Source organism: Quercus lobata, chromosome 9 (genome assembly GCF_001633185.2).
Source record: "Quercus lobata isolate SW786 chromosome 9, ValleyOak3.0 Primary Assembly, whole genome shotgun sequence".
Classification (NCBI taxonomy): Eukaryota; Viridiplantae; Streptophyta; class Magnoliopsida; order Fagales; family Fagaceae; genus Quercus; species Quercus lobata.
Window position 1 is genome coordinate 49,793,697 of NC_044912.1, and position 63,003 is coordinate 49,856,699.

Genomic DNA, 63,003 nt, shown 5'->3' on the forward strand with positions numbered 1-63,003 from the left:
TTTTTTTCATTTCAAATTTTTAGGGTTTGTATTGTTGAATCAAAACTTGTTTATTTAGCCTTATTTTCCTACAATTTTAAAGGTTGATTAGTGTGTTTTAAAAATGAAGAAACAAGTTGTTAATTCTCTTAAGGTCATTTCGAAAATTACAAAGCTTGAGGCTTTTGATGGAAATAGTTTTAAAACCATGTTTAATATAGTATAATTGGGCTCAAACTCATTAACTAAAATTTTTGGGTTAAATCAAATGGGACTGTTTATTGGGAAGGCAAAAGCCTTGAAGTGAAGAGCTATCCATCTCATTTCTCAATCACTTTTATAAATATGGGACAAATCATTTTCAATTGGGGACATTAATCCACGAAATAAGTGGGCCAACTTGTAAGGGCCTTGAATACTCCTCTTGAATTGTCTATGAATCTAATCTACAATTGTCCATAAAACTTTAGGGCCTTCCATCCTAATAGCATAGCTTTCTTAGTAGTTTGTACTTTTGTACCATTATAAATGATCCATGAAAGTTCACTTGTTGTATAAAACACTAGTGAATGCTTAGACCCCCAATTTCAAAATAACTAACACAAGCTTATACTCAAACATAATATGTGCGGAATGATAAGTACAAGCAATACCCAAATAAACAAACTACTCTAAACCATAAATAAACACATCACAACAGATATTAAGGGTAAAGAGTAAGGGTTAGAGAGATGCAAACACAAAAATAACACCGGCATGTGTTATCGAAAAGAAAATCGAAAAAATTGACGAAAAATCTCTTCGTCACCCTCCAAGCGGTAAAATGATCCGCTAAAAATTAAAATTGTGATATACAAATAACAATAGACCCTCCAAGCCTAATCTACCCAATGCACCTAATTCTTCCAAGCTTCTTGCTCCAATAAGATTAAGTCTAAGCGTGTCCTCTTTTGCTTTTCGAATCCCGCAATAAGCCTATTGCATTAACCAAATGATTTAGTCATCTCTGAATTGCTTCCCAAGCACCAAATAACCTCCTCACAAATACGGGTATGGTGAGATAAGGATTTGGCAAATGAACCTCTCAAGGATATGTCAATGGAGAGAGTGAGAGTAGAAAAATTTGGAGAATCAAATATCTGGGTTTCTCTCTCAAAATTCTCTTTAGAAACGCTCTACATTTCGTGGGAATAAGGGTATTTATAGTAGGGTACGTGAGGAATGTGAAAAGACATTTTTCTGCAAAACAGGGTGTTTTGGCAACTCACTTGTGACTGGGATGAGTCACAAGTTTGAGTCGCGAAATAACTGACTGGTCAGACTGTCTTTTTTTGTCCTGTAGTGCTCCAGCTGTCGTGATCCTTCAGCTTCCTACAAGCTTTACACGTGTGGCATTTCAGTGAGTCAACAATCGCAAGTCACTCGCGAAATCCAGTCGAGAGAATCCTCTTGAATGCACACACACTTGAATTCTTTACTCTCTCACACACAACCCTTACATGATTCCTACCTAAATACAGGGTAATTAATTGTTGAAACACAAGCAAATTTGACACGGAATAAAACCAACACATGGTTAAATAAATTCAATCCTTACAATCTCCTCCTATGGCTATTCCGTGACGAAACTCTAAAACAGACTTTAGACTTATAATGTGAGTTGGGAACAGTTGTCAAAACTCACTCCCACCTAACTCTAGATTCTGTGAAACTCCTGAACCATACAGACAAGTTTTCCTGAAAACAATAAAACAAGAAGTTCATTGTAAGCAAAAATCTTGAAATTTTATGAATGTTTCCCATGATTACATAGAATAGTCAATGAATGGGAATTGTATGTGTTTTGTGTAGGTTAGAATTTTTATATTTGATCATTAAAATTCAAACCAAAAGGTTGCAATCTGAAATCTTGTGCTGGAATGTAGAGGGGATGTGTGTGAGCATAAAAAGTAGAGATATTAAGCAAGAGGCAGGAAGGCGGTTAGTTTTGGCTCCAAATTGAACTACCCATCTATCATGCTGAGGCTCCTAGTCCTTAATAATGTGATATGGTTTGCTTTCCCAATTTTATTATTTCTGTTCCTGATTGTTCAGATTATGAAGGTATTGTTTTCATTAACGGAAAATGGGTTACACATTTTAATAAAGCAATTCAGGTGTATTGTACCCTGATTTAGTTGTAGTCTCACAAATGAAACTCCATGCAAAGTGAGACAACAAAAATGAGCCCTCATTCAATTCTGATGTCACTTATTGCTGTTTTGAATGTGGCTTTCAAATATTTAAACTCACAAGTTACTGAGAATAAACTAAAGAGGTAGGTTCCTGTTTTTGACCATTTATAACACATCTGCTTATGTACGAATGTAAATGATGTCCCTGAGCAAATTTAACTTTTTTTTCTTCCACATTTTAGGTTGTGGACTGGAGCACTTTTCATGGACTAAATAACTTTGTTTTTTCCGCAAAAGCAAGGCAAGAATTATTGTCTACAATTTAGGAGGCTATGAACATCCTCTCTTTCTCGAACATATCATTTCAGTTTTTCTTTTTAAGGTTTTTAAATTACAATATTGAATAGTCCCACCCAATTTCTCTCTCTCTCTCTCTCTCTCTCTCTCTCTTTTCCTCCTGCGATCTCTCTCTCGGTTGTGTCGCGTGTGTTTATGGTTTTTTGGCCGTGGGTGTGGGCATGTGGCGATGTATGTATGTGTTGAGGCCCAAAAAGTCAGAGCACCCAAGCCCAAAGAAACAAGCACAAGGGGGCCATGGAAAAAGATAAGAAATGGTAATCCCAAAAGACTTGAAGCCCAAAAAAGATAAAGAAAAAAAGACAAGCCTGGAAGTTTATGAGAAAAGAAGAAAGAAAAAAAAAAAAAAAAAAAAGCCTAGATTAGAAAATTTGATAATTGCCAAAAGAAAGCTCAATCGGGATCCTCAGAGACTGCCAAAAAGCTTGGGATCCCGGAAGCGTGTAATAAAATCAAGAAAGGATTGAGACAGCTCAAAGGAATAAGCCAAAAAGAACACAAGAAACAGAGGATGGGCACGTCCTTCTCAAGTACCAAATGATACAACAAGAAAAGAAGAAAACTTGGTGCGATTTCTCATAGCGCAAGTGGATAGCACCTCGGGAAACCAGAATGAAGAGGTATAAAAAAAGGAGCAGCAGCAAATGACTTTCAAACCGACAGAGTGGGATTTCACTCATTTGAGAAAAAAGATAAAGAAGAAAGACGACCAAAAGCTGCACAAGAACGTGACCTCAGCACACTCCAAAATAGGTAGTCAGCCATGGACTTTCGAAGAAACAATACTAAAAGGAAAGAAAGAATAAAGTACAAGGAAAACTGAACCTTCTAGACGATGGGCACAACATAGGCTCTGGTATCCAGGGGGCAAAATAGGGGAATCAATGGTTCCCTGAGTTTGAACTTACTTAAACCTTGTATTACGTCTTAGTGAGCATACTGTAATCATAATAAAGAAAATTCAATGAAACATCCCCTATTGATTTGAGGATCCCTAACCATTACTTTGTACATTTACTACTTGCTTTGGCATTATTTTACTGTTTTGATTGTTGTTCAATACAAATATCCTTATTTGTTAGTTTATGTGTATTGTAGGAAGTATGCCTTGTACACCACTTGATTCTTAAACAGCCATTTTAGCTGCGTTGAATCAAAACCCAGTCCACCAAACCACAGATCCTTAGGTTTGAGTGTTAAAGAAAAAGGCGCACTCACAGTATGTAGATGTGAATGAGAGTATTGTGTGCTCTGTTTGTATGTTTTTGATTTTGGATTTTGGGTTTAATGTTTCGTATTGCAGAGGTTCTGAAAATGGGTTTGCTATAGATGTAAGGCTTTCTATAGTTGCAGTTTCTTTTTGTTTTTAGTGTTCTCTCTTTTTGTCTCATAAATCTTGGGTTTGTGGACTTATTTGTGCTATTTGATTTCTGTAGTTTTGGATTGTGGTTTGTGTTTTGGGTTTTGATTTCTCTGTGTGTTCTTCGGTTTGATTTCTCATGGGTATAAGTTGATTTTGATTTCTCATAGGTACGAGTTGTTTTGATTTCTCTGTTCTTTGGTTGATTTCTCATGGATCTGGGTTTTGATTTCTTAGTTATTTGAGTCTGGGTTTTGAATTTCTCTGTTCTCTAAGTAGGCCATTTGTCTACAATAATATTAAATGATCAGTCACATTTCAACATAAGCTATTTTTCTTCTTTCAAAAATATATATTGTCAATGAGATCCCAAGTACTATGTTTATTTTTTAATGCCAAATATGGTCTCATTGGCCGCAATACCAATAAATTGATTGAAAATTTTCGAAGGCCAGCTTCGTCAATATTATTTTTTTTTTTTTTTTTCATGTATTTACTCCTAGAAAAGGAGGTGCAGTTTTTTGCTTTGCTCTATATCAATAAATTTATTGATTGCCTTTGATAGGGGTGAGCTAGCAACCACTCACAGTGAAATCGAACTTAAGACCCTTCATTGTGTTTTGAGATAAAAGACTGGTGAAAACGGCATTTTCAAATCTTAATATAACCGACATGTTTGTTATGTTGACATTATAGGACTACTAGTGGCCGTTTCTAGCCACAACAATTTAAAGCCATATAGGGCACATGACAATCTATGCACCCAGTTTGTAGTGCTATGGCTCTGGAATCTATATTCCTTTCACCAATGGAACCCAAAAATCTGTGACATGTTATGATACGATATTTTTTCTTATGAATAGTATTCTTCTACTCCCATATTTATTTTTTTTTAATAAAAAAAAGTTTTTTATTTTTTTTGTTTTAACAATTTTTCACATATAAATATTCTTGGATGTGGATTGAGATTAGACATTTTTTTATTTGCTTGAAACTAATTGCAAAATCAGCTTGTGTATGCTATTTGCTTCTGTTAGGTGTCTTTAAGATTTTGCTCTCTGGAAGTTTTGTTGGGTCTTTTTTTGGCTTGTGTTTATATCAAACATGTTGGTGAGATTCTGCTTATTTACATTTCAGTAACATTATTTTCGGTATAATTGGCCCTTGGAGGAAAGTCACAAGGACATCTAAATCTCTAATGCTGAAAAGAATATATAGACTCCTAGAGTTTAACACATAGAGGCCGTTTGGATTCAGCGTTTTCCGCTGAATCCAAGCTGCGTTTTTCCTTTTTTTTTTTTTTTTTTCCTTCTTTTTTCCTTACTTCACGTGTTCCAGGGACAATAAGCACTGTAGTGCACTGTAGCAGTACTGTAGCAGCACTGTTCACGCACTAAAAAATATTAAAAATGGATCCCACGATACTATTCACACATTTAAAAATTATTTTGCTACAGTACTTTCAGTTTTCAGTTTCAGCAACAATAAATTCAATCCAAACAGACCCATAGATTGCTCTAGTTGAATTTTGGCTTGCCTTGAGAATTTGGGGTTGCGAATCAATTTTTTTCATCTTTGTTATCTTTCAAAATTTTAATTTATTCATCATATTGTTCACCCTTTTAAATTAAATTAATTCCTCTCTTTATATTTATTCTCTCTTCGGTCTAAACAAATAAAAAAGAAAAGAAAAGAAAACTTCTCTCTGTTGCTCTCTTATCTCTATTCTGTGTTAGTGTTAGGGTCTTTCATTTGATTTTCATAATTTTTTTTTTGTGTTTTTGTTTCCGTTCATCGCTGAGCCCAAGAAATGAAGGCGAGTCGGGTGAGTCAACTTCACTTTTCTGTGATTTTTTTTGTTTTGTTTTCGGATGCAATTGTTTTCATGTGTTTAATGCTGTTTCCTTTGTGTTTGTTCATGTCGTTCTGCTTCAAATTCTGGAATCGAGGCCAAAGATTGCATTAAGGTTTAGCTGGGTATGAGTATTAATTTAGTTTTTGAGTATTACTTATTTATTTATTTTTATATTAGAATTTTTGTTGGATTTTGTTGGTTTTAATTTTTTTTTTTAGGTTTATTTTTGGTTGATTGTTATGTTCCACTTGCATGCATCAGTAGTTAATACAAGTGAGAAAATGTTTGGCTAGTGAGAAAACGTGGGAAAATTTTAATGTTTGGGTTCTCTATTTCCCTGTTTGACTGGTGAGAAAATGTGGAAAAATTTTAAACTTGGCAAGATATTAGAAAATAGAAATAAAAATTTTAAATGAAATACTGTAACTTACCCTCTTAACTTGCCTTATCAATGGAGTTTTGTGACCCATTCCCTTTTCCCCCATTATTTTACTCTTTGCACTACTAGTGCTGCATTAAACACGAACACACACATCACACACGCATGAAGACAACTCTTATCATTCATGTGATAATTTTTTTTTCATGACTGATGCATACGCAGAAAAACTTGGAAATTTTAAAGAACTTATAAGTTGTATGATTAGATATATCAAATACTTGGTAGAAAAACAAGGATGCAAGTAAGAACCCTTAATCCCATATCCCTGAACCACTCTCTGTGCTTTGTATTACTGTGATGCAAGTAAGAAACCCTTAATCCCATATCCCTGAACCACTCTCTGTGCTTTGTATTACTGTGATGTGTATGTTTGACTTTATGGGCACTACTTTGTGTTTTAACTGCATATTTGTGCTCTATGTAAATTAGTTGCAGAGTTCAGAGAGAAAATTATGAATAATAACGTTTGAAAACTCTCTTTCCTTCATATGATTAGTTAGATATTTGTAATATTGTTGGTTCTCTGTGTTTCATGCTTTAGATAACCTCATAATGATCTCTTTTTCTTTCTCATGTTTTTGCAATGTAAAATTTCACTGTATAAAGAATAAATAATAAGTGCATGCATCTCTTTAGTTAGAATTGATGATCATAATATTGAATGATAATACAAAAATCAAATGGTGTGTTTTCAGTTTTCCTGTAATCTATAAAAATGAAGTTAACCATAAATTATGTTTATAACTCCTATATTTTTAGATGTCCATGCTTGTGGTAAATCTGATAACAGATTCAGTTACTTATGTGAGGGAACATTGAAGTATTCAACTTAAATGGGCTAATTAGTCCATTTAGCGCACGTGACATTATTTACAAAAAATATAATAATACAATTTATAACATATTATACCTGAAACAAGCATGAGCGGAACAATAGTGGTTTTGATTTCTGTCAAATAGCAAGCATAATAGTTTTTTACTTCCTTAACAGTAACCTTTGTACTTTAATTTTTAAAGACTGGATCACGATTACTCTGTTCCGCTTATGCTTCTTTCATTTATAACATGTCATAACTTGCTTTATTATATTTTTTGTAAATAATTTCACGTGCGCTAAATGGACTAATTAGCTCATTCAAGTTGAATACGTCAATGCTCTCTCACATAAGTAACTAAATCTGTTACCAAATTTACCACAAGCATGGCCATCTAAAAATATAGGAATTATTACAATAATTTATGGTTAATTTCATTTTTATAGATTACAGGAAAACTTAAAACGCACCATTTGATTTTTGTATTATCATTCAATATTATGATCATCAATTCTAAATTATGAGATGAATGCACTTATTATTTATTCAGTGAAATTTTACATTACAAAAAGCAAAAACATGAGAAAGAAAAAAGGATCATTATGAGGTTATCTAAAGCATGAAACACTGAGAACCAACAATAATACAAATATCCAACTAATCATATGTAGGAAATAGAGTTCTCAAATGTTATTATGCATAATTTTCTCTACGAACTCTGCAACAAATTTACATGGAGCACAAATATGCAGTTACAACACAAAGTAGTGCCCATAAAGTCAAACATACACATCACAGTAATACAAAGCAAGCACGGAGAGTGGTTCAGGCATATGGGATTAAGGGTTCATTACTTGCATCCTTGTTTTTCTACCAAGTATTTGATATATCTAATCATACAAATTATAAGTTCTTTAAAATTTCCAAGTTTTTCTGCGTATGCATCAGTCATGAAAAAAAAAATTCCAAGTTTTTTTGCATATGTAATAGTCATGAAAAAATTTATCACAGGAATGATAGAATTGTGTCTTCATGCGTGTGTGTGTGTGCTGTGTGTGTTCGTGTTCGTGTTCGATGCAGCACTAGTAGTGCAAAGAGTAAAATAATGGGGGAAAAGGGAATGAGTCACAAAACTCCATTGACAAGGCAAGTTAAGAGGGTAAGTTACAGTATTTCATTTAACATTTTTATTTCTATTTTCTAATATCTTGCCAAGTTTAAAATTTTCCCACATTTTCTCACCAGCCAAACAGGGAAATAGAGAACCCAAACATTAAAATTTTCCCACGTTTGCTCACTAGCCAAACATTTTCTCACTTGTATTAACTACTAATGCATGCAAGCGAAACATAAACAATTAACCAAAAATAAACCTAAAACAAAAAAATTAAAACCAACAAAATCCAACAAAAATTTTAAGATAAAAATAAATAAATAATACTCAAAACCTAAATTAATACTCATACCCAGGTAAACTTTAATGCAATCTTTGGCCTCGATTCCAGAATTTGAAACAAACCCACATGAACAAACACAAAGGAAACAGCATTTAAAATGTGAAAAAAATTGCTTCCAAAAACAAAACAAAAAAAATCCCGGAAAAGTGAAGTTGACTCACCCGACTCACCTTCATTTCTTGGGCTCGACGATGAACAGAAACAAAAACACAAACAAAAAAATGATGAGAATCAAATGAAAAACCCTAACCCCAACAGAGAGAAGAGAGAAAAGAAAGCAACAGAGAGAAGTTTTCTTTTCTTTTTTTTTGTTTGTTTAGACCGAAGAGAGAATAAATATAAAGAGAGGAATTAATTTAATTTAAAAGGGAGAACAATATGATGAATAAATAAAAATTTTGAAAGACAACATAGATGAAAAAAATGAATTCCAACCCCAAATTCTCAAGGCAAGCCAGAATTCAACTAGAGCAATCTATGTGTTAAACTCTAGGAGTCTATACATTCTTTTCAGCATTAGAGCTTTAGATGTCGTTCTGACTTTCCTCCAAGGGCCAAATATACCGAAAATAATGTTACTTAAATGTAAATAAGCAGAATCTCACCAACATGTTTGATATAAACACAAGTCAAAACATACCCAACAAAACTTTTTAAATGTAAATAATCAAGATCTCACCAACATGTTTAATATAAACATAGGTCAGACAATTACCCAACAAAACTTCCTAAGAGCAAAACCTTAAAGACACATAACAGAAGCAAACAACAAAAAAATTACAACTCAACACAAAACCTGAACAAACAAAAAATCCTAAAGAGTGAAGAACAATTACATCTCTAAACAAGCAATTAACAACAAAATTACTAAATTTCAAAACGTTGTTTTATCCACATAGCAAATATTAACTTCTAGGAACCTATAAATAGGACCACATACCAAAACCACCAACCAAATTATAGCACAGGTTTGGAACGAAGGAAGCAACCAAGATGACCAAATTTAGTCGTGAAATAAAGTAGACAAGCGCATTTACGAGATAGTGGAAACCTAAGCAAACCTCAACTCCAAAAAAATCCTGCTTTAAAATCTAAGAGGTTCGAAATTCAGACCTTTAATACTTTTCCTCTTAACCACTTTCAGGTAACTAAACAGCTTCCCAGCTAATTACACAAATTCCAACTGTTTACATAAGAAAACATGATAAATCAAAAAAAACAAATCCAAATCATAAATCTCACTCTACAACATCACACATTTTCAAAGAAAATAAAGGAGCTGGGACAGCGTGAGACCTTACCTGAGGAATACCTTGGACTGCATCAAGAATGCCTTCTCCATCCACAATGTACATAAACGGCGATTTTAGAAGCAGAACAAAAAAGATTTGGAATCATAATATACATACAGGGGAGAGAGATATAAGATCTGATGAAACCTATTCAGCCATGGTTAGGGTTTAACCAGATTGATAGAACTTTATCCATGATAATTTGTATAAATTGGCGCTTCGGTTTATACAAACTATTTTCAGGTCATCCATCTTACTTCATTTAACATTAACAATTTGCAGAGCCAGGCTTGTAAAGAAGATCTTGAATTGGAGTTGGGATTAGCAAGTAAATATTCTGTTAGCAAGGGAAATGACATGGAAATCAAGTATGAAAACATCAAAAATGCTGATACTGATCAAAATTAATATCTACAAATGAGGTATCAGAAAATTTGGTCACAGACATATCCAATGAAACATGTGAGTGAAGGAAAGAAATTAAACTAAACAATATATTAGAGGAAATGGAATTGAAATTCAAATATTGTTCTGATTGTAGAATCCTAATTATTCTTCAATATAATAGTAATATGAAACACAAAGGGGCAGTAATATGAGCATGTGACAACTCACAATATTTCCACAAGTGCAAGCATAAAAACGTACATAGATATGTAATTTTTTCCATCTCAATGATAAGAATCTCTTTGCAGTGGATCACTTAAAACTTGATATGCTTCACATAATACCTGCAAACATAAAAAATAATGAAGGAACTTGGAATTAAAAGCATAATCTCTTTGTATTGTTTTAATATTGGCAACAAAGTACTATGGGAAGAATCACCGAGAAGGAAAAGAAAGCATGATTTCGTTTATTATGATTCATTTAAAATGAGGTATGTGCCTGGAAAAATCAAGGAGGGGAAATCATGTTTTGCTCCCTATGATAATTACACATATCAGGCATGAAACTTGAAGCAATAGATGACAGAGCAAAACACTTTACATTAAGCATAAGAACTTTTAGTTCAAATTTAAAAACATCTAAAAAGAAATTTTAGGAAATCCATTCAAGCAAATTTATTATAATTTACACCAAGGGCCATTCATCATATATTTATGATGGGTGACGGTTTTGTTATGATCAAATTGATCCCACTGATACACCAATGGCCATTCATCATATTATAAATTATCTATAAAGACAGGTGATTGCTTTGTAATGATCAAAATTGGTCCCCCATTGAATTTATAAAGATAACGAAATCATTGTTGTAAACTAAACTTCATCCAAGAACTAGACAGAATTCTGATAAGATTTTGTCTCACTAAAATCTGATAAATGCTAAGCAAAGGTTCAATTCCCCAATCCACTCTATAATAATATTAAATCATCACATGAACCAATCAAGAAAGGGTGACAATATAAGATCACTTAAGCATGGAGTGGGAGCATGTAACTAGATCACTTGCTGAAATATAAAACCATAGGAGAAATATTTGGAGAAAGGGAAATTTCAAAAAATAAAGAGTAGCCCCTTTCACATAACAAAATAATAAACAATACAACAAGCACTTACTCCAGACTGATCGAGTATATATCACTTCTTCCTTGAGTTACCATCATCTATCAAATCAAGAAAGGAAAAAAACATTTGAGAGGAAATTAACATAATCAAAATCACAAAGGTTGCGAGAGGAAAAGATTTTTTTTCAGATAAAAGCAATTTGATTTCTTTTCTCCAACATCCTTTACTCTCTAAAGACATTGGCTCCAGCATTGATTTTTCACCAAAAATAAATGCACTTCATCTGCCATATACAATATCCAACAATAAGCAGGAATTTCAACCCAAAAATGGATGCACTCCATCTTCCATATACAATATCAAAGGAATACCTCCACATAATTTCTGCTTTTGATTTCTTACACTGCTTCAACATAAATGTTGGCAATGGAGAAGGATCCACCAGATTATGCAATCACACAAAAACAGTTGTCAATATAAATATGGAGACTAAAACAAATACTCAAAAGAAAACCAATTCTAAACAGATCAGAAGAAGACTAGGAAAGAAAATCTCAACCAGAAATGAAAAAATTCCATAACCTGGAGAAAGAGAGAGAGAGAGAGACGACAGATGGTGAATTATGAATAGCACACCTGGTTATATTCTCGCAAAAGGATACGATTAGGATTAGGAGTTTTGATTGAATTATTGAAACACGAATGTGAGAGCAATGCACCCAATAATTGAAATTATCAAAACCCCATCAATTTCTGGTAATCATTCATAAGAAAAAACAACCAAACGTAACCCTAAATCTAAATCAAGTTAATTGAAATACAATACATAACCGTTAAGTTTATAAAATAAAATTTACAAACTTTACCGGTTTCAGAGAAAGACTTGTCTGGTGGTGGCAAAGTCTGTAAGACCATTCCTTATATATGTGTACGTGTGTGGGGGAGTTTGTTTTCTAAAATAGTAAAAATTGAAAATTTGGCCATGCTTGATAGAATTTTGCCTTCTGAGATTTTGCATGCAACATCAAGTTTTCAGCATAATAATACTGCCAAGTCCTCTTAATTAAATTAATAAGTTTCTCTTTGATTTTAAAAGTTCATAGCCATTACTTGATGCTCCCACATCTTTTCTTTTTTACCAGGAAAATTTATACTATTGAAGAAAATTTTTTATTTCTTTACAAAAATTTGTAAACGCTTCTTTTCCAATTATACAAAACTCTACCACTTGAAGTGGGAAACCGAAAACATCCAGTCCCTCCTTTTTTTTTTTTATGGGACATTGTACTGTGGGTGCCTGAAAACTAACAACACGCACAAATTATATAGAAAAAAGTGCATGATCAGAAAATTTCAGCCTATAATGAATATGAAATAAATTAAATCACTTACAAAGAATCTTCAACTCCATATCCACCAATGAAACAAGCATGTGCAGAACAAAGTAATCATGATAAAGTCTTTTAAAATTAAAGCACAAACGTTGCTGTTAAGGAAGTTGAAAACCATAATGCTTGCTATTTGACAGAAATCAAAACCACGATGGTTCTGAGCAAAAATATACGTATCAAATGTAATGTGAATCTTGTGTTTAATGTTAAAAATTGAGCAAACCTGAAGTTTCCATGACCCAATGGCCTTGAGCAGCTGTGATGGACGTATTCAGGCCTGAATTTTTGTAGGGATGAATCAAAAATCAAATTAGAAATTTGCAGACAGAAAAGAATACGAAAACCACAACTTATTTCGCTTTTGTCATCTACTACACAGCCTCCATCTCCCAATCTCATACTGAAACCCATAAATGATATCATTAGACAGAAACCCATGCACAAACTCAGAGTAACATTATTGAAGGACTGCAAATCATACCTGTGTAATCAATTAGTGGAAAAGAGAGAGGATGATGAAGTCTTGGATTGTTGTAGGTTGGATGCTTGATTGTTCAGGACAGATACTAAAACACAGAAACAAAAAACAAAGGGAGATTGAAGGTTAAGGACACCAAAGACTCAAGAAGACCAAAGAGATGATGTAGAAGCCCATACTGAGTAATAAGATGCCCATATGCTGTCATTCCAAATAGGACATTGACTACAACATAAAACTCAAAATGAAAAGTTAAAAATTAAAAAATAAATAGAAATTGAAACAAAAAGCAAACACGCATAATTTCGATATGTTGAAATAAGACAATGAAGCTAAAGTAACTGACACAATCACAAAGTGAAGCAAAAAATAACACATGCAAAAATCCAATAAACTTAAATTGAACAAACCGATACAATTAAATCCAATCACCAAAAATAAGTAAAATCTGTACCTAGGAGTGCAGGGTGCATGCAGATTTGGAGGAAAAAAAAATGTAAAGTTGTGCACATTTGCATTTGCAAAAGTCAAAAACCAAGAGATAACCAAAGTCCAAAATAACTACTAAATACACAAACAGACCATATACGAAAATTTTATATATGATTGAGATCAAATTAATTTGCATTTTAAAATTTGTAAATTTCAGTAAAAAATCCCTTATTCATGCCATTTATTACATACAAAATGTGAAACAACAAAATCTGAACCCATGCACAAAACACAGATATTGAATGAGGGCTTATTTTGTTGTCTCACTATGGAGTTTCATTTGTGAGATTACAACTAAATCAGGGTACAATACACCCGAATTGCTCAATTAAAATGTATAACCCATTTTACTTTAATGAAATCAATACCATCATAATCTATTAATATGTGTAACCCAGTGTAGTCAAAAGCGTTTCAGGCAAGCGCATAAGCGCTCAGGCGAGTCGAGGCGGCGTAAAAGCGCCTCAAGGTCACTGAGGCAAGGCGCCTTTAGTGAGGCGAGCGCCTCTGTCGACTAGTCGCTCGCTTTGAACAGTTTTTCCAGGCGCTAGGCGAGAGCCTCTGTCGCCTTTGTTTTCTTTCCGTCGCTTATGTTTTCTTTCTGGTGCGGAGGACTTGGCTTCGTTAAAAACAAGATGACTGGCTTTTTTTTTAATTTTTTTTTATTACTCAGTTTTGTCTTTTAGTAACATTAGTGGGGTTTGAGTTGGCAACCACTTAAAAAGCACATCAGACTTAACTTTTTACAACCACAAATAAATAATAAAATAATACATATAAGTACATGGACCTTCCCACTACGTCAGTTGCCCAACAGCACCCTCCCCCACCAGGTTTTATTTCTACTTTTAAATTTTATAATATTATTTTATTCCTATTTCCTACATGTAATTTTAATTTAAAAAGCTCTCCTTTTTTACTCTTACTTCTCATTCGCTGGACCTCTTTTCTCTCTTTTCTTTATTGTTTTTGTCTTTCTTCTTCTTTTTTTTTTTTACTCCTTTCTTTCTCAGAGCAGCTCTCTCTGTTCTTTTCTTCCCCTCGTAGCTCCCCTGTATCAGTTTTTTTTCCCCTCTACTCTCTAATAGCAACTCTCCTCTTTTTATTTTTATTCCTATACTCTCTCTTCTTCTTCTATTTTTGGGCTCTATTGGATTCAACACAAAAACTGGTTTTATAGACTAAATCCTATGCATTAGGAACAAAGTAAGAGAGGCTTGATTATAATTTTTAGTACATTAATATATGATTTAAGCTCTATATATGTAAAAAAAAAAACCTATAATTAATATTTAGCGCCTTGCTTCACTCGGGCTAGCGCCTTTTTGGCGCCTCATCGCCTTGAGCGATACAAGGCCTTAGCGCCTTAAGGTCGCCTAACGCCTTTGACTACCTTGGTGTAACCCGTCCATGTAGATCTTATTGTACTTAATGCTGCCATGCAATTAAGAAGACAGTATTTCTCTGTTAACAATTTCCAGAAATCAAAACCAAAGAACGATAAGCATTTCAATGGTCTTCCAACCAAGACTTGGGAACCTGCACATAGATGAAATAAAAAGTATTAAGTACATACGTTGTAACAAGCCAAACAAAATATGAGTAAAAGAAAACTGAGGTAAGAATGACTTCTGTGATAGGTAACCTAAATAATAAAAATACTCAAACTGTCCAAATTCACAAATAAGACTGAGAAGTTACAGCATCATGATAATCACAAAATGTTGCACAGCCAATTGGAATGTCAGGGAGAAGGCCGGTGAAAGCTCTAAATAGAATGGATCTATAAAAGTAGGCAGGCAATAGTTGCACTAGAAATAGAATACAAAGCATTTATGTATAAATAAGAATGTGACATAAGAAAGAAAAATAAAATTTAAAAAGGATGAATTATTTGGTAAGCAGATTGTTGAAACCAAAGCAACAGCCGTAGAAATTTATAGAAACACCAACCAAAAATTTGTGTTAGTAGCAGGCTCCAGAGACGGGTTTTGCAATGAATTACAGGAAAGGTTCTTTCAAACAAAAATGCAAACATGTGGTATGAAACACCATAATACATATAAATAGAACCTCCTGGAAGTTCAAGTCTCCTAGCCAGCATTTTGGGGCTACTACCAAGGGTATTTCTCCCTATAAAATTACCAAGTGTGTGTGATCTCCTATCTCACACGCCTAGTCAGGTGCACAAACAGCCCAGGACAGTCGTCTTAGCCACACACACCCAAAAAAAAAAAAAACTTATAAGATCCACCGATAGATAAAGTACACATCACTTAATAATTGTTTAGAGAAATCAAAGTAAAAAGCTGCTGCAATAAACAAAACCAAACCTGAAGCAACACAACACGCAAGCCCCAATGATCAAGGTCATTCAGGGAAAAGTCCATAATTTACTGAACAATGGGACTCTGTAAGGGAAATATTCCATCAACAAAAACAGATCCATATTTCCGTCCTCGTCCTCTTAAAAAAACTCCTATACAGAGACAAAGAACCAAATACTTGAAGACCTTAATACTTCAACACATATCATGAATCAGATAAAGATGAGTTCATATTACAAAGAACCCACTTCCTCTTTGCTAGAAACTATGAGACAATGCACGCCAACATAAGCTCAACATATTACAAAGAAAAATTATAGTATATAATGAAGAAAATAATTTTTTTTAATTGTTTTTTAAATCATAGGGAGATTGAAGGTCAGGGACACACCAAAGATTCAAGAAGACCAAAGAGATGATGTAGAAGCCCATATTGAGTAATAAGATGCCCATACGCTGTCATTCTAACTATGACATTGACTACCGCATAAAACTCAAAATGAAAAATAAAATATACATAAAAATTGAAACAAAGAGCAAACACATAATTTGGATATATTGAAATAAGACAAAGAAGCTAAAGTAACTGACAATCATGAAGTGAAGCAAAAATAACATGTGCAAAAATCCAACAAACTTAAATTGAACAAACCTATAAAATTAAATCCAATCACAAAAAAGAAGCAAAATCTGTACCTTGGAGTGCAGGGTGCATGCAGATTTGGAGAAAAAAAATGTGAAGTTGTGCATATTTGCATTTGCGAAAGTCAAAAAACCAAGAGATAACCAAAGTCCAAAATACCTACCAAATACACAAACAGACCATATACAAAAATTTTACATATGATTGAGATCAAATTAATTTTCATTTTAAAATTTGTAAATTTCAGTAAAAATTCCCTTATTCATGCCATTTTTTGCATACAAAATACGAAACAACAAAATCTAAACCCATTCACAATTGATAAATAAATAAATAAAAACTTTCACATAAAAAATAGGAAACTAACCAAACGTATAATCCTATTGACCAACATTGAATTGGAGCTCACAGGTTTTCTCTTCAGCCAGTATCCAAAAAAAACAAAAAAAAACAAAAAGAATAAGAAATTAAGCAATCAGGATGAAGAAGCTTTCTATGCATTAAAAATTTATCCCTAAATTGAGCCCAAACTCCAAAGCCTACACTGTAATTGATGTTATGGTCTTCTTTGAGCTCATAACTGTCTTTAGCATCATGGTTATTGACTAATCTGTGTGCTTTAAATAAAATCCAACAAGAGAATTCATATATGTATGTATGTATGTATGCATAATGGGGGAAAAAAACAAAACAAAAGGAAAAGAACTCATATTGAAGAAAGATGTAGAACTTCCTTCTCTCTAGCAAAATCCCTAAAAATAAGTCTTTACTTATTTTATAAGTAGCATACACAAGCTGATTTTGAAATTAGTTTCAAGCAAATAAAAAAATGTCTAATCTCAATCCACATCCAAGAATATTTATATGTGAAAATTTGTTAAAACATTAAGGGTCCACCTGAATTTAGAGAAAATTGTTAGGAAAAAAACACATACCAGCAATTTTTCAAACTTAAACAACCAAAAGAAAAAGAATAAAAAACCTCTTTCAAGCTAAATTTTAAAAACCTACATTCCTTAATCAACGTGGTTGGGAAATCTTTCTTCTCTTAACTTGCTATATCTCAATAAACCCATTTTAAGACACCAATACCAAAAAAAAAAAAAAAAAAAAAAAAAACAAAGAAAATGAAAAAATCTAGCATCTTCAAAGTAAACATTCCCATGTTTATTAAAAAAAAAATCAATATGGGAGTAGAAGAATACTATTCGTAAGAAAAAATATGATTTCATAACATGTCACAGATTTTTGGGTTCCATAGGTGAAAGGAAAACAGATTCCAAAGCCATAGCACTACAAACTGGGTGCAAAGATTGTCAAGTGCCCTATATGGCTTTAAATTGTTGTGGCTAAAAAAGGCCACAAGTAGTCCTATAATGTCAACATAACAAACATGTCGGTTATGAGAAGATTTGAAAATGCCATTTTCACCAGTCTTTATCTCAAAACACAATGAAGGGTCTTAGGTTTGATTTCACTATGAGTGGTTGCTAGCTCACCCCTATCAAAGGCAATAAATAAATTTATAGATATAGAGCAAATCAAAAAACTGCACCTCCTTTTGTATAAGTAAATACCTGAAAAAAAAAAAAAAAAGGTATTGACGAAGCTGGCCTTCAAAATTTTTCGATCAATTTACTGGTATTGCTGCCAATGAGACCTTATTTGGCATTAACAAATAAACATAGTACTTGGGATCTCATTGACAAAATATATCTTCGAAAGAAGAAAAATAGCTTATGTTGAAACGTGACTGATCATGTAATATTATTGCAGACAATTGGCTTACATAGAGAACAGATAATTCAAAACCCAGACTCAAATAACTGAGAAATCAAAACCCAGATCCATGAGAAATTAACCAGGGAACAGAGAAATCAAAACCAACCCAGACCCATGAGAATCAACCAAAGAACAGAGAAATCAAACCAACCCATACCCATGAGAAATCAACCCAAAAAACAGAGAAATCATAACCAACCCATAGCTATGAGAAATCAACCCAATGAACGCACAGAGAAACCATTACCAACTCATACCCATGAGAAATCAAACCTAAGAACACACAGAGAAATCAAAACCCAAAACACAAACCACAATCCAAAACTACAGAAATCAAATAGCACAAATAAGTCCACAAACCCAAGATTTATGAGACGAAAAGAGATAGAACACTAAAAAAAAGAAAAAAAAAAAAAAAAACTGTAACTATGGCAAGCCTTACTTCTTGCAAACCCATTTTCACAACCTCCACAATACAAAAAAGTAAACCCAAAATCCCAAATCAAAAACATACAAACAGAGCACACATTACACTCATTCACATCTACATACAAACATGGCCACATACCCACAAAAATAGCGATACCCAAACCCACGGCCAAATAGCCATAAACACGCACACATGCGACACAACTGTGAGAGAGAGAACCCAAACATTTTCATTTAAGATTTTTATTTCTATTTTCTAATATCTTGCCAAGTTTAATATTTTCCCACATTTTCTCACTAGCCAAACAGGGAAATAGAGAACCCAAACATTAAAATTTTCCCACATTTTCTCACTAGCCAAACATTTTCTCACTTGTATTAACTACTAATGCATGCAAGCAGAACATAACAATCAACCAAAAAGACAAAAAACAATAAAAAATTAAAATCAACATAATCCAACAAAAATTTGAATATAAAAAATAAGTAAATAATACTCAAAATCTAAATTAATAGTCATACCCAGGTAAACCTTAATGCAATCTTTGGCCTCAATTCCAGAATTTGAAGCAGACCCACATGAACAAACACAAAGGAAACAGCATTAAAAATGTGAATAAAAATTGCTTCCGAAATCAAAACAAAAAAATCACTAAAAAGTGAAGTGCACTAACCCGACTCGCCTTCGTTTCTTGGGCTCGGCGATGAACGGAAACAAAAAAATTGATGAGAATCAAATCAAAAACCCTAACCCTAACAGAGAGATGAGAGAAAAGAGAGCAGTAGAGAGGAGATAATAAAGACAGGAATTGATTTAATTTATAGAGGGACGTGATTTTTGCTTTTTGTGAGTGTAGAGAGTGAGAGAGAGAGAGAGAGAGAGAGAGGGGTTTTTGGAAAGAGAGCCGATGGAATTGGAACTTGTAATGGGGCCCACAGTCTTTGTACCATTTTTTTGAAAAAATAAACCCAGTCTCTTTTTTTTTTTTTTTTTTTTTTTTGAGAAAGAATAAACCCAGTCTCAGAGTTTATTGTTTCGGTTTTTTTTTTTCCTAATGGAGAAAAGTGATGTGATAGTAGGTTTTTTTTTTTTTTTTTTTTGGGGTTTAAACTTCCATCATTCAGCCTAATAACTTTAGTATAATAGCATGGTAATTTTGGTGATATTGTGTTCACTTCCCTCAATTTTAAGTTATCTGTCATTTTCATTTTGGTGCTTAACTATAAAGTCATTGTCCATGTTACAATATTGACTAAGTAATTAAATGTATTATTTATTATCAACCTAAGTTTTTGGGAATATGGTTTTATAAATAAACTTTAAAAAAAGTTTGGGAAAAGGGCCAATTGATTATTTAGTAATGTTATGGTTCAACTTTTTTTCATAATTACTAAAGTTATCGGCTATAAGTAAAGATATGTATTGGTTGGATTGGAGGGACTTTTCAACAAAATCGACAAGATCAAGGGGAAAATTTTTCAACCCATCACATATGTAAGAAACCAACCCAACAAGTTAGGTTGGTTTGGATCAATGTGTTGTATTTACATGTTTCATACCTTAAAAGGTTTTTATCAACTATTTGAGCACTAGTTATTTTTCAATAGACTATTACAATTCACATAATTAATAAAACTCAAAAATTAAAATATATATATATATATATATATATATATATATTAAAATGAACTTACATATTTGTGGGTTGAGTTGAAAAAACAATCGATCTAGACCCAACCCAACTCAAGGCTAACAAAACATTAGAACCCAATTTAACCCACCAATCCACAAAAAACCAAGCCAAAGCATCATGTTGAGTTAGGTTGGATTAGTTTTGTCTGATTGGTGGGTTATATTAACACTCCAAATGGTAAGAAGTTTTGTCTTATAATAATGTTTTTTTCTTAAAAAAGAAAAAGAAAAGAAAAGAATTTTGGGGGTATAATTTGGGTGAAACTTTTACTAACATGTTGTAGATGCTCTTTAAGTATGAAAAAATGCACAAATATGAAACACAAACAAATATCTGGAAAAATTAAACCCCCCATAGTTAAAATAAAAAATTAAATCACATAATTTAAAAAATAATAATTTAGACTTAAGCATTTCAGTGGAACAAAATTTACAGTCTATTATAGACTGGGGATTAAATTTTTATTACCCTTTTGAATTTTAGAGTTTATTTTTTTTACTTTTAAATTATAAGATTTAATTTATTATTTTTTTAAATTTTATGGTTTAATTTATTACTTTTTAAAATTATATGAATGAGATGGGTGCTCACTAGGATAGGGGCTAGGAATAGAAAACTCACCCCAATACTTGTCCCTTTGCCATTCTGACTTGCAACCAAATCCCACAAAGCCAATTTCAACCTGTGATTATCAAGAGAAAGAGAGAGAGAGTTACAATTTGTATTGTTATTGAGCACAGTAATACTTTGGAAATTTTTTATTAGTGATACAAAACTAGACGTAGGGGCTTCTTTTTTTTTTTAATTTATTGATTTATAGATATAGTGTTGGTCGATTTGTTTAAAAAATCAAGGTTGTTAAACCCGAACCGGACCGTACGGTCCGACCGGAAAACCCGGGAACCGTTCAGTTTCACGGTCCGTTTAAGGTAAGGAACCGTTCCATGCGAAAAAAGCATGAACCCGTCTGAACCGCGGTCCGACCGTCCGGTTCTGTGAACCGTGGGCGGTTCAAACGGTTTGAACGGTTGCATTACTTCTGCCTTAAAACGACGTCGTTCCAGCCTTTTTTTTTTTTTTCCCCTCCTATACGGCGTCGTTCAACCTTTTTTTATTTAACCCTCTCTCAAGAACACTCCGAAACCCTCACTCTCTCAATCACACGAAACCCTCACTTCTCTCATTCACTCTCTCGTCTCTGCCTCTATCCCTCGTCGTCGTCATTCCACCATAAATCCTACCGCCGTTCCACCCTTCTTTTGGCTCAGCCCAGATCGCCATCATTCCACCCTAAATCCTACCGCCGTTCCACCCTTGTTCCACCGCCGTTCTGGCTCAGCCCAGATCACCGTCGTTCCACCTTTGTTCGATCTCAAAGTCTCAATCACTCTCTCGCCGTCGCAGCTCAGCCCAGATCGCAGTCAGCCCAGATCGCAGCTCACTCACTCACGCTCATCTCTGCCTCTCTCCCTCGTCGCCGTCGTAGCTCACTCTGTGCCTCATCGCCGTCGCCGTCGTTTGGTACTTTATTACCCCTAATCTGTTTTTTCTTTGTTAATTTTTGCAAGTTGATTGTGGATGATTTGGGTCAATTGAAAATGTGGATGATTGTGGATGATGATTGTTGATTTTTTTTTTGCTGAAAGCATTGTTGATTTGGAAGATATGGTTTATTTTGAACAACAAACTTGACCATATCGTGTATGAATGGACTTGAGATGACCCAAGTGCTGATTTGCAATAAGGTGTCATTCTGAAAATTTAAGCAATCAGAGTTCAAACACGTCATATGCATAGTTATTTAAATTACCTACTAAAAATTTAATATAATCATTGATGTAAGTGAATACACTACTAGCAATTGGATGATTGGCTTCCATGATGATTGGTTGTAATATAAATATATATAAATCTCTGTTTTCAAATTTGGATGATTGGCTTCCATGATGATTGGCTGTAATATTTTTATTTTTATTTTTTTGCTGGTGTATATGATTCACTTGATTGATCAATTATGCATATATAGCCAATTTCATACTGAACAGAACTACCTCAGCATTCTGGAACCTCTCTGTATTTCCATAGTGGCATTCCTTTCCTATCCCCATTTTGCTGTCATAGTTTGTGATGTTGTAGTTGTAGAATAATGGCATAGCATCCTATGTGTTATCTGCTGCTTGAAGGCAGTGGTTTTACCTTTTACAATATTTTAGGCCCTGCAAAATAACATTAATATTTTTTAGGTGCTTGAAGTTTATGATTCTCTCTATATCAGCACCTATAGATCAATTTGTGATTCTTTGACTCTATGACTTTGTGTATATTAGTTTGTTAATTTGACTTTGTGTATGAAGTTGTGATTCTTTGACTATTTGTATTTCAAAAATTGATGGGTCTATGCGTGTTTGATTGGTTGTTTAGTCTTTTAGATTAAAATGGAAACAGAGACCGGGTCTACTCCATCACATGAAGTTGATTCCAATGTAATGGAGTCTAGCTCTAGAGTAAGGGAAAAGGTTGATCCGGTTTGGGAACATTTTAACCTTGGGGCGGATGAGAAGGGACGAAATACTTTCACATGTATGTATTGCAGGCAAACATATAAAGGTGGGGGTATTAATAGGATGAAAAAACACCTTGCGGGGATAAAAGGTGATATTGGATCATGTAAAAAGGTTTCTCATGATGTGAGATACCAAATGTTGGAATATGTGAAGGAGTTTGAGTTGAAGAAAAAAGCTGAAAAACAACGTCAAGAAGAAATGTTTAGTGTGCCTTCCACAAATGGTGATATACAAGAAGATGAAGATGTTCAAGAGGTGTATAGTAGTGGGTTGCCTAAAAAACTTGTTTTAGGTAAAAGAAAGGGTACAAATCCGGTGGATAATTATTTTGCTCCAAGAACTACTCCAGGAGCTCAACCTAGTCTTAAAAGTGTGTTCCAAAATAAAGAAAGGGTGAGGCAAGATGATATGGCTATTGCAAGGTTTTTGTATGACAATTGCATACCTTTTAATGTAGTCAATTCAGTGTACTACCAAAAGATGATTGATGCCGTAGCTGCTGCTGGTCCTGGCTACAAAGGTCCATCTTATCATGCTGTACGGGTCCCTTTGTTGAGGGATCAAAAGAAAGAGGTTCAGTTGTTGGTTGAGTCACAACGTAGGCATTGGGCAGAAGTTGGATGTACACTTACGGCTGATGGTTGGACAGATACTAGACATAGGTCATTGATTAATTTCCTTGTTTATTGTCCTAGGGGAATGGTATTTGTAAAATCAGTTGATGCCTCAGATATTGTGAAGAGTACTAGAAACTTATATAAACTGTTTGATGAAGTAGTTACATGGGTTGGTCCAAAAAACATAGTTCACATGGTTACCGACAATGCTTCCAATTATGTATCTGCTGGTAAATTGTTGTGTGAAAAGTATAAAACCATTAGTTGGTCTCCTTGCGCAGTACATTGCCTGAATCTTGTGTTGCAGGATATGGGAGACATGCCTCATGTGGAGAGACTTAAAAAACGTGCATCCAAAATTACAGTTTTTATTTATAATCATGTAGCTTTGATTGCTTGGTTGAGGAAGAGACCTGATTGGACAGATATTGTACGTGTAGGAGCAACAAGATTTGCTACTACTTTTCTTTCATTTGGAAGTCTTCATGTGCATAAGCATGACTTGCAAGCCTTAGTGACTAGCAAGTTCTTTGTGGACAATAGATTAGCAAGAGAGTCAAAGGCAAAAGAAGTAGTTTCTATCATTTTAGATAATTCTTTTTGGGATGATATTAATGTTCTTGTCAAGATTTCATCGCCGCTCATTCGTTTGTTACGGATTGTTGATTCTGATCAAAGGCCTGCAATAGGATATGTGTATGAGGGCATGCATAGAGCACGGTTGGGAATCAAGAAGATCTTCTGAATGAAGAAGCACTTGTACAAGCCATACACCTCAATTATAAAAAACCGTTGGGACAAACATTTGCGTAAAGATCTTCATGCTGCTGCATATTGGTTAAATCCCGCTTTTCAATATGATGAGGAGAATTTTTGCCGGAAACCAGCAGTACATATGGCTGTTTTGGACTATATTGGGACAAAATATGATGGTGACAAAGAGAAGGTAATTAAGGAAACCCAATATTTTCGAGACCGTATTGGGAGCTTTGATAGAGAGCTTGCATTGTCAACAAGCACAACCACTCATCCAGGTGAGAAGTAATTAGTTTACTTTAATACTATATGTTGAGAATCTAGTCTTGGACTATATGTTTATGTTAATTAATATTAGATTATGTTGTGTTATGAAAATTAGATGAATGGTGGAAGTTGTGGGGTGTTGATGCTCCAAACTTGCAAAAATTGGCAATTAGAATCCTTAGCCAAACTTTCGCTTCTTCTGGATGTGAGCGTTGTTGGAGTTTATTTGACCAAATACACTCTAAGAGGAGAAATAGATTGGAGCATCAAAGGCTCAATGATCTTGTGTTTGTTCATCATAACTTGCGATTGAAACATAGGTAACTAAATGCTATATCTTGTCATTATATTAATTTTTTAAAAATCATTTATTTAATGTAATTGTTAGTTACTAATTATGTTCAAATTCCAATAATGAGCATGACATTTTATGATGCAGGCTTTACAACAAAAAGTTTAATTTTGACCCCATTGATTATGCAAGTATCGACAAAACTGATTTTTGGGTATTTGTGGAAGAGGAAGACCCATATCTTAATTATGAAGAGTTGGAGAATGCAATTTATGAAGAGGGTGCATATCCAGCAAGTGCAGGGCCTTCTTCTAATATTGAAGGTTAGTTTATATGTAAAAAAAATATAATAACCTATATTGATTTTCCTTTTATTTTTTTAAGCTTGTGTAAACATTATTATGATTTTTCTTTTTATTTTGTTCAACCTTGTGTATAGAATCTGTAGATGATAGCAGTGAGGTTGAAGGAATTGATTTGGGAACATTTGGACAACCTATTGGCCCTCCTCCTGGATTTCCAGGGAATGATGATGAGCATGATGATTTGGACATTGATGATTTATGATTTATGATAATTATGTTTGAACTTTGAAGTTATATTTTGTATTTTAGAGATAATTTCTGTCTTTTTGTAAGAAGGTTGGAAAACATTTCTATGTATTCTGTTTGTGTACTGTAACATTTTAGAGATAATTTCTATGTATTTTATATTTTGTATTATGTTTGTGTACTATAACTTGGAAAACATTATTATGAGAAACAAGGTTGTACACAATGTGTAGTTGTATTATGAGAATTTTTCTTGGTTGATTTCCTATGGTGTTTGGCTAAGAATTTCGTGTCCTATGTTATGTTTGCAATGAGGTTTTAATTGAATTTTTCTAGGTTCATTTTGGGTGATTGGTTGTGAAAATTCTGGGTTCATAGGGGCTGTTTTTGGTGATATATTCAGTGGGTTTTGCTGGGATTTTGGTTGTGAATTTTTCTGGGTTTATGGGGGCTGTTTTTGGTGATTGTTGTGAAAATTCTGGGTTCATGGGGGCTGTTTTGGGTGATTGATTGTGAAAATTCTAGGTTCATGGGGGCTGTTTTGGGTGATTGGTTGTGAAAGTTCTGGGTTCATGGGGGCTGTTTTTGGTGATATATTTAGTGGGTTTTGCTGGGATTTTGGTTGTGAATTTTTCTGGGTTCGTGGGGGCTGTTTTTGGTGATTGTTGTGAATTTTTCTGGGTTCATGGGGGCTGTTTTTGGTGTTTTGGTGTGATTGGTTGTGAATTCTGGGTTCATGGGGGCTGTTTTTGGTGATATATTCAGTGGGTTTTGCTGGGATTTTGGTTGTGAATTTTCTGGGTTCAAGGGGGCTGTTTTGGGTGATTGGTTGTGAAAATTCTGGGTTCATAGGGGCTGTTTTTGGTGATATATTCAGTGGGTTTTGCTGGGATTTTGGTTGTGTGGGAATTGTGAAAATTCTGGGTTCATGGGGGCTGTTTTGGGTGATTGATTGTGAAAATTCTAGGTTCATGGGGGCTGTTTTGGGTGATTGGTTGTGAAAGTTCTGGGTTCATGGGGGCTGTTTTTGGTGATATATTTAGTGGGTTTTGCTGGGATTTTGGTTGTGAATTTTTCTGGGTTCGTGGGGGCTGTTTTTGGTGATTGTTGTGAATTTTTCTGGGTTCATGGGGGCTGTTTTTGGTGATATATTCAGTGGGTTTTGCTAGGATTTTGGTTGTGAATTTTTCTGGGTTCATGGGGGCTGTTTTTGGTGATATATTCAGTGGGTTTTGCTGGGATTTTGGTTGTGAAATTTCTTGGGACTGGTTGGGATTTACAGAGGGATTTGGTTGGTTTTTTTGGGCTTTTTAAGGGTGTTTCATGAGGGTTCTTATGGTTAGTTTTGGAGTTGTTTTTCTGTTTCAAAAGGTATTGTGAGAATTTTTCTTGGTGTAGTTAATTATGGAAATATTAGTTGCAAAATTTATGCTATAAATGCTGCTTTACTATTTAGTGAAAGTTTCAACAATCATTAACTAAAAGACTCTGCACAGATACTTGGAAGTGGCTTTAAGTTTTCTAAATAAAAGTTTGTATACTTGTGGATGTAGGTTTTTATTATTAAAAGTTTTTTTTTTTAATAATATTTTAAACTTTAAGTTAAGCATTGTTTACACTCTTGGCAAACTGCAGCCTATTGAAACTCTGAACTCCCACTTATATTTTTAAGTGCTGTTTGAGGATTGCATTTTTTAAGAATAATGATTTCTCTCTTTTCTTAATTTATTTTCTCACATACTTGTAATTTGTAAATGCAGGCTTGACAAAATTATAACAATGTTCATTTGGATTGCACAACACAACTGAAATATAGGGGAATGTGAACAACATTTTCATTTTCTAAATGAATTAGACTATTCTAGTTAATTTTTTTATTTATTTATTAATTTAATGTTTTTATATATATTTAAAATAATTATTAAATTAATTATGATGTCATCACGGTTCGACCCCGGTTCGACCTCAAAACCCTTGAACCTCTCCCTTTTACGGTTCAATGAACGGTCTGGGTCTGAAAACCCTGTAAAAAATGGATTTGGATTGGAGTGCTTGAGAACTCGTAGCGTTGGCAAAGGCAAATTTTTTCAAATTTTTTTTTTTTTTTTTCCAATTTACTCGCTAGCTTTAATTCAACATAGGCATAGGCATTATAGCTAGAATGCATTTTGGCTACCAAAGTTCAATAGGGTATGTGGATTGAACTGTCAAGTGCAAATCTTCTCACTAGATCCTACATATCTAACCTTCATTTTTAATAATGAAAGAAGACAAATACTAACCTCTAGAATCTACTTAATGGTTGTATCAAATTATCAACAACAAATACATGTTTTTGTTGAGTCTAACACCTACCACTATTCAAACTTTTCAAAAACTTCAAATTTATCCTTCAGCACAAACCGCACTTAAAACTCTGTGTGCTCATTTTTTCAAAAACTGATTTGTGGTCAATTTAATTGCCATAATGTAGCCTCACAGTGATTGTACTGTCAATATGCATCAAGATAAATTGGATTTTTTTTAGAAAGTTTGGTAGCACTATATATATATATATATATTTGGGTAAGTGTTTATGCAGGGGATAGAAACCCTGAGTTGTTAGGTCACTAGGAGACCGGGTACCACCCGGGCCAAAAGGCTCGGTGGTTTGGTAGCACTATTTAGTAGTAGCTCAAACCTCAAGGATATAATAAATGTCCTTTATTGCCCACTTCTCCTTCCAAAAATGGAAAAATAGTGATGACTTGACAGACACTATCTCTCCATCATCTTAAATGGGAGAATATACCTTCAACCATCTTATAATAAGTAAGGGTGGCAAAATCAACCCAAACTTATTTGCCCACCTAAACTCACCTACTTAAATAAGACCCAAACCCACTCAATTATTAATTGGGTTAAATGGGTATTAACCCAATTAAACTCAATTAACATTAATGTTTATTGGGTTTTAATTGGGTACCCAAGTATACCTAATTATGATCTAACTATCATTTCTAAAATTACCAAAATACCCCCTCAACCTAAAAAAATGACCAAAATAACACAAACCTGAAAATGACAAAAATACCCCTAAAACCTAAAAAAAGACCAAAATACCCCCCTTAAACCTAAAAAATGACCAAAATACCCTCAAAACATGAAAATTACCAAAATAACCTCAAAACCTACAAAATGACCAAAATACCTCCGAAACCCAAAAAATAACCAAAATATCCCTCGAAACCTAAAAATTACCTGTAAAGTGGTGGGTTGTGCTAGCGGTATTGGACTGCTTCTTGTGGCACTAGACCCAAGTTTTCTAGATAAGGGAGTTGGGACCAGTCCAGTTGTAACTCAAGTTGGTCCGGCTTGTGCGCAAATTAGGCCAGGTTTGTCAGGAACGTGCTTGCGGCAGGCAAAACTGTTTCAAACAAGTTGTGACAGGCAGACATAATAATAAAAAAAATAAATAAAATATCTGGCCACTCAGTAAGAAATGACCGAACAACCCCAAAACACAACTACAACAATGATAATCACTTTTACAGAAGGAAAAGAACAGAACAAAAAATGAACAAGTATTTAATATGTATGGGTTAATCAAAATGTTAGGAAATCAACTAAAATTTGGTCCGCAGGAGCAAAGCCAGAGAGGTGAGAACGTTCTTTCTCAACGCAATTAATCTCTTAGGAAAAGTCCTACATTGGAGATTAACTATCCTGAGAGAAACGGACTTGAGTGGTTTATGCACAGAGGCCCCTTGTGATTTTCACAGAGAGCAGGACTTCCTGAGGGAGAGAGGGAATCAATCTACCGGTGCATGCCTGCCGTTCTAATTCTCACTTTTCTTTATTTCTGGTTGTTTTTCTTTCTTTCCTTCCCACTCATTTCTTTTTCTATTTCTTTGTTTTTCTTCCAAAATTCCTATTTCTTAGTTAAGGTTCCTGTTGTTACTCCGTTTTTCTATTCATGGTAAGACCCTTTTTTTATAGCGCCTGCCGTGACTGGATTTTACTGTTTTAGCCCTTAACCTCCTTTGTCTGGTTTGGGTGTACTAGTCGACCATCACTGTTTCGTCTATATTCCACCCCCATCACCAGACAAAGGAGGGTATTTTGTTTGCATGTCTGCTGTGGCACCCTTTCCCACTACGGTCTGGTTTTTTTCTCTCTCCCTACCTCTTATGGCATGCATCTAATGGTTCTAACTCAACTTGCTTCTTTTGCGTAGTAAACCATTCCAGCAGGACACTTCCCCGAAAGAGCCTGAGTCGGAACCTCAAAAATAGATTTTTCCCCTCTCCCCACCACCAAACCACGCCCTTTAAATCTCTGACCACCGACCTCACCATACTCTGTATTGGTTGGGTACAGGCTGGTGGTGCCTGGGCTTTGTGCGTGCCTTCTTTCCATATGTGTCCAAAATATGCCTGCTACCCATTCGTCTGCCGTGGTCTGGAGGCTTGCCTGCCGTCCGTTTTCTTTGACCTTTTATGTGGGATGCTTTTTGATTTCCTGCTCCTCTCAGGAGCTGGGCTTTATTTGATGATGGGTCTTACATTTCCTTGACCCACTTCTTGATTTCCCTCATTTCCTGCCATGTTGTTCTATTATTCCTGCTGTAATGATTCAATCCTGCCGGGCCTCTTTAGACCAGCCGTTTACTCTTTCCCCTAGTGGCTTGGTATGGCCACTGATTTTTTCCTACTTATAGGCTCTTATGTCCTTTTTGTCTTTCTTTTGAGCATTCTTGGCTCACTTGCTTTCTTTGAACTTCCTTGACCCTTTTACTAACTCTGCATTCCCATGGGTTTTTACTAACTTCATTGGGCGTCCCCGGCCCAATTATCTTATTCTCATTCTTGGGGTTCATGGGCCTGCCATAAACCCCTTACTTTCTTAGTGTGCATTACTTTAGGCTTGCGGCGGCCTTTTCTCACTTTTCTACATCATATACTGCCCATAGGTATGTTATTTCTCTCTTTCTGGGCTTCTTTAAGCCCACTTACCTCTTCGAGACCCATTTGTTTGTTTCATGGGCCTGTGGTCTACTATTCCTGCCGCTTGGGCCTAATGGTTTTTGCTATCTGTTCGCCAATTCTTTGTTGCCCTTGTTTTTGGGCTTTTCTTCTTTCTACCTGGATTCTCACAAATGGCCCTCAAGATTTAGCCCCTTGAACATATGAAACATTCCTGCAGTTCATATGTGAATGAAAAGACGTTTCTGTCCTCTTTCCTCTTTCTTTTCCTTCGCGGGCCTTTTTAAGCAGTGGACCCCTCTTTATGTATATATATTTTTTCTTTCTTCTCCTATCGCGAACTGGGTTGTCTCTTCGAATTTCCCAGTTTGGCAGTTATTCTTTAAGCATAACCGTCGTTTCATTAATTTCATCTCATTCTGATGGCTGACCCGTCGCCTTCCTCTGTGCCGTTATTAATGACCTGGGTATTTAAAGAGGAGTCCCTCTGCACATTAAACACAAACTCCTCCTTTTTCAAGAACACATTCTCTTCGTCTCCCTTTCTTCACTGTCTTTTTTCTTTTCAAACACTCATACCCATCTTCTCCGATCAAGCCTTCTTGCCATGGCACTAGTGAAAAGCCAAAGCTCTTCCCGCCGTAAAGGGAAAGAAGTCGCTTCCGATCCTCTAGCCATACCTGACATAGGTGAGGAGGCAGAGTATTCTGTGTCAGAGCATTCCGTTGGGGAAGAGGCACAGCGCGACCCTGACAGTGAATGCGCTCCTCTAATCGATCCGTGGTACAAAGTCCACCTTCACTTCCCAAAGGTTCCCGGTGACTATGCGCCGCCGCTGCCGAGTCACGTGTGGCTTGCCCTTTGCTGGTGAAACCCCGATGTCTCTTGGGCTCTATTAGCATCCTCAATCCCTGATCTAGCCATTCGCCAAGGCATCTCACTTCTCGTCCCCATCCACTTCGAATTCGGGTCGAGCACTGCCTTAGGTTGGAGAGAATGGGTAGATAATGAGTTATCTGATGTGGGTTTCATGGGGTTGTTGCAATGAGCCGGTGTCTTGAAAGCCATCGTCTCATCTCGCTGCCTGTTAAACTTCCAAGACCTTTACAACCTTCGACACTTAGTCCGACGGTGGTGTACTACCGCCCACACCTTATTTTTCTCGTGCGGTGAATTCATCGTTACCCTCGAAGACGTGGCCAATCAGTTACTCCTGCCTATTCTTGGTGATGTTGATCCTGCCACTCTATAATTTTCTTCGAAAGAAGAGGCTATTGAGGCCGAACTGAAGAAGAGGATGGCCGGGAAAGTCAAACTATCATACTGGGTTAGTTCTTCTTCTAAGTTCTCTGTAGCTGCCCGCCGCGCGGCTTTTGTTGCGTTTTGGCTTTGTAAATTTGTTTTTGGGTCCCACCCCTACTATGCCATAAAGCCTTTATACTTTCATTTAGCCAAAATATTTGCTGGGGTGAGCCTGCCGTTGACCCCCATGTTCTTGAAGCATCTATATGTCCAATTAGACATCCTGCGGAGTGACGAAAATCAGGCGAGATCCTATCATATAGTTACCTCTTCTGTCCACTGTACTATTCTGTAGCAGTTATTATTTGAGCATTGTGCCCAATATTTGATAAAGTGTAGACCTGCTCGTTTTGCTAGAGATAAGTACCAATCATGTCCGAGGGTAATCATTGATTTATACGATAGATTTGAGTCTGATTTTCCGCTAGCTTTCCACTGGTCTAGCTTGAAGCCTATTGGTTATTCTGTTGTTGAGTCTTTTGATGAAGGTGTGGTTTTTCTTGGAGGGCTTATAAAAATTTGGTTGCAAATTATACATGCATAGATTCTGCCATGGGTTTGTTTGTCGATACTGTTGGGACTACTACTCCCTTGGCTGATTTTGACAAGACGGGGATCACTTATCTAGCGGCTATTAACGCCGGATGGCTGCCTTACTTAGCCGATGAAGGCATCAGGTTCGTTCACTATCCTGCTAACCGAGTAAGAAGACAGTTTGTGATGTAGGACACAATTTACTATTTAAATATTGTAATTTATTATTTTTGGTATTTTTATGTAAAAAACGTTATTTTAGGTTTAGGTGATTTATTTCCTTGTTTTTAGGTGCATTTAATACTTTTTAGGTCAAGCTTTATTTCTGATATGATTATGTATCAATTAAGAGTTATTTTAGAATATATTTTCTTGTCTGTCAAGTTTTATGGAGCCCTTAAATATTCATTTAAGTCTGTAAACATTTTTCATATACCAATTGAATAAAAATAAGAAAAGGTGAGGCTTTGCTCTTCTTTTGGTTATTCAAGGACTGTGAACTTATCAAGAATTCTTCCTTGTGGCGTTCAAACTTTATAGTTTATACCATTGGTACGTGATTCAATTATAATCATTGGGTCAATGTGTTACTTATACCTTTGGTTCACATTATAAACGTTGGGTCAGGGTTTTCTATCAAAATCTGAATTTTAACTTTCTTAGGCAAGTATTCCAATATTTTTGCTGGGTCTCAAAACGTGTCGATTGAGGTTCGCAACATATTCCAATATTTTTGTTGGGTCTCAAAGCGTGTCTATTGAGGTTCGCATCAGTTTGGGTTAGATCAGGATATTCCCGATGATATTTCCTTCCTCATGGAGTCTCCTACTTCAGTTCGTCCCTTTTTGCGGCATACTGCTTTTGAATTTTGGAGGCAGCGTTTCAGTGCAGTTACAGTTCCTGGTTCACTATGGGAGGGCCTTTGCACTCCTCTTATGCATGATTATTGGCAAGCAGTGATGACTTCATTCTAAAATGAGCTAGTGGATAGCCGCAGCTTCTCTCTTATTCCTCCTGATGGGCTCAGTATGGTCATTTCGATTAACCCGCACTTGCTCCTACCTTCCAAGTCTGCTTTACCATATGCTAGAAATAGAACCGGTCAGCCATTTTCGAATGGGACGAAGAGAAAGAAGGATGGTATTGGCATGCTGGCGATAATCCCCCCGGTTGGGAGAAAAGGTTAAAGTGACAAATGTTCTTGCACCAAGTAAGAAAGCTCCTGCTAAGCTTAAATCTGCTAGTAAATCCAAGCCTGCACTCTATTGCCACCTACAGGTGCTCCCCTTACCAGCAGAACCCGAGGAAGCAAAAGAAAGACAACTCCTCATCCCGTGTTTGCTGCTGAGCGGAGGGTAAGTTATATATATATATTTTTTTAAATACCTCTTAACTTTCTTGCGGCGAACCTTGCTAACTTCCCCCATTTTTTCTTTTAGTCTAAGCATAAGGAGAACTTATCAGTCGCCCGTCCTATTCTACTTGATGAGCCCGAATCTGAAGTACATCTCTTTTCTTCTCTTTTTTTTTTCTTCGCACGTGCTCCCTCTGCCACATGTCTTTTGTTTGCCTCATATGGTTAATAGTTCCTTTAGTCTTCACATCCGTACTTATATTCCTCTTCCCCCTTTTTTTTAGGAGAAGCCCAAGCCTCTCTCCGTATATCGCCTTACTGTAGAGGAGAACTCCGCCTCCATGAGTGTACCTATGGAGAGCTTTTTTAATGGGGCCGATGTGGCATTTGCAACACCTACTCCCTCTACTGCTACACATAAGGTTCCTGCCAAAACTCCCACCCCTTCCATCGAGCCGGTACCTAGAGAAGAGGGTACTCATACTGAAGGGGTTGGTGAGACTACACCTTTTTCTGCTGAGACACCTACTCCTCCAAAGAGAGCCATTTCTCCTACTGCCGTTCAAACCAAGACTGCTTCCTCTGTTCTGCCACTTGTTATTTCCACCAGTGACCTCTTTGCGGCTCTCTGCCAAGATGCAAAGGACAGTGTTTCTCTGGTTGTTACTCCTTCTTCCATTTTCGGTTCCGATTTACGTGGTCCTGACACAGACTTGTCCTCTGAGGAGTTTGATGACATTCTTGAGGATCTTGATGATGCGCCCATCCTGAAGAAGAAAATTTATGATTCTGCCGAAGAGGAGAGTGCTCCACCCGAGCCTGATTTTATGGGTATGTGTCTTCTCTTCTTTTTTGTTAAGTTCACTTTTTTTTTTTTTTTTTTTTAATGTATTTGAGTTTCATCTGTATGCCTATCTCCCTGCTTGCAAAGACTTTTGAGGGGCCAGGAGTCGCAACAGGCGTAGGAATATTTTATTATTTATCAGATTTTTTCTATTAAATATTATACTTTTGGTTTTGATATGATTAAAAATTTGATTCACTGTAAGTAACTAATGAAAATTTATGAGGGAAAAAAAAAAGGAATTAGGATGCTTGTTTAAAAATCTCTCAAATCTCTCTCAAAAAAAAAAAAAAAAAAATCTCAAAAAAAAAGGATATCCTATATAAAAGATGTATGTTTGGCATAAGCCATATCCTATATCATAGCTTTCGAATTTCACAAGTTGAAATTCTAATCTATTTTTTTCTCAATCTTTTTTAAAATCTCAGATTTTTTCTATTAAATATTATACTTTTGGTTTTGATATGATTAAAAATTTGATTCACTGTAAGTAACTAATGAAAATTTATGAAGAAAAAAAAAAAGGAATTAGGATGCTTGTTTAAAAATCTCTCAAATCTCTCTCAAAAAAAAAAAAAAAAATCCCAAAAAAAGGATATCCTATATAAAAGATGTATGTTTGGCATAAGCCATATCCTATATCATAGCTTTAGAATTTCACAAGTTGAAATTCTAATCTATTTTTTCCTCAATCTTTTTTAAAATCTGAGTCTCAGCTTTTAAAAAATAATAATAACAAAACTAGCTTTCTTAAAAATAAGCTAATTTTTAGTTTGCATTTGATATTGATTATAAGATAACTTTTTGTTTATTTTAGAGTCTCACATTATTTTTTGTCTCAGCGTTATTTGAAATAATATAAATTTCATATTTTTGGAAATAAAGCTAATTTTTAGTTTTTTTTGGTCTCATATTATTCAAATAAACTATCATAAATAAAGAATTTCCAAGTAGACAAGTATAAAAGTTACCAAAAATTATAACTTTCGTTAAATACCATACAAATAAGCTACCGACAACTATGGGTACCCAATGGTACATACAACTTTAGAGAGGTTTTATTATTGTTACTATAAATACCTAGGTTTTAAATTGCCTTTTACCAAAATCATTAATAAATTTACTTCTTTTTTTAGGTGGGATTTGATCTGAATCTCTTATTTTACTCTAAGGGATTTTAATAACCACAAATTTTTATTATTATTAAAAGTTAGAATTTAAGAGAGATATTGAGATTTTACATTAAAGAGGAAGGTGTAATTTTGCTTTTTAGAAAATAAAAAAAATCTAAAAAATAAGATGTACAATTTTTTATACATTATATTAGATTTAAATAAGGTTTTTTTTTTTTTTTTTTGAGAAGAGATTTAAATAAGTTGATTGATGACAATTTTGGCGTTAGTGATTGGACCATTAGCCATTGATCATGATCAGGAAGGCAGCACAAAGGGTGATGTTGATATCCCATACATGACGTACGTGCCATGGCCTATCAATTTCCATGATTACTACATCCTAAAAAAAAAAAAAAAAAAAAAAAAAATTCCATGGTTACTATAAAGCCACACCTCCCTAGCAGGGGTGAAGGTAAGTACAAGGGTGGGCCCCCCACATTTTATTTTTATTTTTTTATATATGTATATCATTATTTTATTTTTTTAAAATTTAGTCTAAAAAATAAGAATTATCCTCTAAGAATTTGAATTAATCTAATGATACTCTTAAAAAAAATAATTGGTTTAATAGTTACAGGATATAACTTTATTTTTTGTAATTTTATTTTTTTGTTATAAAATACATTTTTATATTTGTTAAATATTTGATAAAATTTGATATCAAACATGTTTGAATTTATCTTTTTCAATCCGTTATGTGACGATTAACAAATTATTGACTCATTAAAAAAATATTGTCACTAAAACTACAGATGAAATGTATTTTTAGTTACTACATAATAAGTTAGAGTAAGATAATTTTAAATATATTTTTGAAAATTTCATTAATTGAATTGAAAATATAAAATTTGATAATTTATATTTCAAATGAAATTTTTTTAGAATTTTACAATGAAAATGAAAAAATTAGATTTTATTTTATGACTATCAAACATAATTTTAATTGAAAATATTAAATATATATATATATATTTTTTTTGACGAGCTTGCTTTGATAAATATATCAGTGCTAACTTGTATCAAATAAAAATTCTTCGCTTTGTCCCTGCTCCTACCAAGCAAACCCCACACTGATTTTGCCTAAACGTGAGTTGAGAGTCTTAACTTCTTTTAGAGCTGTGGATATGGCTGGGAAACTCATGAAAGCAGTGCAGTACAATGGCTATGGCGAAGGACCTGATGGCTTACAGGTCATTCTATTTCTACTTCATATTTCAAGTTTTATTTTTTATTGAAATAAAATAATGAGTGGATTCCAGTTAGATTAATAGTTTGAATTAGTTTACATTAAAAATTGATGGGTATTTTTGGATTATGATAAATAAATAAAAATCGTCATAAAGTAAAACTAATAAGTTGAAATTTTACTATATCTTAAAAAAAATAATAATAAAAAGAAGAAGAAGAAGGTTTTTTAGTGATACTTAGTTAGTGCGTACATGTGGGAGGGTCAAGACGTAACCAAAAGTTATATAGTTCTGAATTAGGTTTTGAATTAGATAGTTTCATGGAATCATAATTGAATTTGGGCGGAGACCCAGTTGATAATTTTGTGAGATTCAGGTTGAAGAAATGGCTTCATGTTTCTTGTGTTTGTTTTCCTTTTAATTGTACATAAGGGTTGTTTTTTGGAGAATGAAAATAGTTTTTGTTATTTTTCTTAAATTTTAAGGATTTGGCTGTCATTCTTTTAAACTTATAACATCTACTCCATGATAATTGCTTTTATGTCAAGATACCAATTAGTTTTGAGTGTAGGCAAGATTCAAACCAAAGTCCCGCATTGGGCAAATTAGTTTGGGTTTACTTATAAAAGGTTGTACCTAGTGCAAAGAACTCAAATCTGTATACAAAAATCTTATTGATGTAGAAGGCTAGATGGGTAATGGATTACAGTTTCAGCATAGATAATTCTTTGTAAAGATAGACAGTGAGAAAATCACTTGTAGTACCATGGAAAACCAAAATGTCTGCATTTGAATATCAGGACCTTCTATTATGTGATTGTTTGATTTACTAAAATCTTCAAATCTTCAAATTTTGTTTCTAGTTGATATGAAGTTTTAGATCAATTTTTAGGTTGTATAGGCAATAAGGTGAGTTGTCTTTGGCACTTTACTACTTGATTTACAATGCAATAAAGCCATTGAAAATTTGACATGGCCTTATTAAGATCACATGACTACTTCAACTGAATCTTTTGTGAATTTGAGAATTTCATGCTTGTCTCAGCATGCTGAAGTACCAATTCCCACTCCCAAAAACAATGATCTAATTTGAGCCCAAATGGGAAGGTAGTTGATATTATTCTTGGCCCTAGTGCCCTGGTGACTTTTGCCCTGAAGAAACTTACATTGTCCAAGAAGCAATTGGTGCCACTAATACTAATTCCCAAGAGTGAGAACCTCCAATATCTTGTTAACTTGGTCAAGGAAGGGAAGCTCAAGACAATAATTGACTCAAAATATCCCCTGGGCAAGGCCAAAGATGCTTGGGCTAAGAGTATTGATGGCCACGCAACTGGGAAGATCATTGTGGAGCCTTAGGCATACGTAATATGCCCTGAATTTCTGAAGTTGATGTAATACAATAATAAGATTAGTTAAGGGCCATGCATTTAGAGCTGTGTAAAACAATGCATCTGGGGATGTTTGGTTTTACCTTGTAATTAAGTTCCTTCGATCTGATTATGCAAAATGATGATGTTTAGGTTATATGTTCTTGCTGTGGCTTTGGTCATGTTTGTTATTTAATACAGAATCTCTCACATTGTTTCACTGGGACAGTGGGAGTGTGGGACCTTGGCATGTCAATACAAACACAGAATTGAAACACAAAAGTAGTAGTTAGCAACAATTGTAGAGAAGGATCCTGCTAAATCATGTAGCAATTGGAAACCTTTTAAAATACTTCAATATCACTAAAAAAGGTTTAAACCTTTTTTTAGTGATATTGTAGTTAGTACAAATTTTACTATATATAAGTCTTACAAATTTAGATAATATCTAAATACTGAAATGTAACATTTATTGTTGTCATGCTCCTTTGGAGCCATATTAATGTATAAGTCTTACAAGTTTTTATATTTTTTAATATCTCTACTATGGGTTAATACGTTTTGGTGTTGTGTTTTTTGAGTTTCCCAAGTCATCTCTCTTCTTCTTATAACTTTAGTTTGATTTTTGTTTGAATTTATATCAAAACACAATTTACGTGGTTATGTATTTGAATGTGCCTATCAATTATTTGAGTAATATCTATTTTTTTTAGAGAGAGTTTTAACCTATGGCGTTCGTTCTTGATGATAGCTTTTTATCATTAGACCAAGACACCAATTGTAATTATGTGATAAGTTTTGATTATCATGATAATTTCTTATGAAAATAAGAGATTTGAATAATAAACTTGAAACTTAAAAATTCTAGTTGTACCAAAATAAATTAGGAAAATATAATGTATAATAATAATAGTTAGAACAATATGGATCACTTTATAAAAGAATAAAATCAATAAAAAATACCAAAAATAATAAAACTATATATTTGTAAAAATTAAGAGAAAAAAGTTACTTTTAGAAATTGTTTAATTTTTAGAGAAAACAAAATATCTACAATTAAATTTAGAAAATAAATTATGCATCATATCACATCTCAAAATAATTATATATTCGTTTGCATCATGTGAAACTTTGCAACTTCTTTTTTTGGGTAAAAGTTTGCAACTAGCATTACTAATTTATATAGAATATATATGTTCAACAAGTTGGTCAAATGATACCGTTAGCAAAACACACAAATGGTGTAGTTGCATTCAAGGTATGTTTGGTTAGGTGGATTTAAGGGAGGAGAGAGAGAGAGAGAGAGAGAGAGAACATTGTTGATGGGTGTTTGGTTGGAGGAGGGTGAGGGAAAAAAATTGGTGGGGGCCCAATGTTTTCTCCCTAAATCTACAAAAATGTTTTCTTTTTAAAATTTGGAGAAACTGAGTGGGGATTCTAAATCTCTTCATCCAGTTCCTCCACTATATGTGTGTGTGTATATATATATATATTTGTGGGCACGTTGCCTCTTCTTTCTTTCTTTTTTTTTTTAGTTTTTTTTTTTTTTTGTTTAACTAAACATGATTTTTATTTTTTAGTAAATTTGGGGTGATTACTTTTTTTTTTTTTTTTTGGTTGTTTGTCACCTTTTTGTTTTAATTGGGTATCATTTTTTAACAATGATATATGAGTAAATTTATACAAATTCATTTTTTCCATTTCTCCACTTTTCCACTTCCAATCAAACAAAAAGGAGAGAAATTAAAATATTTTCTATCCTCCCATTTTTCCATCTTTTCACATTTCCACCATTTTCTATCCTCTCACTTTTCTACTCTTCCAACCAAACGAAATCTTAATGATCAATATGATGCGATTAGTTCTTCAACAAAAGAGAGACAAACAACACCTTTCTATAATAAGAGTTTAGGACAGCTTAGGCCACATGTTCATTTCATATTGGTTCCAGAATTCACGGAATTATTTGTAACTAAGGTTGTGTTTGAAAACTTGGATGATTTGGATTTAGATTTAATCAAGGGATTTCAAATCCATTGATTTTAGGAGTTATTTCAAATCCAAATTTTAAAGGTTTAAAATCCTTGGTGGATTTGTCAAATCCAAATTCTTGATCTTTTTTAAACTTCTTAAACAAATTATTTGAATTTTAATCACCCAAATTCAAATGTCCAAATCTTGTCATCCAAACACCGACATAAAAGTTTTTTTTTTTTTAATGGAAGATTAATCGTTAAAGTAACCTGACCTCTCCAATGTCTAGTTCACAGTAACTATAAGAGGATAATTGTATTTGTTCAATCTTTCAATGAGAATCAGTTATAAAATTCCTCACAAAAAAACTAAATCCCTCTTCATTTTCTCTTGCTCTATTTCCTTTTCTTTATTCTCTGTTTTCCATTTCTGTCTTAGTCTTTAGTAGCTTTTCAATTCTGAATTATGAAATTCCGTTTTCAATATAATCAAGTAGTACTGGTGATTGGGGCAACAAGCAAAGAGCTAACAGAAACTTCAAAGCATCAATTCATCAGTATATTCCCTTTTAATGGACTCCACTCGATACAGAGTTGATAGCTGGGGATAAAAGGGAGACGTGTGTTTTCTGAAGAAGCCAAATTAAGAGTAGATACAATCTGTTTTTAGTGTTTTTTTCACTAGGACTTATGTCAACAAGTTTTGAAATTTTGCCTTTTCACTAGGAGTTTAATTAAAGGAGGATAGTTTCAAATGAAGCATTGTAAGATTGCTTGGGCTGCTAAAATCTACCGTATATGGCTGCTAAGAAACACAAGGATTCATAGTGGCAAACCGGCAATGTCAAAGATTGAAGACATTTTCGAGCCATTAGAGATGATATTTAGAGGAGGGTTGGTTTTCGTTAAAAAGAAGAAGAACTGCATTTGGTATAGTCCAGAGTTGCATATGGAACCAAGAAAGCAAACTAATCCGACAGCTTGTTGGCAATTAGCATGTTATTCTAATTTACTCAGTTTTACGGATCTCTCTGAACAATTTACTTATACCAATATCATCTAAACTGCATTTTCAGATTTTGTTTCAAATCCAGGACACAATATATATAGATTCACAGTAGCTGGCATCACAACTACAAATATTCAAGAAAATTAGCTTAAGATTGTGTCCTGCTTACAAACCAGAATGCCAAATTGTATTTGGCCACCAAAGACGTTAGGGACTCTTCAGTTAAGCCAATGGTATTAGAAAGCTAATTCAAACGCACAGTAGGTGTAACCCAGGTTGGTCGAGAATAAAAACGTGGTTTGTCCTTACCGAATGGAAGGGGCTGCATAACCCTGCTTGCCATGTCAAACACTCCCACATCATAGCCTCCATATGCCACTCCAGGGTACATTTGCCAATCCCAATGGTCATCTGTGAAGTAGATGCTATTACTTTTGCTAGGGATAGTGCTTGTAGGAAAGCACCAGGAGTTGCCATCCCCAACAAAAACAGCATGATCTTTCAAGTCTGTCACTTCCTCCCAAGCTGATGCACTAAAGTTGAACTTGTAGACCAAAAAAGATACAGTCTCGTGCCTCCTCTCTGAAGAAATATAAAATCCGTAACGAAAAACCCCGAAAAGATTGTCCAATGATTCCACCAAATATAGTTTTTGGGGTTCACATACACCTTCTGGATGGGGAGAAATAACATGTACCTCAGCTGACAGAGGAGAATCAAGTTCGAAGCGTACCAGCATGCCCTTCTCACAAAGTCCATACATTTGACCATTAAAACATGCAACATCTTTGAATTTCATGTTGTTTGGATTGGTAACAAAAGCCCACTCACCTCGTCCCCTTCTGTTCAAAGTTGCTCCTCCTCCTCCCACTCTAGCAAAAGCCAAGAGATTCATGGGCCCGAAAATTGCAACGACAAGGAACAACAACTCATTGGAAGGCTCCTTGAAGAGAGTGAATTTGTTTACAAGGCGAAACCACTCTTCTCTAGCAGCCTGTCTTCGAATTGTGTTTAGCGGTGGAAGAGCAATGCGTACCCTTTTCATAAGGTGCACAAGGTGAGTCTCATAGTCAGGACCCAATGTTACAACCCAACCATGCGGAGATCCCCAACAACGTTTTCCGCAGACTTCAGATAGTCGTAATTGATAACGATTGCTATCGCAGAGACTAAAGAAACCTCGCTTGTCAGTGGATGGTGTCTCGGAAAGCATCAGCCAAGGAAGCTGAGGCCTTCTACTAATGCTCAAACAAGCAGAACGCCATGGTTTGGAAACCCCTGCAGCCGCTACGAAATCTTTGAATGTATGTAGTCGATTTACAATATCACCAACAACATCTAGGGGGAGTTGGGACCTTTCATTGGAGTCTAACCTAATATTTAAGGTTACAATATTAGACGAAAGACAGTCAGCTAGAAATCTTTCTCTACGTCGACTAATTAGATTTACAATATCATGAACGACATCTAGGGGGAGCAGGGACCTATCATGGGAGTCTAACCTTATATTCAAGGTTACAATAGAAGAAGAACGATGAACTAGAGATCTTTCCCAATCTAAGGGTAATAATTCTAGTAAGAAAATAGAAGACCCAATTATCAACAATGTTGCCGAACACTCATCCAATGAAATGCCTGGGGTCAGAACTGTCAAGATAAACCAAATTACCAAAAGCATACCGATGAGCCTTAAAGATTTACCAAAACGGAGATTTAGAGTGATGGAACTAACATTACTTGTCGAAAAGAAAGGAAAGATACAAAGAAAAAAGAAACAAAAAAGAAGAAAAAGGAAACAAAACAGAAACAAAGAGAAAAGAAAGAGAGGAAAAAGATAGAGAGAGAGTGATGGAATTAAGCAGCTAACAGTATAATGATCAACTAGAGATCTTTCTATACGAGACTTGATAATAGGTATGTATGGACCAAATGCAAGTCTGTCAATGGAAATCAACGAAATGACCAAACGAATAATATTGGGGTTCCTTAAAGAAATACCATGACGGCGATTAATTAGACCATCATATAATAAATAAGGTAAAGCATTGACTGACCTCATCATGGAATTCAATGTGTTACCTAAAGACCATGAAAATTGAAAGCATCAAAACAAAGCCGATCACTATCGCAATTAACTCCTAATAATGCCCATATTTTTTGAGTCTACGTTGAGAATGAGATTAGTTTGGAAAATAAATAAGTAAAGTGAGGCTTTCATCTGTAAAAGTAATTTGACAATTCAACCCAAATAAAACAAAAATACTCTGAAGATGAGTCTCGTTACAGGGTAGAGATCAAGGGTTTGTTTGGATAGAACTTATTTTGTTGAAACTGAAAACTGAAAACACTGTAGCAAAATAATTTTTAAATATATGAATAGTACCGTGGGACCCATTTTTAATGAAAAAATTGATAAAAAATGAAATTTGTGGGTCCGTAAACAGTGCACGAATGCACTGTTCATGGAAAACTGGTCAAATGTTGCGGTTACTGTTTATGTACAGTACATAAACAGTAGCCGCTTGTGAGGAGGAAAACGCGTGAAAAAAAAAAAAAGAGAAAACACAGAAATGGAAACGCAATGCAACAGACGTGAACCCAAACACACACCAAGAATTGGAAAACTATACAGTGCTATGATTTTGGGCGGCTAGGGGCCCAATATTTTTGTCATTCGGCCAATCACAAGTTACCTTCGCACCCAAGTTTTCCGCTCTAGTTTAGCAACACAAACAAAACAAAACAAAACAAAAATATTTCTTTTCTGTATTTTTTTTTTTTAGAGCACTAGCCTTTGCCGAACCATGCCAGAAACTAATAAAATACACAAAAAAAAACCATACTCTAAAAGAACGCTCTTTTGTTTTTTGTTTTTCTCTACAAATTATTTGAGCAACAATGGTTAGACAATGTTTTAATTTCTTCCACTTTTATAAATTTCTCACAGAAAATATTTGACACGGCTAGGACTACAACATGATATCTTCCAAACTGAACGGTGATATTCGTTTGTAAAAGTTTTGTAAAAAAATCCATACTATCTCTGGCTTTTTCCATATGGATATAGTTTAAGATTATTTATATTATAAAAACGAGTTCTTACAGTTACATGAACGACTCCACACACACACACACAAAAGAAAAAGAAAAAGAAAAAGAAAAAGAGAGAGAGAGAGTCCACCGTTAAATAAATGGAGATTTTAGCACTTCATGGGAAGGAAGAAATTTGCCTGGAAAAAAGGCACTTCAATTATGTTGTCACCACTTATCAACAGACAACAATTTTTGTTTTTAATTTTGGCTTCTTTATTTTCCCATCAAACCGACTCAGAATTTTATTTTTTGATCATTCAATAAATTTATAAAAATAAAAATTAATAATAATAATCAATTATCAATGTATATCTAATCTAATCTAATACTATATATAAAAGCAAAAGATTTCTCCTACAATTAAGGTTGTTTTGACATATAGGAAAAGTGTCCTAAATTTCAGCCATGTTTACAATTAAGAAGTGAAAAATTATACCCTTTTGACAACGTTAAATAGTTAAAATGGCCAAATAACACATTTTTTTAAAAAATATGTGGGGATTTACCATTGTTTCAGAAATAAACAGCAATCTATCACTATTTAGGAACTCAAGCTCTACTAAAATTTTCCACCGTATCAGTGGCTAAGCTGGATAATTTTAATTATAAAATGCCACCTTGAACTTGAGGTCAGGAAACTCGAGTTGCATGTTGACATTACTCAAGGTCTGGAAGCTCGAGTTCCTTAAACTCGAGTACCATGTAAGTAGTAAACTACACAATACTCAAGTTCCTTAAACACGAGTACTATGTAGTTATATACCAACATTCCGTAGGATCCCATCTCCCTTTCACCAACTCTTTCTAGTAGATGCAGCCCAGCCTGTGAGTAGTTCTACAACTCAGTCTCTTCCTCCGATCTCACCTGAAATAGAAATTCCACATTTGTAACTTAATTTGTCTCCTATCAACAAATTTGATCCATTGATTTAATACCAAAAGGTATGATTCTTAAGTGGCCGTTTGGGTTAGTTTAAATTTTGTTGAGAACCTTGATGCAAAAATGCAGGGAAGCATATAAAAGATACAGACACTCGACAACATTATGTACACATTGAACTCTCTGCATTTTTGCCATATGTAGAAGTAAAGAAAAATCCAAAATAATATAACTATGAAGTGTTCTTTTTTTTTTTTTTTTTTGGAATAAATAATCATGTCTACATCAATATGCTTGTACTACTACACGTATGTTATATATGGTGAAGGTATGACCTGTTTTTTTTAATGGATAAAAAGTTCTCTTTCTTTTTTATATGTAATGAGGTCTCTGCTTTATTGGTCACATTGATTTCACCTTCTAATTCAGGGTTTGATTATTTTCTATTCTTTAAAGTTTAATTTGTTTGTCTCTCTCTGCCAATCACCCCCTTTCTCAAAAAAATTTGCTGTTGCTGGAGTGGACTTAACTAACAAACTTTTTATTACATGTATAGAAATTGATTGATAAAATACCTGAATGTTTTTTTCTTTTTCTAGAATCTAACTTTGCAAAATTTCCATTTTGCAGGTCTATTACGTGGACTTGTTTATTTCTTCTTACAGTATATAAAAGATCGGTAAGGCTCTTATCAAAAAAAAAAAAAAGATCGGTAAGGCCCAATAATTTGGCTCCGGGTTTTCTTCCTTTTTTCAATTTTGTATCAACTTATTTTTTATTTTTATGTAATGTACTTTTTGTGAAAAAATAGGAGCAAGCGTGGGCAAGAAAAGCTAAGGTCTTTCCCTTATAGATGAGAGCTATTTTATTCTTGGTCTCAAGTTTTTAAATAATTCTTTGAATTGTCTATATAAAATATTTTTGTAAAAATGCTCTCTAATTTTATAAAGAACATTCTGATTTGCTTGATCAGAGTTGGGACATATGTAGTCTGATTTGAATCTAACAAGCATATGTTAGAGGTTTGTGATGTTACCTTCTTAGTTCTTAGTGCCCATATGTTATTTTTTTGAAAGTAGAGGAGACACCTAGGATTACAACGATTAGTCTTTTGCGACAAGGACCAATTATAAGGCACCTTAATGAATTTATGTGCTTCAAGTTGAAGACACCACAAAGTTGAAGACCAAAATGAATTTGGTGAAGGTTGTGAAACTGTTGATTCCTTATAAGTTGTAACTTAACAAATTTTATCCTAGAGTGATGATGCCTTAATTGTTCTCTATGTGTGTTTAATTTGATATCCTTATTGGGCACATTATTACTAGAGGCATAAGCATAAGTCTAATGAGAGTTTCCTGATCACCAACAGAACTTTTGTCTAGACGAAATGTAGTTTTCTTTTTTCTTAATATGCATGTATTTAAATGCATTTCTACTTTTAGGTTTCTGCTTTGTATTTGCCTTGGAGAGGCATTAAGTAGAGTTCAATATTGCAATTGCTATGAATTTAGTGATGGTATTAACTTTTTTTTTTTTTAATACAAGATAAAATTTCTACTCTAACCTAATCTAAGTGTATATGTGGGTGAAGCTCCCTAATTTAGTGATTGACATGTGATTACTTTTGTCCAACATTTAGTTGATCTATTCTAATATTATTTATTCACCTTTGTCTTTGCATATCAGAGCACATTGAAGATGCTACTCTTTACCTTGATGCTGCATCAATATAAAGTTTCCAATTTGTTGGGGCATTTCATGTGTTGCTGGACTTGGGAGTTTGTGTTGTTTGCAGTTTGGAGAGCATGTGTTTTGTTGACACAGTAAGCTACTTGTGTCATGTATATCTTGAAATATCTTTTATTGTTTCTTTCAATCTCCTATGGATAAGATTAAATGACTTCACATGTAGATACCGTATTTTGTCTGCGTCGATTTGTGTGTCAGATTTCGAAAATTCCAAAAATATTAGCTTTCTTCCAAGGGGCCGTGGAAACACCTATATTGATGTGGCATAACCCGTTCGAGCATTAGAGGACTAAAAGTGCCATTTTAGGTCAAATTGACCAAAATGCCCCTGGTCAACCTTGGGTTGACCGAAAGTCAAAGTTGGTCAAAATCATCCAAAAACAACATTTTTCATGTTTCTACATCAAACCCTAGCTACTCAGTAATTTTCATCAACTTTGACGAAGTTTGACTCGAGGTTGACTCCTGAGGGCACTAAAAATCGTAATTTTGTTCCGATCATTAGAATGGGTTGAGACCAATATCATTGCAAAGATTATTGAATTCCTTTTCCAACGACTATTCATGGGTTGAAATCTAAGTTAAAACAGTTGAGATATCCTGAATATTGTGCAAAGCGCGTTAGCTCACTTCCCAAAGCCATAACTTTTGATCCGACCATTGGAATTTCAATTACTTTAGTTTTTTGGAAACTAGACATCAATATCTTTCTAGGGGCACTAAGATAAGCTCAATCTAAGTCCGAAAAGACCTTTAAATATGCATCCAAAGTTAAACTGGGGAAGAAGCCAAGATTGCTGATATTAGCATCGGACCCAACGGCCACTAAAGGCCTACGAGACCAGAAGCTGAAGGGTCATTTTAGGCCTATAAATATGCCTAGACCCCCTTCAGATAAAAAAAAAAAAAAGATTTTGGGCATTTTGGAGCACTTTTCTAGGTAGATTCCCCTCTCTTTTCCTCTCTAAATTCTCTCTTTTTCCTCTCCTTGGTCTTAGGACCTTGGATTTGAGGTTTTAAGGGTGTAAATGTAGCTTTTTAGTTACAACCTATATCATTTACTTTATCTTACTTTATAACATGCTTTATTGCTCTCCTTAGTATATCTCTTGCTTTATCTTGCTTCCTAACATGTTTTATAGCTTTTCTAGCATGTCTCCTTGCTTTCTATCATGTTTTATCATTTTGATGATGTTGGCCTAGCCTTATTGAGTTATGATATGTCTAAATACTATGTTTGTGCTTAGATCCATGTGCCTAGGTGTTTTTTGTCATGCTTATACTTAGATCTTTATGTTGATGTGCCCCTTGCCATGTTCATGTGTCCAAATCTACATGTTGGTTGTTATGCTATGTGCTTCTATAGCCTTTGTGTCTCTTGATTTGTCTCTTTCTTGCGTTTTGGCCCTTTAAGTAGGGTACAGATTTAGATCTTGTGGCATAGGCCTTCATCCATACACCTAGGCTTATATCAAAAGGTTTGGATCATTTCCTTTATGCATGTGTATGCTTGCTTGCTTCTATACCTTATATCCATGTTTGCCTACCTAGATCAAGGTTTTATCATGCTTGGCACCCTCCATGGGCTTGTGCTTGTTGGTCATTAGGGCCACATGCTTGTGTGTGACTGCATCTGTTTCTCTTGTGGTTTATTTGGATGTGACCACTTGTGAGACACATCTCTGTGATGTTGGTGTGCTTGATACACACCTTTCTCTGCTTCTTGTGATGTTATGCTTGCTTTGTGCCACCCGTTTGACTTTCTTTGCTTCTTTGCATTTTTGCAGCTTGCCTACATGTTCATGCATAAGTCCTTGCTTGCTTGTGTCATCAAGCCTAATTCCTACTATCTCGTGTAGGTTCACACCCATCTTTGATACACAAGAGCCCGAGTCCCTTTTAGGAGTTTTGTTTAATGGAACATGTGTTGTTCATACTCCAATCTCATGGAACTATAGACACCCAATCCAAACCTACATTTGTCCTCCTAGGACACCCCCTTCCTTTCATTTGATAACATGTTTGTTTGCCCCCTCGTGTGCTTAACATGTTTGCTTGCCCCCGTTTGGCTCTTTTTGCTAGTGTCTCTCTTTGCATGCTTTCTTTTCCCTTTTGCTATTTCCTTTGCTTGTTTGTTGGCTTGCTCTTTGCTTGTCGCATGTACATGCTTGGAGTGAGCATGTTTGGAGTGAGGGCATGATGACAATTTTTATACTGTTGATGTGGAAGGCTTCAAATTCCATTCCTTGGTAGACAATATATGATAATTTTTTTATTTTTTATTTATTGTACTCCCTATAAGACTTATAATCATATTCCTCTTTTTTTTTTTCTTTTTTTTTTATGCCATATAAATCATATTTCTCAATGGACAAGAAATTCCAATTATTTATTTGACAAAGAAAGGCGCATCTGGTTTGTTTCAATGAAAAATGTTTTCAACATTATCTAGTCAACAAAAAATGTTTTCTTGTTGAAATATAAAACAAGCCTAATATGGTAGAAAACATTTTCTTTTAACATTACATACAAATAAACTAGAAAGGATTTAGAATAATTTTTTATAAGGGTGTCAAAGGCAAAATTCAAATACCCTATTGTGGCATGGAGTAAGATTTGCTCTTCTATTGAAGTAGGTGGATTGGAGATCCAGAGGGTTAGGATTTTTAATCTAGCTTTACTAGGTAAGCGGTTGTGGCGTTTTGGGCATGAAGTTAATCATCTATGGCATTAGGTAATTACTTCCAAATTTGGTGAAGATTAAGGGCTTGGAGTACTAGAATGGTTAAAGGGACTCAAAATTGTGGGTTGTGGAGAATCAAAGCAGGTGGTGTGTGTTTCTTTAAGTATGTGTTTTATGAGGTGGGCGAGGGCAATCGTGTTTGGTTTTGGTACGATTCTTGTTGTGGACACCTTTCTCTAAAGGATCTTTACCTTGATTTGTTTGCGTTCTTTATTTCTAAGGATGCATGGATTTGTGAAGTTCTACTTTTTTTTCTCCAAATAGGGGAAATAGGAGCTGGAATTTACAGTTACATAGAGCTTTTAATGACTAGGAGTTGCAAGACATGCTTGCTTTCTTCGAACTTCTTTATTCTAAGTTGCCAAGGGGGAAGGGAGCTGATAGGTTGTCTCGGAGTTTGACTAGGAGTGGTCCTTTGATGTACACTCCTATTATGACTCTCTTTATGGTTCCCTCACCGTTTCTTTTCCATGGAAGAGCATTTGGCATGTAAAGGTCCCTAAAAGTGTATTTTTCTTTTTTTGGGTAATTGCTTAGGGTTGGATTCTTACTATTGATAACCTTGAGCACTAGCATTAGGTGTTGTTAAAAAAGAAGAAGATATTTTGGCACATCAAAAAACTACTTTTCTATTTTAACAAATCATTTTACAATACATCCTACATCACATATTTTATTTTTACCACTTTATTTAAATATTATTTCTTTATTCTTTTTAATTATTTATTTATCACTTTACCACACTGCTTTACAATACACTCTACATTAAATATACTTTCTTTTTACTATTTTTAGTTGAGGAGAGAGAGAAAGTTAATTAAAAAACACTGAAAAAATAAATACAATATCTTATAATACAATTCTATGAATTTGGCATTTGCCACATGTTATGAGGTGTAGTATTTGGTGTTTGGTGTGATGCCAATACTCTAAAGGGGTCTCTTCCCAGTTAATTAGTGTTGCGTGTGCCATTGTTCTGGGGAAATAGTGGACCATTTTTTGCTTCATTGTGAGTTTTCTCATACGTTGTGTACAGAGTTTTTTGAATGTTTGGGATTCTGTGGGTGATGCCAAAAATGGTCGCCTCCCTTCTGTTTGGATTGCGGAATTGGTTGGAGAAACATTCCTAAGGCCCCCCCCCCCCCCCCACACACACACACACACACAAAAAAAAAAAAAAAAAAAAATCTACATCTATAAAAAGGCCTTGTCCCCCATTGTAAAAGGCCCAAAATTTTATTAAAAACATGAAATTAAATGGTTGTGAAGTTTTCTTTTTTCTTTTTTAGTAATACTAGGGATACCATAAATTTTACCATAGGCTTCTCCAAGAGTACCTAGTATGGGAGGTACTAGATGTGGTCATTTAGCTTGACTGTGCTATTTTATCTAAACCAATTTTAGGTGTCCTCAGTTTATGAACCTGCTGATATAGGATGTGTCATCTATAGTATGCCGTGCATTAATTTTCTAAATTTCTACCATCTTAATGTTTGTATGGTTTGTGTAATGTAAATGAATGACAGAATGGTGGTGGACTAGCAGAGTTTACTGTAACCAAGGAGAACATTACAGTTGCAAGACTATCTGAACTTTCAGCAGACAAAGTAGTAGGCTTGCCAATTGTAGGTTTGACGGCTCACCAGGCTATAACACAATCAGCTGGTGTCAAGCTTGATGGAAGTGGAAAGGAGAAGACAAACATTCTGATAACTGCTGCTTCTGGTGGTGTGGGTCACTATGCGGTTCAACTGGCCAAGATGGGGCAGCTCTGAGGAGGTTCTTGACTACAAGACCCCAGATGGGGCAACTCTGACGAGGTTCAACTGACGAGGTTCTTGATTACAAGTCCCCAGATGGGGCAGCTCTGAGGAGCCCCTCTGGCATAAAATATGACGCAATTATTCACTGTGCAACAGGCATTCCTTGGTCTACTTTTGAGCCTAATTTGAGCCCAAATGGGAAGGTAATTGATATTACTCCTGGCCCTAGTGCCCTGGTGACTTTGCCATGAAAAAACTTACATTGTCCAAGAAGCAACTGGTGCCACTAATAGTAATTCCCGAGAGTGAGAACCTCCAATATCTTGTTAACTTGGTCAAGGAAGGGAAGCTCAAGACAATAATTGACTCAAAATATCCCCTGGGCAAGGCCAAAGATGCTTGGGCTAAGAGTATTGATGGCCATGCAACTGGGAAGATCATTGTGGAGCCTTAGGTAAATGTAATATGCCCTAAATTTCTGAAGTCGATGTAATTCAATAATAAGATTAGTTAAGGGCCATGCATATAGAGATATGGAAAACAATGCATCTGGGGTTGTTTGGTTTTGCCTTGTAATTAAGTTCAATCGACCTGTTTCTGCAAAATGATGATGTTTAGGTTATATTTTCTTGTTGTGGCTTTGGTCATGTTTGTTATTTAATACGGATTCTCTCACATCTGTCTCACTGGGACAGTGGGAGTCCTGGGCATGTCAATACAAACACAGAGTTGAAACACAATAGTAGTTAGCAACAATTGTAGAGAAGGATCCTGCAAAATCATGTAGCTATTGGAAACCTTTTAAAATACTATAGATAATAAATAAATAGCTCTCCAACGGTCTAAGCACTCAATCTTGAAAAGTGAGTCTAAACTATAATATGCCTTAAAACAAAACAAAACAAACAAACAAAATCGAAATTTAACAACTTTTTTTTTCTTGATATTATTGGAAACTTTGTAAAGATATCAAGAATTCAAGATCATTTCTGACTTTGAAAAAATGACTCTCAACCGTCTAATGAAACAAAAACAAGAACCAATGGGTTATTTCTGGTTTTTTCCATTCTTGCTTTGTGAGTATGGACTATTGAGTCAACATATTGCGTATGTCATTTTAAAAATCAGATCGGTCAAACAACCGGAAAAAGGGATTGATTCTTGGGTTTTATTAGTTGAAATGTCACTTTTTTTAGGTTTTACTTTTGAGTCGGACAAGGGCCAATTTGGTCTGGTTTTTAAAAATATGTTTAATATAATATAATTGGGCTCAAACTCATTGGCTAAAACTTTTGGGTTATATCAAATGGGACTCTTTTTATTGGGAAAGCAAAAGCCCTGAAGTGAAGATCTATCCATCTCAATTCTCAATCACACTTAAAAAATAGCTTTGTTGCTATTCAATTCAGTGATTATCGCCAAGTCCAACCCATCAACCAATCCCTCTGTTCCTCTTTAGATCATTTTGGATCTTTCCATTGAGTGGAATTGACTCAATATAGGATGAAATAAACGAATCAAGGAAGAAATTATTCACTTTAGCAACTAAAAATTATTTAGGGAAAATTATAAAATATGCCTATAAAGTTTGGGATAGTTTTAATTTTCCACCATAAATTCTCATTTGTTATCAAAAGTAGCCAATCCGCTAGTTCACTAATGGAGGATCTATTTTTTGCTAACAATTGGAAACTTTAAAGTGTAAAATTCAAATTTTCAAACTCCAAGATGTAAAATTCAAATAACACGAAACTTTAAGGGGTGTATTTGCAATATACCCAATTAGTTAAAAAGTCATTCTAGTACCACGTAAAAAAAACTATAACTTTTGTCACAACTATCTTACCGAACAGATGTGACTGGCTAGCTATTACTTTCACATAAGCCTATAACTTTTTCTTCCCCACTCACAATCTGTCGTATGGAAAATTGTACTATTATTTATGCTAATCCATGGGGTAACAAATTCTATTATATAAGCATTTATTTTGGGTTCAAAAGAACAAAGTTTCGTTTGAAAGATATTTAGAAAAAAAATGAAAATGAAATTTTTTTGTAATTATAATAAGAGAAGGAGATCTAAAACCTGAATGTTTTGGTTAATTTAAAAAAAAAAAAAAAAAATTGAGTTACAAGACTATTAACACAATAGAGATTTAAAAAGACATACAAAATTGTTCCTCCATATATAAAAAATTCATGTGTGTTGGAGAATGTACTGTCTACTACCACTTTGATTAAGACAATAAAATATCCATGCATGCACACTTTCTCATCACCCAAAACCTTGTGATCCATCAGGTTACGGCTACCCAATATGAATAAAATCTCATGTCCGTAAATCTCAAAAACTGGAAGATTCTATGTGTTTAGGAGAAATTAAAGTAGCTCACCCCATGCACTTGAACAAACCATGGCTCAACCGAGGTTGTCTTCATTAATATTGGTTACATATTACTTGGCCCTGAAGCCAAATAATTACTAGTTTTTTTATTATTTTTATTTTTTATTTTTAAAGATAAATATTTATTTTTTCGAAACTAGAAAAATAAAGAACAAGAAAATACTAGTTGAAAAGGGACATTATTTATTTGTTTAATTTAATTTATTAATAAAATTGCAATCCAATTCGGCGTGGGAAAGGAAAGCCACACCGCCTTGGACAAGGTATATATATTAGCCTTAACCCTTAAACTGCTCGTCCCCCACATGTATATAAACTTTTTTGTGCTGTGCTGTGACTTCCTTCTACTATAAATCTTGGGTTCTCTCAAACCTTGAGGTTTATCGTACGTGGTTAATTTTCTTAGGTATTTTTGCCTTTGATTTTCATCCCTATTTATTTTTACTGATTTCTTCCTGTACAACCATATTTACAGTTTCTTTTACATCCCAATTTTATTTATTAGCTCAAAAAAAGAGATTACTATTTGATGTATAAGCAATTAGAAACGAAAATTACATTCTTTGCTTATTAGAACCTTTTTTATTTTTTTATTTATGTCCTTGTCTAGAAGAATGCTTACTCCAATTTGTAATTACTTCTTTTGTAGCTAGTTCTGTTCTCTATAAGCATAAGTCCTAGTTCTTTTTGACTTGATGATAGGTTACCGTACGTCAATATGAAATTAGTTTCATCATTCAATTATTATGTATTATTATTCACAACATATATAATTTAAATATTATTGATAATCTTCTTATAAGATTATTATTAGGTACAAAATATAAACTGTTCATTTTTTTTTAATTCTTAATTTCTTCTTTTTTTACGGCTTATTAAATCATTATCATTAGACCAAGACACTAATCAGTTTTTGGTGTAGGCAGAGATTGAACTTCAGATTTTTTATACAATCATCAGAGACTTTACCAGTTGAGTTAACTGGAACCCACTACTCAATAACTCATTTAGATGAATATTTAACAATGTTTTTTTTTTTTTTTTGGTTGTGTTGTTGATAGGAATACTAATAAGTTATAACAATGTTATTATCAAGTTCCAACTATATATATATTTATATATATATATATATATATATATTTTTTTTTTTTTTGTGGGGTTAAAAATTTGCTTTATGATACTAAAATTTTTTGGGTTATGTAGGGGGGAGTGTTGAGAGATCGATATTGATCCTAAACAATGAAGCCGGAATCAAAGAAACTTCGCAATTTTCACACGGACTCCCCTGGTGTTAATTCCAGCATATGTAAGCTGCGAAGAAATTATGGCTATGTTGACTTACGTGTGCTATTAGACCCGAATTATGTAGAGGAAAAGGCATATAGTGATAGTGATAGTGACAATGAAGACGAAGATGCTTCATCATCCTATATTGCCAATAACAAAGATAAGGCTGCTTCAGCTTACGACTTCAGTGAGCTATCTAAGGCCATGTATCTTTCAGTGATCAATGATGGTGCTTCTTCTTCATCTGATGCCAATAATGTTGGTGGTGCCAACAAAGATAATGGGACTACTGCTTCCACTTTCAACTTCAACAAGGTCTCGGAGGCAATGCATGACATTCAGGAAAAGGAAAGACAAGAAGCTCTTGCGAGATTAAGGCTTTTCCGTCCACCCATGTTGAGATGTAACGCTCATCCAATTCCACCACAAACAATGCAACTCCATTTATTGAAACAGAAACACTCCCAAGAAGATGCTACCCACTGAAGTTATGCTCATATATGCTTCAATATTAGGACAATTTAATTTCCTTTTATATTTCGGTTTTGTTCATCTTGCGGTGTCAATGATATTCCTTTAAGTAACGCTGAGAATTTTTTTTATTTTTGATACAAGAATGCTTTGGATGTCTGTAGGAATAGATTTCACCCAAAGGAAAAGATGGATCTACTACCTGAGGCATGTCCTATTGCATTACCATGCCTATTAACATGAGAAAAGTAGTTGCTTTGTAAAGAGCCAACAATAGAGATAAAGTTGTTTACGATATGACTAAAAGAAGACATGGCCATGTTACCGCCTCGAAGAGCACTGATGACACTCAGTGAATCACCCTTGAAGCTGGACCGATGCAACTTGATCTCTAGGCCTTCTTGCAGCCAAAATTTCCAAAACCTCAACAGATGAATATAAATGAACATTTTTTCTGATAAAGCTGCCATAACTTCTCCTATAGAATTCAGAATTTACAACCCCCATCTCAGCCTCATTTGTTTGTTCAAATACTGCTCTGTCCGAAGTTCGTCTTATACCGTCTCCATCAGGTGCTCCTGAAACTCGTCTAGGCATGTTTTTTTGTTACCTCCAAAATTTTATCAAGTGCGATTGATGGTCCCTTCAAGCAAATCTTCGAGGCAACGTTGAGTCCATTAAACTCCAAATTCCAAACTCATTTACTCTCACTGCAAGTCCACAAAGCATGGAGGGTAGTTTCTGGAGATTCAGACAAGCTACAAACATTCTCATTTATAATCTTACGCTTTTGAATATTTGTTTTTGTCGGTATAGCCTCAGAGCAAGACCACCAGATAAAGGTCTTCACCATGTTTGGTTCATTCATCTTCCAAATACCGTGATAGTGAACCTTCTTGCTTCTTAGCCAAATCAAACAAGCATCTTGATTTGTTGCACACAGTGGGATAGTTTTTATTTTTTGGGCTTCAAGTGGTAAGAAAAAAATTAAGAAGCACATCATGGTTCCTATTAAGATTTGGAATCAGAAAAAGGGATGATGCAAAATGCTTATCTGGATATTATTGATCATTGTCATCAGATTATCTACATCAACACAGTACTTAACAAACTAACTAAAAAATAACCAACTCTACTAACTAATTAAGCTTATAACTCTTCAACAGCAACATCAGTTTCTGCATCAACAGCACCTGCAGAAATCCTTCTTCAACACTTCCCCTCAAGGTGGAGCATAAATATTATTTATGCCCATCTTGGAAAGAAGATTGTTGAACTGTTGATGTCCAAGTGGTTTTAATTTGTCAAAATGTCTGCAAGCTGATGTCTAGTTGAAACATGAAATGTTTTCACTGTGCTGTCTTGGATCTTCTCCCTTACAAAATGGCAGTCTAATTCAATGTGTTTTGTCTTCTCATGGTACACAGGGTTAGCTGCTATGCTGGGATGCACGAACGCGGCTCCGGACTTAGCGCACCGGCGTCCGACGCGGCGGGACGCGGGAGGGACACCGTAGATTGCTCGTCCGTGCCGCATCGTGCCACGTGGATTTCCCGACTCACGCCGACGCGGCTCAAATCGGGCCATATCGGCTGAAAATGCCGAAATGGCCGGTTCAAGCCAAAACGGCCGAGTCAGGCCGAAATTCAAAAAAAAAAAAAAAAAAAAAAAAGGGTGCAAAACGCACCGTTTGAACTTAACCTAAATACCTGGGACTCTCTCAGACACTCTCACTTTGTCCAAACACTCTCTCTCACTCCGTCCCTCATCTCTCTTCTCTGTGCGATTGTGCACCGTCCCTCATCTCTCTTCTCTGTGCTCTGAGCTTTCTGCGAGTGCGGTGTGCTCTGCTTCAACCTTCAGGTGTGCTCTCTCTTCTCTTTTCTTGAATTTTTACTCTCTGTTTTTTACTATTTCTCTCTTTCAAATTGCTTAGAAATGAATTTGTGAATCGGAAAATTTGTGTGCTTGACTGCTTGCTGTGTTTTTTTGCTTGTTTTTTCAGTTCTTGTGAGAGTTAAAGGGTTTTGTTAACCTGTGATTTGTGGGAGTTAAAGGGTTTTTTCGGTTCTGTGTTTTTTTGCTGTGAACCTGGTTGCTGTGTTTTTTTGCTGTGAACTTGGTTTGATTTATCATTAATTTATTTAGTTAATAGTTATTATTTGTAGGCTAAATTGAATCTATTGAATTTGCAATGGACGAAGTTAATAGCACAGAGAGTTCACCTTCATCTAATCAAGAAGTGCCAAATGAAGAATCTCCTCTTCGGCAGTATGTGACTAAAGTAGAAAAATCACCTGGTGCTTCTGTTAAATCAGGTGGAAACACATACTTTAAGTGCAACTATTGTGATATAGTTTTTATGGGATCCTATTCTAGGGTTAAGGCTCATTTATTACAAATTTCTGGCAAAGGTATTAGAGCATGCGTTAAGGTGTCAAAGAGCCATAGGTTGGAAATGCAGCGAATGCATGATCAAGTTGAGAATAATAAGTTAGAGAGAGAACAGAGAAGTCAAATTCCCTTACCCCCACCTCCCCCAGGCCGTGGGATACCTATTTCCCCATTTCGGAGACAGGAAGGGAGTGATAGTAGTCATAGTACAAATTCGGTTGATGCTAAGAGAAGGAAGGTGACTATGAATACTACTTTGGAGAAAGCATTCCAGAATAATGCTAGACATGATTTGGATAGCAGAATTGCTAGGATGTTTTACACCGGTGGGCTTCTGTTTAACTTTGCAAGGAACCCACATTATCGTAGTTCCTATGCATTTGCTGCTACCCATAGCATTCCGGGTTATCTTCCTCCTGGATACAATGCCTTGAGAACAACACTTTTGCAAAAAGAAAGAGCTCATGTTGAAAGACTTTTGAAACCAATTAAGGACTCTTGGCTTGAAAATGGTGTAAGTATAGTTTCTAATGGATGGCCAGATCCACAAAGGAGGCCTTTTATTAATATTATGGCTGTATCAGATGGGGGTCCAGTGTTTATAAAGGCAATTGATGGGTCAGGTGAGTTCAAAGACAAACATTATATTGCTGGGGTGTTGAAGGATGCTATAAAAGAGATTGGACATGAAAAAGTTGTCCAAGTCATCACTGATAATGCTAATGTGATGAAGTCTGCTGGAGCTCTTATTGAAGGTGAGTATCCTAAAATATTTTGGACACCTTGTGTTGTCCACACTCTATATCTAGCTTTGAAGAATATTTGTGTAGTAAAAAACACTGAAAAGAATGAAGTCACATATGAGGAATGTAGTTGGATTACACGTGTTGCTGCTGATGCATCCTTCATACGTGTTTTTATCATGAACCATTCAATGAGGTTGGCAATGTTTAATGAATTTTGTCCATTAAAACTGCTCCAAGTTGCTGATACTAGATTTGCTTCGGTGGTTGTAATGTTGAAAAAGGTTGAAGTTAATAAAAAGATGCCTTCAAGCCATGGCGATTTGTAACCAATGGGCTTCTTATAGGGAGGATGATGTTGGAAAAGCTCAAAATGTGAAAGATATGATTCTAAGTGATCTTTGGTGGGATAATATTGATTATATCCTTGAATTCACAACACCCATTTATGATATGCTATGAATAGCCGACACAGATAAGCCTTGTCTTCATCTTGTGTATGAGATGTGGGATTCAATGATAGAGAAGGTGAAGACAGTAATATATCGACATGAAGGCTTGGAAGATGATTAGTATAGCTCATTTTGGGGTGTGGTGTATGAGATACTCATTGATCGATGGACTAAAAATTGTACACCACTACATTGCTTGGCTCATTCCTTAAATCCTAAGTAAGTACATTTATTCTCTATTTTCCTTAGTTCACCCTTTTAGTAAAACACACGTTTCATCTATATTTGTTTTTTAATCTTTAACTAGGTATTACTCCATTGAATGGCTTTCGGAGAATCCAAAACGCATCCCTCCACATCAGGATCATGAAATTTCTATGGAAAGAAGCAAGTGTTTAAAGCGATACTTTGAAGATGAGAATGACTTAACGGTGGTGAAGTTTGAGTTTGTTAAATTTTCAGGAGGGAGGTTTCCTTCACCAGGTGCCTTGACAGATAGGTGGGCCTTACAACCTTTGGTTTGGTGGCAATACCATGGCTCCGCATTTCCAACTCTTCAAATCCTTGCCCTTAAACTTCTTGGACAACCTTGCTCATCCTCATGTGCTGAGAGAAATTGGAGCACATACAAATTCATTCATTCCTTAAAAAGAAACAAAATGACTCCTGCACGCGCTGAAGATTTGGTATATGTGCATTCTCATCTTCGACTCTTGTCAAGGCGCAATGAAGAGTACATACATACAACAACAAAGATGTAGGATATTGCAGAAGACTCTTGGAATGAGAGCGACATACATGGAGGAGCTGAAATTCTTGAAAATGCAGCTTTTACACTTGATGAGCCAGAGTTGGAGGCCATGGTTATTGGGAATGTTAACACTAGTGCTACTACTAGTGAAAGTGAAGTTCGAAGTGAAGCTATTGATCTTGAGGATGATGATCTTTGTGTTTGATTGTCTTGTTGATTATCTTTTATTTTGTTTTAGTTTCAAACTTATGAGTTGTATTCTAATTTTCGAACATCATGGAATGTTTTAGTTTCAATCTTATGGATTGTATTTAATTTATGAATATCATGTTTTAGTTATTATCTACTATTGCTCTTAAATTTGGTATTTGTTTATATAATGTGAAAAAGTATGCTTAGCAATATATTAAAAATATTTTGTAAAAATATTTTTAATAATTTTTTAATCGCCGAGTCCAGCCGCACCCGCAACCACCTTTTTCAAAAATTGTCGAGTCTTGCACCTGCACCCGCACCCGCACCCGTACTCGAGTCCCGAAACGCACCCATGCTTCATAGCTGCTATGTGAATTGCAACTTGGCTGTCACAATAGAGGAGGGCAGGTTGATCATGATTAATGGTTTCAGCAAACCTATTAACCACACAAAATCATTGACTAAAGTTGCCATAGTCTTGTATTCAGACTCTGCAGAAGACCTAGAGACTATGTGTTATTTCTTAGACTTACAAGAAATCAGTGATTCACCCAAAAACACACAATACCATGTAATTGACCTCTTGGTGTGGACACAACGGGGAGTTGCCATCTAGTTTTTGTAATGGCATAGGAACCATGAATATAGCGTCATTTCAGGGAAGGACCTTTGATCTTACTACCAGAGATATTGGTTTGGAGTTAAGGTACAGTCTTCGGAAGGTGCTAGGCACTCAAAACGGCCCAACTTTAAGGTTGACTTCCTTTCATTGTGTTTTATGTTTTAACCCTATTCAAGGCATATTCAATATTGTATCTATACTCACACACACATACACACTAACATTCATCTAACAATCAACATGGCATTAAACATCCCTAACCACTCATCTATCATGCTTTGTCGTCACATCACAAACCCTAACATACATCTAATCATGCATATCATCACATCATAGACCCTAACATTTATCTAGCATGACATCTCCTAACATTCATCTAGTATACATGTCACATCATCCTAGCATTCATCTAACATGGCATCACATATCCTAGCATACATCTATCTCATCTCATCTCATCCAAGGCAGCAAGCATGTTCACACATCATAATCACCAATCAAGGGAATTAATCAAGCATATTCATCATGTTCATCAATCAAGAAAATTCATCATGTTCATTCACCAAATCAAATACATATTCATGTAATTACACATGATTTACCTCATTTACCTCATTGCACCACAGCACCTATGCATCAATGCATATTCATGTTCATATGCATGTTCATGCAATTCATCACAGATATAAACCTTAATTATCAAAATATCAATCCAAGCATGTGAAACATTTTATTCTACTAATCCTTGACCTAAACATGTGAATACTAAACTCAACAAGACCTAAACATGTGATTAAAACTAAATAAAACAAGTAAAACAGCAAGAACCCTAAATTTGCATTTCTTGGCACAAGGATGCGTACGCATAGTAAGCATACATAAGTATGCGTACACATGCCTTGAGTATGCGTTCGCATACATAAGTATGCACACGTATACACACCTAGAAACACAGTTTTAAAGCAAGTAACAAACAACAATCAAACAAAATCTGGCGTACTTCTAATATATAACCAAATAACCTAAACTAACAACAAAGATATCAAAGATCAATGAAATAAAAAAAAACAAAACAAAATCTATTCCTAAACATGCATTGGATATAACAACAAACAAGAACAACACTTAACACATCCAAACATGTTCATCAATATATCCAATCACATCAACTTTCCAATCAAAACATGATGAGACAAAACAAAATAAAATCAAACAAAACAAAGCAAAACATATTTCTAAGCATGAACAACATATAAATTAACTAAGAACAACAAAAATACAAATTATAAAAGATCCAAATCAAGGAAAAACCATGAAAAGAAACTCACCTTGTTGTGGAACACAAACTTGATTGATATTTCAGTGCCTACACAACAAGATCAAATGACAATCAAAGGAATCAAATTATTTCAATAGTTCATAAGTGATCACAACTCAAAATAAAAAGACGTTATTGAAAAGATTTTTTTGAAAAAGGTTTTTAAAGGATTTAGAAAGTAGTTTATGCCTTAAGACTACTAGAGAAAGGTTTTGAAGAATCAAAAAATGTTCATGGTTGTTGTGTGTGCAGAAAATCAGAGTTAGAAAAAGTGTTTTGGAGAAGTTTAGGTGAAAAATCAACTCTCTCTTGCTAGGGTCTTAGTTCGGAGGCATAAAGATGTATTTATATGTTTAAACTAGAGTTTTTAGGATTATTTTTAGGGTTTTGGACATTCCAAAGGGTCTAGGGGCCGGGCCCCATCAAAGAGGGAGGCTTTGGGCCCTAAAAACTGAAATTATAAGGTTCTAGAACGGGCCCTGCATACACAGGTTTGTGCATGTGTATCTAGGAAGTTTCATGCGTAATATTCATGCATACGCATGCGTCCCCAGAAACCCTAATTCTGATATCTCTGATGGTCCGACTTCAAACATTCATAACTCACTCAATTTAAAATTGAAGCTTAAGATGTATACTTTCCAATGAAATAAACTTAACTCAAAAATTCTTTGTGGATCAAAAGTTATGGTTAAAAAAATAAGCAAAGCATTGTTTTTCAAAGCGATTTGAACACTTTTGAGTTGTGATTACTTCCAAACTATCAAAATAACTTCAATTACCTTTTGTAGACATGTCAAGCTCATCATTGGGACTGGGGGCTAAAGTTTATCAACCGGGTAAAAATGAGGTGTCTACACCTGGCATTTAGGCAGCTTGCCTAATCTAAGTCATAG

The 63,003-nt window shown here is 34.8% G+C and overlaps 3 protein-coding genes, 2 long non-coding RNA genes and 1 pseudogene across 6 annotated transcripts; 4 read left to right on the plus strand and 2 right to left on the minus strand.

Moving 5' to 3' along the window:
• Positions 1–10,237: 10,237 nt before the first annotated feature.
• On the minus strand, positions 10,238–19,560 carry LOC115959718. 2 transcript variants are annotated; one of them, XR_004084973.1, is made up of 5 exons: positions 19,461–19,560; positions 13,117–13,201; positions 12,859–13,035; positions 11,296–11,342; positions 10,238–10,462 (listed from the first exon to the last, which is right to left on the minus strand). It is a non-coding gene; the product is annotated as an uncharacterized LOC115959718 (long non-coding RNA). The 2 variants fall into 2 exon arrangements; XR_004084972.1 differs by lacking the exon at positions 19,461–19,560 and adding an exon at positions 13,293–13,679.
• Positions 19,561–22,915: 3,355 nt separating this feature from the next.
• LOC115961936 lies at positions 22,916–24,406 on the plus strand. Its single transcript, XM_031080825.1, has one exon. The coding sequence runs from the start codon at positions 22,916–22,918 to the stop codon at positions 24,404–24,406; it is 1,491 nt and encodes a 496-aa protein (XP_030936685.1).
• Positions 24,407–36,719: 12,313 nt separating this feature from the next.
• Positions 36,720–38,450, plus strand: LOC115959717. Its single transcript, XR_004084971.1, has 2 exons — positions 36,720–36,890; positions 37,933–38,450. It is a non-coding gene; the product is annotated as an uncharacterized LOC115959717 (long non-coding RNA).
• Positions 38,451–41,483: 3,033 nt separating this feature from the next.
• Positions 41,484–48,501, minus strand: LOC115961937. The gene is made up of 2 exons (XM_031080826.1): positions 48,491–48,501; positions 41,484–42,612 (listed from the first exon to the last, which is right to left on the minus strand). Exons 1-2 carry the CDS (start codon positions 48,499–48,501, stop codon positions 41,484–41,486), a joined length of 1,140 nt encoding a protein of 379 aa, XP_030936686.1.
• Positions 48,502–48,545: 44 nt separating this feature from the next.
• LOC115961938 lies at positions 48,546–52,063 on the plus strand (annotated as a pseudogene).
• A 5,763-nt stretch (positions 52,064–57,826) lies between these two features.
• LOC115961939 lies at positions 57,827–59,098 on the plus strand. Its single transcript, XM_031080827.1, has one exon. The coding sequence runs from the start codon at positions 57,827–57,829 to the stop codon at positions 59,096–59,098; it is 1,272 nt and encodes a 423-aa protein (XP_030936687.1).
• The last annotated feature ends 3,905 nt before the right edge of the window (positions 59,099–63,003 follow it).

Excerpts from the sequence above, each read along its gene's own strand:
- LOC115961936 (XM_031080825.1), top strand. The coding sequence starts at position 22,916 with ATGGAAACAGAGACCGGGTCTACTCCATCACATGAAGTTGATTCCAAT.
- LOC115961939 (XM_031080827.1), top strand. The coding sequence starts at position 57,827 with ATGGACGAAGTTAATAGCACAGAGAGTTCACCTTCATCTAATCAAGAA.